Below are 72,089 nucleotides of genomic sequence, written 5' to 3' on the forward strand. Positions count from 1 at the left end.
CAAACTGCAGTATCACAGCTTAAAGGGAAAACTCCTAACAGCTGAGCAAGACCTCTGATCTCCAGATATGTTTTAAGTGAAAAGTAGACTGAAATAAAATTATATTTTTGATCTTTAATGACCATCAGGTGTGAAATCAAAAAAGGAAAATGTTCTCATAAAACAGAAATATTACATAAACTAATTATCATCAATAGTTTATTAGCCCAGTGTTCATCAGTGAAGGGTTCATGAAGTTTCTCTAATACTCTGCCACAAACTGTGCAGCTGTTTTGTTTTTGAGAGGAATTCATGGACAGAAACAGATGCTAAAACACACAAAAATAAAACACTAAAAATAAAACCGACACAAAAAACACATGTGCTGATGACTCCTCTGCTAACTCGTCTCTGTGCCCTTTAAGCTCCGCTGGCTGATTGCTGCCATAAATTACTGCCCCACAACTCAGTGCAGTGAATTAATCTACTGTATGTATAATGTAATTTGAGTCTGTCGAGCTTTAAAAGAGCATTTTAGTCTCTGACAAGGCTTAATTCATTTCAGCCCCGAGGGTCATTAGCTTATTCCTAAAGTGCTCATACTTAATGCAACGCAAGGATGCAAGGACTGCGAGTGCAGACAGCTCAGTGAGGCCTGAAGATTAAACTCAGCTATATTGTTGTTGAGGAACAGAAGGACAGAGTTATATATATCCATATGGACAAATGTACTGGATTTCCCCAGAGCTTGTGTATTTTAGACCCTTTTCTGTACCAGTCAGCTCTTTTGAAGTTCAAATTATAATTTCACTCATGACTGCAACAACAAACTTATCCTGCATCTGCAGTTTTAACTTTAACTGCCTTTTTTTTGTAGTTTAAAGCCAAAGAGCACCAAGAACACAGCGGTGGAGAGGAGCTAAATATATTTACTCAAGTTCTATACTTAAATGCAATTTTGGTGTACTCCTACTGTACTGCAGTGTTTGCCTTTTCTGCTACTTTATACTTTTACTCTGCCACAGTTCAGAGGGAAATATTGTACGTATCACTGCACAACATTTGTCCCACAGCTGTAGTTACTTTACAGAGAAAGATTTTTAAAACAAAATGTAATCAACACATAATGATGTATTATTATAGATCCAGCTGCAACATTACAACACTTTTAATTTTGTATCTTTTGATATTTTGATTTTGGTGGAATAAGACATGCATTTTAAAATATTACTCAAGTACAAAAGTATTGAGCTCAAAATATACTAAATGTGCCAAAAGTGAAAGTGCTAATTGTGCAGAATGACCCATTTCATAATAATTTCTATTATAATAGTGGATTTTAATTATTGATGCATTAAAAGGACACTTCACCTTAAGATTAAAAAAAAATCCTCTTACCTGTAGTGCTTTTCTTTCAATCTAGATATCGGCCGTAGAGATGTCTGCCTTCTCTCTAATATAATGGAACTAGGGAAAAAAAAAAAAAATTGAAAAACCCAACAGCAATGTCTCTTTCCAAAAATCATGACCTGGTTACTGAAGACAGACCTTTTACATAGGAACTATTTTCTTTCTACCGATTCACGGCACAGAGGGAAGCGTGCATCTACTCATGAACGAGCAACACATTCTCACTTCCAGCTTGTCAAATACCAACGTTTGGTCAGTGGCCCTACACATCAAAAATGTGGCGCTCTAGGTACCCCTCCTGTGTTAGCTTTGGACATTCAGGGCCAGTTTTTCAATTTACGCTTCTTAAATGATTTGTGTTTTTTCAAAGTACACTCCTGTTTTTAGAGGAACTGCTCAGTTTCTGCTTGTTAAATGCAAACAGTCTCAAAATAAAGTTTCAACCAGGCGGCGACCTCTGGGGCTGAAAAATTAAGCCTCCACAGAGGTGTCAAAATTGCAGTTTTTTAAACAGGCGCTTGAGGCCGGCTCCAGAAACCAGTCAGTCTTCATCTGTAACAGGGTCAGTTATACAGCAGTAGTATGTGTGATGGGTCCGATGTACATTTGTAATATCAAGTATTATAATTCCACAAAATTTGTTTCATTTGTTATTACCTGACCCACTGAGGCCTCCATGCTCAATATGTGGAACGTTTGATAACCAGTTAAGCTAACCTGTTAAGCTACCCCTACATTCACCTTTGGCTGTATACCCCACCTATAAAGGGGGGTCTCCTGCCTTTCCTCTCCCCTTTTGCTGTTGTACTCCATGGGAGAGGTAGGCGTCATCGTGCTTGTGGTAATTTCCATGTGTTAGCGCTGTTAAGCTATAAGTTCATTGTATGCTAACATAATCTTGTGTTGCTTGATTTGTGTCTGGGCTGGAGTTTGTGTGGTTTTATATGAGGGAGGATTTTGTTTTTGCCACTTGCTGTCAGCCAGGAGAGGAATAAACGGAGATCGCCCCCAAAGATATCCATGGTCTGGGCCTCTTTATATTTGCACACTTTCACTAGCGCCACCGGTTACACATAGACCCCCATGTTAACATGCACAACTTTACAGCAGAAATAAACATATTTACAGCCTGGTACAAAAATGGTTTGGGTCTCTATAGCTAATCCCAACAGTCATGACAGCTGTACCCAGGGTTACATGTTTACATTACATTTTTAATAACTCACTAATTTACATTTCATTAAGGTTTGAAGTTGCACATAATTAAGGGCGGGCCACTTTGAATAACTGCCGATAGTGCCCTTGGCTTCTCAGTCAGATCCACCCCTCACTCTTCCATAGCTCCACTCTCTTGCCCAAATATGCTGTGCCTTCCAATACGCATACACTACCATACTATATAGTATGGCAGAAAAAGATTTACTATGTCCTAGTACATAGTATGTCAAATGGAGTTTGCCAAAAATACCAGGATGTTCTACTACATCCGGTACGATTTTGCAGTATGCAAGCCAGCATGCTTTTCTGTCTATTCTGACCCACAATCCTCTGCGCAGTGGAAGATACGTCACATCTAGTGAGATGACGGCTCATTGACAGCTGTTTGACAGCTAATTGAAGCCGCAGTGATGGACAAGAGTGCATCCAGGTGACTGATGACCAGTCGAATAGTGATAATATTGATTGCTTAAGTGAACGAAATAATCGTAAATATTACAAACAACAACAGAACATAACTATTAAAAAAAGTAACAATGACAGAGAACTGCAGATGTAATTTCAGTGCTGCAAAAATAAAATATGCAGTCATAACTTTAAAGTTAAACTACATACTTTGCAAAGTACCAACAGCAGAGTCGTCTGGGTTGATCTCCATCTCTGGTGAACTCGGTGCGTGGCGCTTGTTTTATCTCCAAGGTAACGGATATAAAAGCAAAAAAAGAGGGTCAAAGTTCAGGGCGGTATGTTATGAGACAGTAGTATGTCCCGATTATGTGCAAACTGCATGCAAAAGTACATACATACATACATAAGTAAGAGCATACGGGTACCTACTAAAAAGTAAAAAGAAAAAGTATGCAATTCAGAACGCAACCATGGTCACTTCTGGCTCCAAAAACCAAGATGGCAACGACTAAAATGCTGAACTCGAGGCTTCAAAATGGCAATCGACAAACCAGCGCGTGATGTTACGATAGCTATGTCCATTATTTTTACAGTCAATGCCTAGAACATCCGTAAACAACTCAGTTTTTAGCTTTACTTCCTTAGCCTAAAGTAAGTGTGTGTGTTACTACTACAATGTAAGATCATGTTATATGTGTCATGTTACATACGCCACTTGCACAGTATACTATACATGCTAGCACATTACGTTGTAATTAAAATAACTTTAAAAATTGACTTTTGGTTTCAGGTGGGACACACACAGCAGTCTCCTGGGTCAAAGTCAGGAGTATAATGGAAGACAAAGTTGCAGGACAGTAATGGTGTCCTCCATGGCTGAGCTCAGGGGCGCTAGGTGAGCTAGCAGTCGTGCACGCATTCTTCTGCACGGTGACTGAAATTTGAATTACTCAAATTACAAAAACCTCAACACTGTACTTAAGTATAGAACTTGAGTAGATGCACTCAGTGTCGAGTTTTATCTTGATACTAACATTTTAAATGCAGGACTTTGACTTGTAACAGTATTTGTACACTGTGGTACTGCTTTCATCCACCACTGCAGGAACATAAATTTCATTAAACGCAAATAGGAAATGCATCATTATTATTTAAAGTGCAGTAATTGATATGTTTCACTGTGGTATGAGTCAAATGTTGAGAATCCACTGCGTCCATCTTCTACTGGAAACACATGCAGAAAATTAAGAAACCGCCCGTACAGTAAAATGACTCTGAGGCAAACCTTCACTGGTAGTTTTATTCATACTAATGATGCCACCTCTGCCTCAGAGTGTGTTCCTGCCTGCAGCTGCGACAGCTTTTGCAGAAAAAGGCCCTGCTGAGCTACGAAGCTGTAATTTCAGAGCCTGCAAATACTTCACAGGAAATGACTGTGGTAAACCACGGAAATGACATAGACTCTCCGGAGCTCCTCTAACTCTCCCTCCTCTCTCCTCTACATACAGAGCTCAGCTCTCTGCTCCTGCTGTTGGCTACAGGTATTACACATTACCTCTCCGATGACCTTTCACTGTTTGTTTGCTCACTCGACAGACAGGTGAGCAGCTGACTGTTTGATTGCTGCTCCTGTATATCACTGCTAAATTTCCACCTCAGCAGTCCCAACACCTGTTGGCTGTTTCTCGGCCCGACTAGACGGTATCTCATCGTGGAGCACGGAGACAGCTGCTCTAGGGGATTCAGCAAAATGCAGCTTCAGCTCTCCGTCTCTGCTGCACCTTTGCGTAGTTGTGCAATTGTGGTAAACCGAAGACAGCAATTTATGAGATGCTTGGCACGCTGCCCCTGGTGACATAAACACACGCAGAAGCCCAGGACTGTGTGTTCTGGCCTGAGTGGATCTATTAGAGCTGCCAGGACTAAAATAACTCATTGATTCACCAATCTGTCCTCAGGTCTCAAGCATTCATCAGCCAAAAGCTATTTCTCTTACTTGCGTCTTGAGACGCAGCGGTAGAAGAAGTATGTGGATCTTTACTCTAAAGTTCAGTGTGTAGGATTTAGGGACGTCTGTTGGTAGAAGTGGGATATAATGTTTATAACTATGTTTTCAATAGTTTATAATCACTGGAAAATAAGAATTGTTACTTTAAAATGAGCTGTTTATATGTACACAAAGTCCACAATGTTAATTCAACAGTAGCCCAGAATTAGCAAATCAAACACTGAATGTAGATAAGACTATTTACATTTGCAAATTTTTGTTTCAGCCACTGTAGTTTTCCTACACACAGCAGAGGTTTCAGTTCTGCAAGCTTGTTGCGATACTGCAGTGTAAAAATTCTGCTACAAGTAAATGTCTTGTGTTCACACTCACACTCAAGTAAAAATATGAGCATAGAAATATCATCATATATCATGCATCATGTATCATGTTTTAGCTGGTCGTCTTGTTTTATCTGTTTTTAAAAGCTCATTCGATGTGGCACCCGTAATCTCATTATTTTTTATATATAATGACAATAAAGCTTTCTATTCTACATACTTAAATCACCAAATGTAAAAGCACAGAAACACAAGTTAAAGTCCTGCATTTAAAACTTTATGTAAAAGGACAAATCGGCAGAAATGTTAGCATTCTTCATCTCTGTAAACCACAGAAATGTTACATTTGTACACTATTTTGTAGCAGATACCTTGAAACTTGACATTTCAACAATGCTGTTGTTAATGTGTGGTTAGGTTTAGATTATGGTCAGGAAAAGATCATGTTTTGACTTGAAACACCCATCTTTGTTGACACCAAAGCGGCTAAAAAAGCAGGGACGAATCAGTGAAAAAAAAAAAAAAAAAAAAAACTTTCTCAAACGCCACTGGGAAACGCTGCATTATGCTGCTAAACACAAATGTTCTGTACATAGACTGTATAAAATAATGGATGTACTGTGAACGTGACATAACTCATTGGTTTGTGGACTCCCCTTTTGAAGCCATGAGTTCGGCATTTTGGTCATCGCCACCTTGATTTTGGAGCCAGAAGTGAGCAAATTTGGATGAGAGGGTGGAGTTTTGTCTGTGAGATGCCTCACAGACAGCCTGTCACTCAAAGCAGCCATGCCCTTAATTATACTTTCAGCCTTAATAACATGAAAACAGGTGAGTTATATAAAAAGTCACCCTGTGTACAGTTGTCATGATCTGGGGAATTAGCTATAGAGACCAAAACTGTTTTTTTTTTGTTTTTTTACCAGGCTGTAAACATGTTTATTTCTGCTGTAAAGTTGGACATTTTAACATTGGGGGTCTATGAGGATTGAGTTGCTCTTGAAGCCACCCTCAAGTGGCCATTAGAGGAACTGCAGCTTTTTGCACTTACGCGTTGGCTTCACTTTTCAATGTCTCTGACATTGCTGCTTGGAAACATTGTGATCTGTCGGTAAAAAACACTCAGATGCCATTGGAAAACACCATGAAGGGTCGTCAAAAAACAATGGGTGTTGTTGTTTGTTGGTTTCAAACAGTGGTCTGCAGTTTGGCATGTGCCATGAACCCTCCCCTCCACCTCTGCAGGACAAAGTCAGCTTGCTACATTACTTAAGAAACATTGCATGCATTCATGTGTTAACAACTTTAAATGTGAATTAATTAGTTGACTTAGGTGATATGATATCTATGTTAGTAATCTGAATCTTTGAAGTAACTAGTAACTAAAATTATAGTAAAAGTACAAGATTTGCCTCCAAACTGTCATGGAGTAGAAGTATTAAGTAGCAGAAAATGGACCCAGCACCTCCTGATTTACAGCCAGTCTGCAGGTTGTGTTAAATGGGAACCCTTTTTTTAAAGTCATTGTAGATTCTTTTCTCTCTCGTCTCCCTGGAGAGCTCAGAGTGAATAATAAAAACAGTTGGATTGCTTGTAAAGTGCCAGCCTGTGTGCACTGGAAGGATTTTTAATGAGATTTTCTGATTGGGAGCTGAAGTCTCGCTGTGGTCACCTCTTCTTCACACATCAGTCTGTCTTTACAGCAGCTTCTTATCCACCACAGGGAGAGAATATATATTCACTCGGGTTATAATGAAAGAGGGGCTGTTTTAGTTGTATTCTACAGTCAGTCACACTCAAGTCTCCAACTTTAAGATCCCAAGAGGCTGGTCTGTACATTTCATCAATTCACTACACTTTGAACCAGAGAAAATGTGTTGCAGCTGATCGGGTCACTCTGGAAAAACACGTTTCTCACGGTCCAGAGAACATATGTAGCGTCCTTTTTCCTGCCCCTCATTATTCTTCATGTGTCATATCTAATGTTCTGCGAGCAAAGTGAAGAATTGTTTGGCACAGGCACTTCATCCAGCAGCCATCTTTCTCTGACCCTTTCCTGAAGATTAGAGGGTACAACTAACCCTGATCAGATATGACTCAAAATCAAAAACATCCCGCAGGCGTCCATGAGGATGTGATCGAGTTTGACAAGACGCTGGACTACTACACTTGTATAAAAAACCCTAAACCCTGCAATGATATATTATTTTCAGATTTAATAACTGCAGAGTCATGCTTAACTCTTCATGTAAACTCCAGTGGTGGAAGTATATTTACTAAAGTACTGTACAGTTTTGAAGTATGTACACTTGAGTATTAAGCAGTTTATGCAACTTTATACTATATTCCACCACATCTCAAGGGCAAATATTTTAATTGGTTTACTCCATCACGTATATCTGGTAGTTATACTTTTCAACAATGAGATTGTACACAGAAATCTTTAACATTAAAAATATCTAGCCAACAGTGGGCTATATAAGCTAGCTGAAATCGCAAACTTCTACGAGCTATAACATCAAAATGCAGCTTACATTTTAAAGGCATAGTTTTTATTTTTTGAAGTGGGGTTGTTGTATGAGGTACTTATCTATAGTCAGCGTATCACATACAGAAGATGTTTGGAGAAATAGGCAGGAGTCCGAAACGGACTCCACCTAAAAACACTGATATCAGTTTTAGTGTATACTGTACTGTACTGAGAGTCTTTTCACTTCTTTAACTTTTCGTTTCAATGGGGAAGCCATTAACGGCCTCAGTTCCCCATCGATGCTCTCATTAAAGCCACCAGACTCCATTGACAAAAACAGTAACTCCACTGAACATGGAGCTGCTGGTCTACCCCTGCCTTGGTCAGTTAGTTAGTTTGTGTTATTGTGTGACTCTGGTGAATCTGAACTAACCCTTTGAAACACCAAAGTCACACAACACAAATGAACTAAGTGAGTGAGACAGTAGTAGACCAGCAGCTCCTGTGTTCAGCATGTTAAATCATTGTTTTTCTCAATGGAGTCTGGCTTTGAAGAGAGCAATACAAGGACTTAATTTTTAACACATAAGGAATAATGTAAAAAATACAGTTTTAAATATAACACAGATATATAGCACAGACAGAAGCCATTCTGCTGCCCTCTTCCTCTTCTTCTGTACTTTCATTTCAGTAGAATTTTGAATGCAGGACTTTTACTGGTAACAGAGTATTTCCACAGAGTGGTATTGCCACCTTTTACTGAAGAAACAGATGTCAGTACTCAAAAGCTCAGGAAAACTAAACATACAGGATATGTTTGAGAGCTGATGTTAGTTCTCAACTAGTTGTTTGACAGAAATAAACTGTCCACATGACGGCTTATTAAATTAAGCACCTCATGAGGACCTGATGAAGACCATGAGATGTTGTTGAAAGCTGAGGAGAGACTAAATGTACAAACTTTATGTGCAAGTCATGCTTGATGTTGACACGACAGCTGCACAATCTCTATGTGATGACTGAGATAAAGGTCTGGGGAAAAAACCTAGTAAGTAGACCTTGAATGTTGTCAAACTACCATTTCCACTTTCTTGCTTGAATATAAAACTTGTGTGATTTGTTTTCCCAGAGCTTTTGGCTGCATCTCAATCATGAGTCTGGCAAAAACCTAGTACGTTTATATGATTTTCAGTTTCAGTGTCTCTGACTGTGTGTCTACCCTGACATTAATACATTTCTGAGGGGAAATATTAGATTTCAGCATGAAAAGTATCTATTTATAGAAATTAATTTGGTATTTCCTTGTGGATTTAATATCAGTTCTGGCCTTTAAAACCCCAATTTGCTGGAATCTTGAATCATAAAAGGCCTGCTCTGATCTTGTCCAACAGCCAAGCAAAGTTTCAAATGTTAAGCATTAAAGTTACACTTTCTATCTTAATCATCATTATTCTGCCCTCTTCCTCCTCTCTCGGGAATTCTAACAGCTCTGTGATGTCAGAGAGATTAAAGGACACAGTCACATGGTTAAGAACAATCCTTTACTTTGTGGAGAGCTCCACACACACACAAACATACAGTATACATCAACATTAACATGAATTACAAGATTTACTGTCACACCCAGCAGTAAGACACATCAACGACACTCTATGGGCAAAACTGAAAAACACAGGACATCTCATAAGGTGCTTCATAATACGCGACGGGAATGTTATGAAAAACGTCTACATACAGTAATCCTACAGAGACACCAGTACTGCATCTACATATATATATATATATATATTTATACCATAATATAAAACAATCTACACAAAAATAGAGCAAATATTTACAGACCGGAGACTATTTACAACAAAACTTAAAGATGAAGAGCAATATATATATAGATATATATCATGTAAATATATATATTTATGCTAGATTAATGTACACATGGAGTCTGTCTACTTGTTGAAAATCACAAATTGGCCATTTGCAGCAGCTGTTCTTTGAACTGCTGAGCGTGATGTGAGAGGTCAGTGACTCTGTCCACCATCTCCTGGATGGCTGCTGTGTTCGGGTAGTTAAGGGCGGCTGTTTTAGTCGCAGCCACCACCGTCTTTAACAAGTCACACAACACATTACTGGAGTTCATCACCCTGTTGGCCACCTCGGGCGCCGAGGCCTGCCTGGACAGAGTGTCTCCGATGAAGACCAGTTTGTGAGCACTGAGGATGACGAACTTGCTGTGCGCCACGAAGATGCGAGGAGGCTGCCCGGTGCTGACGCAGCCGAAGAAGGCGTCCACGGCACTGAGCAGCGTCACGAAGTGCTGCTCGCACTGCTCGGAGTAGAAGCCGAGCAGCTGGCGGTCCCGGGCGCACACGTGGGTGGAGGGGGACAGGGCAGAGGATGAGTCTGAGGGAGAGGCCGAGTGTTGGTGTGAGATCCACTGTGTGACGTCGTTCTCCACTGGTTTGATCACTTCCTGCTCCAGCTTCTTGAACTGATTGATCTGTGAAGGGCGACAGATTCAGATTATTGTCGGAGCTTGTTTGTTAACATGTACAGCAGTGGAGGAAGTACTTGGCCCTTATACTTAGTTAAAAAGTAACAATACTACAATGTAAAATTATTCGTAACCACAGGTTCGCAGTGAGATGAGTTTAAACATGCAACTACTTGCAACACGCTGTTCTACAACGTTCTAAAAACCTGTCCGTTCACACCAATGCAACTAGATGAGACGGTGTATCATCTCTATGCAACAACTCTCTGTACTTCTGTTCTGATCATCAGCTTTTCAGGCTTATTTTGTGGCTGAATATAATTTGTTCAAGTATGAATGAGGATAGTGATAGTGAGATACTGGCTACAGCTGCATTTGTAGTAGTGATGAAACAGCGACAAACATAAAACGAGCATCAGATGGACTGTATTCATAATAAATACGCCACAATAATATTAAAAACCAGCTAATCAGTCAGTGACAATGTGTGTGTGTCAAGGGGTGTAAGCACATACAGCAAGCAGCAGCAAGCAACCCGCCGTCCAACACCAGCACACTGTGAGGATGGAAACAGGGCACCTGCTGCAGCAAGCGAACACACCGTCTGCGGCCATTTTGACTTGACCAGCAGACTTCACTAAAAGCTCATCGGCTGTTGAAACAGGTGACGTGCTTTACATTCTAAAACCAGCCGGCGGCGGTTTGACCAGCTGAGTTGCACGTGACACCATCAGAGAATCTGAAGGGGCTCAATAAAGCAGATGCCGATCAGTTAAATAAAGCCAGATGTCCCCATACCGATCTCTGAGATTGGATCGGGGCATCCCCAGTTATTTCCTATGTGTACAACTATGCGATGCCATCTGGCTGCAAAGAAACGGTTCCAAATGTTCGACTCCCTGTTCGTCTCACAAAGCCTCTGAACCCACGAGACCCTAAATGTCAACAGCTGTGTAAATCTGATCATATTGAATACATAAATATTTATGACTGATAGTGGAGAATCCAGGGCAACAATGTCAGAAAGCCTCACCTGTTCCTGTCCCAGCTGGACTTGACTCTGCTTAATAATATTTTCTTTGTCCAAGAGCTCTTTCTGCTGACGTTCAAAGTCTTCTTTGCCCTGTGGAGAAAGATGAGTGGATGAGAAGAGGCATTCAAAGGTGCTCACTCACACAACCAGGTTTGGACCTTCTGATATGTCCTATATGAGTTAGACTCAGTAGGTCAGTGGACATAAAGAAATTGAACAAACAAAAAAACAAAACAGGAGGATTGAGTGTCGCAGGACGTTTCCTATACTAAACATTAATTTACTGGATATGAAACTGACATGACTGTAACACAGAAACAAGATAGGCCATATATTAAAGCTGCCATGTGCAGTGGTAGGACTAAAAAGACATTCTGGTTGACAGAAATGCCCCAAATTGTCCAGATCAAAGCAACACTACTGCACAAAGTATTCACATTCACAAAATACTTTAAACTAAACCTTTTTTATCTTTGACTTTTCTCGCTCTGAGGATTTACCTGCAGGTGTACGTAATCGTAGTCCTCCATCCAGCTCTTCACACACTTCTCGCTGTTGTTCATGTTGTCTTTGTCTTGGCTGGAGGGCACAGGGAAGGGCTTGGTCTGTCCGCCGTAGTTGTCGTTATCAGAGGAGGGGGAGGTGAGAGGGTGGATCATGTTCTCATCAGGTGTGCTCCCGACAGAAAAAGACCCATCCATGTGCGTCCGCCTGAACAGCAGCTCAGCACTGTTGCTTATCGTGGAGACCAGCTGCTTGGCGTCATCGGGAACAGTCCTTGAGACCATGACAAAGCGGTCCAGGTCGTCGCTCTTGTTGTGGTGCTTGCCAGAAGACGCCAAGGCATTCAGAGCCCAGCTGCAGTTCTCCAGGACCTGGTAGATCTGCAGGAGGATCTGCTGCGAGTCCTCCAGGCGTCCCAGCTGCCGTCTCAGCTTACTGTGCAGGCTGGAGTCTGACAGAGCTGTGGCATTCGCTGCAGCGCCTCTACCAAACACAACAAAGTCTCCCAGAGCAGCCCGGACCCTGTCCAGCACTGTGCGGACATCGTTAGCGTGGCGCTCCATAAAGGGAAAAGTCCTCCAGTGCGGGGAAGCTGCCATTGAATGCAAAGCCCCGACTGAGGCCTCTACACCCTGCTGCAGGCGGTATAACCTCTGCAGAGCTGCGTCCACATCCAGAGCGAGGCGGTTCTCAGAGCTGGAGCCTGTGGAGGACGAGGAGGTGGACATGCTGCTGCGCGTGCTGCCAGTGCTGGAGAATGACAGACGGTTCACGCCATCCGTCACGTCTGCTACCGCGCGAGCATCCTGGGCGGGGATGTCGTAGATGCCTTTGCTCCCGTCTCTATCGGCGGGCGAGGTTCTGTGCTGGGAGGGCTGCATGCCCCGGGGGATGTCATACACGTCCCTCTGAGACCCTGCCCCTGAGTGAAGGGCGGGTGGAGGTACATCGTAAATACCTTCGTTGCCGTTGGTATTTGGGTGTTGGTGATGGCCTGGAGTCTCCACACTGGGGGGGAAGTCATAATGCGACTGGGCGCTCTGTGTGGGTTTGGTGAGGACAGGTGGAGGTACATCATAGATCCCTTCCTGTTTGTGTTTGAGAGGCTGCGGGAAGTCGTAGTTTCCCTCCTGGAGGGCGGGGTTGGTCCTGCAGGGAGGCACCGAGTAGACCTGCAGGAGAGGACAATCATTAGTGCAAATTCACCACCATGCAGCACAGTTACTGTCTTTGTGTTTGTTATTTATTACACAGGTAAGAGAAGAGACCCAGTTTTGGTTCTTAAACCTTCAGACCCAGACTCAGATGAGGAATCTGTTGTGCATCAAAATCTGCAACTAGCAGACGTGTCAGAATGCAAGTGTAGTTAGCATCTTTTATTTATGTTGTTTGTTAGCTTGTAACTGGCAGTGGCTTCTACAGTGTTAGTAGTTGTGAAACATGATAATATCTGCCACCGTGGGGTTTTTGGTAGATAGTGGAGAGAAGCTGCAGGGTCCAGTTTACATCCATAAACTGCACACTCTACCATTTTAACTGTCAAAACTTTCACTATGCTAATGCTAACTCTGCTCTCTGTACTGACAAGTCCGCCCTGCACTGGAGGTTTCAGGTTTAGTCTGACTTATTTGGACGTCTAGAGGCTCATTTTTAGTTTGGAAGCTTCACTTTTAGTCCGACTTTGAAATGAGGCTTCACTCTATGTAATGATGTCTCATTTCATCCAGTCTCTCTGCTCTCTTTTGTCATGCACATGCATACTTGTAGGAAGCCAATTAGAGATGTGGTTAAGCGAACACATGCGTAAGAAATTTGCATTCTCCAGGAGAAATCCATGTTTCTTCACTCCCTCAGTCCACTTAGGAAAACCAGTTTACATGACATTTAGAAGAAGTCGACACACTGAATGTCAGCGGGTTTTCTCTGGATACAGTTTGCACAGCAGCGCTGCAGTTAGAGATTGAGGAAGTGGAAGACCATCTGGCATATGAAGATACATTTGAAACCTCAACTTTTCTGCCTTTGATTCCTTCCTCTAATGCAGAATACAACAAAGCTTCAACCTCCCACTAACTTGACCGAGCAGAGTTTGACGTACATGGCACAGAGCATGATGGGAGCGCAGTGGGGGTGAATAAAACGGTGGCCTGTAAGTGATTTCCATCAGCCTTGAAATGCACTCTTTTACAGCTAGACAGGCCGGCCCAAAACTGTAATTAGGAGCGACGCAAATAACAGGTCCCGGCATATTTCAGGTTATTACAAACAAACTGATGGCTCTGTGCCTGGTCGGGTCTGGAAGTTTGCTGAAATCTTAGAGGGTCTGGAAAGAGAAGAGTTATGTCCTTGACTTTTTTTTGAGTTCAGACACAGAACTACTCATGGAGTTTATGGTTAAACTCTCCTGGCAGGCAAAGCTTTCATTTAGCGCCGCCGCAAGAATGTCTTAAATATGACATTTGACGTATTATTCATTTATTGCAGACAATTAAGAGAAATACGAGGAGCTGTATCAATAAATACCTTAAGCTGCTACCACTTCCTTAATTCAAACTTTATTTGACTGAAATAAACAGAGTGTCTGACTGATCATTGTGGTGGAAGATGTACCAGTTAGTGAAATGTTCTCTTACCCCTTGTGAAGAAGGAGGTATGTCATAAACGCCTTGTGTCCTGGGGTCCATTTGAGATGGAGGAACATCGTAAACTCCCTGGTTTCTGGCACCGGGGAACATCTGACCAGGTGGAATATCATACACCTGAATCATGACATAAAAAAAATAAGGGTAAACTTATAGTTTGGGTTCTTTTTATTAGACTGGGCTAAATTGCAGCCTTTTATTTTGTAGAGGCTCCACTTCTTGTTTTGCTTTTAATAATTCAACATGGCATAAAACTGCAGGGTTTATCGGTTGAGGACAAGATGACGGGACAAAACTATAACTGTCAAAGATCCTTTCTGAGAAAACAAGGTCACTGCAGAGAACAGGATGTGTGGCACATTAAATATATAACAGAGTTAAGATCAAAGAAACAGTGATCTCGTTCTGACCAACACTGTATTTATCTAAAAACTACTCATGCTGTGTTGGGCGCTGACATTTTGGAATAAATGATTTGTTGTTTTTTAAATGCTTAACCGTAGTGGATTACAGCAAAGGGTACACACGTGACATTTTACAAATGTTTTATCAACAAAACTCTGACTGATTTGATCCAAAACACAGCACAAAAACCATTTAAGCTCCAGCCCCCCCGCGACCCTCAAGAGGATAAGCGGTTATGGAAAATGAATGAATGAATGAATGAATGAATGAATGGATGTATTTTATGGGCAGTTTGGTACTTTTCATGCTAATTTTTAACTTGGATGTTGTATTTTTGACTTTATTATTATCATTTTTTTTAAATAATTTTCTTTCTTCTTAAAAATGTGTATGTACAATAATGAATTTCACCCAGATATCTCTTAAAGGGACAGTTCAACCCAAATTAATAATACATGTTTTCCCTCTTACCTGTAGTGCCATTTATCAGTCTAGATTGTTTTGGTGTGAGCTGCTGAGCGTTGCAGATATCGGCTGTAGAGATGTCTGACTTCTCTACAATATAATGAAACTGGATAGCACTTGGCTTGCGCAGAAGGAAGAGTGCATCTACTGCTAGCTCACCTAGCACCACTGAGCTAGCTAATGTTACAGCCCAGCTGAAGGGGATGCCATTAGTGTTTACATCTGGCGCTGTCACGAGCCTCTTGTCCATGAGTAGATGCACTCTTCCTTCTGCACAGTGATACAGTTAGCGGGTGTAGTTCAGTAGAAAGAAAATAGTTCCTACATGAAATTGCTCACAACAACGTTTGTGGATTATCTTGCGTAACTGGGTCATGATTTCTGATTGCTGCTGAATTTTTTGGAGCACCACAAGCCGAGTGACATCTAGTTCTGTTATATTGGAGAGAAGGAAAACATCTGTATGGCCGATATCTCCAACAATTGACAACTCACACCAAAACAATCTAGATTAATTAATAGTACTACAGGTAAGAGAAAAAAAATATGTATTTTTGATTTTGGGGTGAACTGTTCCTTTAAATACCTTTAGTAATCCATCAGGGAGTACACTGGTGATTACATTATCAGTCTTACTTTAAACTTTATTATTAGACTTTTAGGTCAGCAGAAGAGGTCACACTGGTAAACTGAGACACGTACCCCCTGTGATCTGCTGGGTGGGACATCATAGAGGTCCTGCTGGTTGTGCTGACCCGGGCTGAAGGTGTAGGCCTGTCCCACTCTGGTTGGGGTCACCACCTGTCCGATCACAACAGGGGAGAGAGGGAGACACAGACATTAAGAGCCGCTGTCTTAAAAAACGACATGTGGGACCACAAACACAATCCTCCTGCCACCCTGCTCTCAGACTCCTGTACATCTGTCCTCGTTCTGCTTTGGTTTGCCTATTTTCATTCCCCGTCCTCGAATGACCCAGGGACAGTAAGTGATTACAGTCAACGCAGATATCCTCAACATCCTCCCTGTTACAGGTCCTACGTGAAGCACCCAGGAAACTAAATGATAAACAGAAACCTGGAACTGAAGAGCCAAAGTAAGGCAAAACAACCTTTAATGGGGCTGTAAATAAAAACAATATTCATTTTGGATTCTTTTTGTTTGTATTTTACTTTTTTGTCCATAAAATGTTAGAATAAAAAAATGCCCATTACAAGTTTTCAGAGCCTTTAAAATGTCTTGTTTTATCTGACCAACGGTGCAAAAGTCCAAAATCGTAAATTTACAATGATAGAAAACAGAGTAAAGCAGCAAAACCTGACACAATATTAAAAGTAAAACTGTGAATACAGAGCTAAAAAATGATGGGCTTGGGCTCTAGAGGGAAAACAATTCTGCAATAAAACCACAAACATAAAACTAATGTGGTTCAGTTGAGTGATAAAATGAGCAAAAGTAAAACTGCAGCAGCACTTTGTGAAAACCGAAAGGAATTTAAACTCAGGACTTCATCTAAATCTGAATAGTTTTATGATTACATGAATATATGAGAAGGAGTTTTATTGTTGCACTGGCTGGACTGTGAGTTTTTAAACCTGGTGAGGTAATCACCGGGTCACTGATGAACAACCCTGGCATCTTGTGCTGTGGGATTTAACACACCTTTAAAATATTTTACACTGTGGCACAGACAGGCTACAGAATAATGGTGCGATTACTGCTTGGAAAACAAAACAAAACACAAAACTGCTCGTGACATTTTTGCCCCAGTTAAATATTTTCACTGCATTTTTCCTCCTCTTTTCCCGTCATTGCTAATCAGTCCCTCCACACCTCCTAATCCCAGTGTTTCCATCCCCCTCCCCCAGCGCCGTCGTCTCTCCTAAAAACAGACCTCCTTGCTGCGTCAGACAGACACAGGAATGCTGGGAATGTCCTTCCCTGAGCCCAGTGCTCTTCTTCTGCCCCCGCGCACCACGATCGCCACACTTGGTTCATTAATGGGGCTTGAAAATAGGAGCCATACGCACGGCTTCCTGGCAGAGGGGAAAGTCCCCAGGGAGGTATAAGACTTAAGTCTTGGTATCCAGTCATGACTCGCCGTACAGCCGAGTTAATATCCTAATACCATCTCTCGTACATTTATCTGAGCAGCGGGAGCCTTCGCCTCAGCCAGCTCAGAATGGGATTAATGTTTGTGAGGAAGCAGCAGAGATGAAGAGGAGGAGGAGGAGGAGGGTGGAGGGTTTGTAAAAGAGATTTATGAAAAAAGGTAACAGCGGTGGAAAGTGAGAGGAACGGAAAATGAGCGTACGTCGCCTAGTATGGAAAGGAATGCCATTCATCTGAGCCCGGTGTCTGACTAACAGTAGTCCATATGGTTCTCATAAGTCTGATACTGAACAAGCCCTGCGGTGATTTAAGGTGTTCATTGTTGGCATTCCTGTCCGAGCATACATCATCCCAACAGGGCCTGTGGGGTCAGAGCTGAAATGTACACCGTGGGCTTTAAAGCGCGTCTGAAATAAACCAGTGGAGGAATAAATAGCCTTGTTGCTTTTGGCTCTTCTCACGCACTGTCGCTCGCACACTTCAGGCTGTTTAAACTGGAAAAAAAGATGTTTTATCCACTTTACAGTGTGTACAGTACAGTGATGGAAACCACTTTAATGTCATGTGTTGATGGATGTAGCATCTGACTGTACGGCACTATGAAAATGTCTGCTATTGAGGAATACTGGGGAAAAGAAAGTCAAAGAAAGTCAGGAAAAGATTCAATGTGAATGGCTTTTCTGGTTACTTCTATTATTGTTGTCTTACTTCAGTTTGAAGGATAATCATACTATGTTGCCATGGAGTCAGTTAACGGCAGAAGCTTGAGCCCTGTTTTTTTAAAGCAAATGTTTACACTTTGGCAAATTGTCACGATGATAAGTAAGCCGAATTAGATATTATCAGTTCCTGTTTGCAGTGCACCCATGGGCGTACAGATGACAATCACTGGATTACTTTGATACTGAAGAAAACCTAAAAATGTGGATATTCTCAGACAAGTTCTATATTTAAAAGGAGTGTGTGGAGTATTTTTGGGAAGAGTAAGTCCCACAGAATATAAAATTATGTGTATCATGTCTGTGTGTTCAGATTTGACTGAGTTAAGACTCAGAGGAGTGCAAATTTTGGCACAAATCTGGGCAGTCTGGCCAAAATGTAACATTTTTAGAGGTACTAAGTACTTCTACAGTACAGTCTGTTTTATTAGCAAGGCTACAGAGCTGAATTTTACACATTTATTTTCATTACCACAAAATAAAGATGTGTTTTATAATGTACAAAAAGGCTGTTAAACACCCACACAGAGCAGACAGAAAACTAGCTTCTCACTAAGTAACACCAAAGCAAAGTCTGGTAAAAGGTCACTGTAGCCCGGCTGCTGTCCCTGCGGGTTGAGCCTGTGCCCTGATGATAAGCGGGGATGTCTGGACTCAGCTGTCACACACAGATGGCAGCAAGGTGCCTGTCAAAGACCTTGGTGACCTTTTCCACAGGTACATGTCATTGCTTTGAGTAGCATTCGTCCCATCAGAGGCTCCTCTCAGCCGCAGCCAGATGCACACTGCTCATTTATTTCCCATCTCCGCCCTCTGTTTACCCAGCAGGCTGGTGCTCTGAGGCCGCCCGGCGCTGCTATAATTGTTGGTGGGTAAATATTTACCGCGTCCAATGAGGTTGGCGCTTGCACAGTGGTGGTGGCGGCAGTGGTGGCAGCCCTTTTCAGAGAGCGATGACATCATGAAGAGCTGGGGCGACTGAGCAAACATTTGTTCCCACTCAGGTGATAGGCATTTAGGATTCCTTCATGGAGGAGGCAGAGCACACTAAAGAGGGATCAGGTTCAAACTAGTGCCCTGAGGAGCCAAATAGATGACTTGTTAAAGCGCCTACGCGCTCTGGTGAGTGACTCATGGCTCTTTCAGCAATGCCGTGTTTACTTAGCATCCTGGCAGGCTCAGGTTTTGGCAGGTAGGACTTTTTAGCTTTACTTCAGAGTCATTTGAGAGGTGTCATCATAACGTCAACAGTTACCTCATCAGTTTGTTATATGCTCTCTTAGGTTTTAGATGGGCAACATTGAGTGTGTGCTTCAGGGCTGAGCAATAACAATATTGTTTGTCAAACTTTCAGCAGTCACATTGTGATGATATGAATCTATTTTCATGCTGTGAAGTGAAACACACCACTCTAGATGCACTGGCTTTTGAAATACTTATATTGGTTAATAAAGTGACAAAACACATTTCTGATCTGCTGCTACATGAACCATCCAGTATTCTCAGCTTGGACTGTTTTGCTTTGGTAGACTTTAATATAGAGAAATGATGCACACCAAGAGTTGTAGTGAGGTGCTGATCAGTGGCAGTAGCCTTTAAAGTAGAAATCAAGTGTCACACTCTGGCTTTATACGCATTTCTCTTTAATTCAGATGACGTTTTGGCTGTCAGTCATGATTGTTGACCGTGGAGAAGGCCTGAGGGCCAAAGCATCATCTCAATAACAAAAAGCATATGGAGCCAGAGTGTGCAACTCTTCTTTTCTGCTTTCAACTTTTATCTTTTCAAATTAACAAGAGGTACATTTTTAAAATCTAATAATGTCTGCTGTGCCAAGTTCCTGATATTATTATGGCTGGCCGCTGCTGCCACTAAATTTAGTCAAGTCATTCATATCTTGCACTGTAACTTCTAAGTCTCTGGTAAAATCGGTTTTTCTCAATTTGAGCTCACTTTTATTTTATTCTACTATTTTTAAACCCTAGCCTCTAAAGTTTCCTTTATAACTTAATGCCTTTTGTTGTCTTATGTAAAGCACTCAAAACAATACAAGTACGAGTTCATAGCTTTGGGCACAAGCTGACACTGAGAGGTTTAATAAAATGTGACCTTTGGCGTGACATGGTTCATCTCTGCACGTTTTCCTGTAAGTGAGTTAAGACACTTTGTGTGTGGCACGAGTGAACAGGAAATCATCATTTCACATCTTTTCATCGGTTACATACACACGCGCACAACCACTTCCTCCCTGCTAACGTGCCCGCTGACACAAATCAACAACCCTAACGAGACTTTTCACTAAAGGGCGGTTTATAAAGGACAGTTACAACAATGACATTGGCGTCAAAGTGGCACTTCACTCAATATCATCCATCCATCTTATTCACACCTCCTCATCACCCCTCTTGTGCTCTTATCCATCCGCGTGTGGGTTCACCCAAGGGCACCAGTCTGACGGTGCTATCACTCATACATTAGGTAAGAGTGGTGTTTTGTATATGACTGCATCTCCTAAATGTAGGGTGTGTTCCTGCTCTGTAGTAACCTGCCCTTTTCTGCTTTGCTGAATCACAGCATTAAGATGTCTCGCGCAGTGTTGCGGGCCAGACCTCCTCAATAATGTTCCCTTCAGCCACTCGGAGCTACAGCAGCTTATTAAAGTGCCAAACTAATTAATGCAGGTAATTACCTCGTGAATCCTGCGAGGCTTTCAGCCGTCTCTCTGTCCAACACGTCCAAGTGGATAAACCCAAACAGACAGCGGGCTTAATGAGGAGTATTAAAAAAAGAACACACTGGTTTTTAGCACTAATAAGGATCATCGTTCATCCTCTCTGATCAAAGCAGCTTCTTAATCCGGCAGCATGATTACCTGAATAGAAGTACTGTTTGAAGATGTGTCTGACGTTTGTGTTTACTTTCCAAGAAAACTATACCACGAGACAGTCCTAAGAAAAAAAAAAGGATGATGTGAAATGAGAAAAGACTTTAATGTCTCGTTAGCATAAATCTTAAAGGGAACAAGAGTCTACAGCCATGCTAATACTTCGAACTAAATGCTAATGGCTGTATGCTAACATGCTCATCATCTTAGTTTAGCATGTTAGCATGCTTATTAGCAGCTTAGTTTGCATAAACCAAAGTATTGGTAAAATAGGAACAAGACTTAAGAGTCTCCAGCTAAGCTATGACTTTGAGCTGAATGCTAATGTTTGCTAACATGTGCACAAAGACAAAGCTAACATGCTGATATTTAAGAGCTTTGTGTTACCTTGTTCAGCATCTTAGTTTAGCAAGTAAGCATCTCTTTAGTTTTGCAAGCATGTAGCCATAAACCAAAGCATTGGTATTGGATCACCAAAGTTAGCGCAATTCATCCTCAGGGGAACATGAATGTCTGAACAAGATTTTATGGCAATCCATCAAATAGCTGTCGAGACATTTCACTCAAAAGTACAAATGGCAGTCTCATATTGGTGCTAAGGGAAAAGACAGAGGATAACCAAAGTCAGTAGGATTCATTCTCTGGGGAACATGAATGTCTGTGGAACATTTCATTGCAATCCATCCAATAGTTGTTGAGATATTTCAGTCTGTATTGAAGTGGTCGACCACTAAGTGACAGGCTGACAGTGCGACTATAGAGCCTCTGTTGTGGCTAAAAAGGCCACAAAAATTCACTCGCTTCTGCTTTTAAATCTGACTGTTTCCTGATTTCCCTTGTCTACTATGGTGTGAAACTGAATCTCTTTCAGCTTGGGACATTTCGTTGGATAAAAAAGGCAATTTGAATGTCAACTTGAGCTTTGGTACTTGCCATCCATACAGCTATAACCTCACTTTCAGCAAAGCTCCTACTTCTGCAACTTTATCACATACTCTGCTTTAAAACTTTCAAGGGGAGAAAGTCCTCTCAGTATGCACACACCGCAGAGCAGATTACTTTTGGTACAACTGATTTATGACCTCGCCCCCCCTCTGGTCAAACCTCATCGGCCAGCGATTCATCACAACTGCGACAATGGCAAGCAGACAGACATCTCAAGGAGCTGGCTTGCTCCAGGAAGAAATAACTTACTTATCTGGTGCTGAGATTGTCATACGTGTGATTAGGTCGAGAAAATATGTCCCTGGCAAACAAACAAGCCATTCATTCCACATAACCTGGTTACTACCAACAAGGGACGTTTATCAAGGTGGATGGCACACCCTTTGCAGCCCATAAATGGCTATCAGAGCACTTCCTTGAGTTGTGTGGGAGTTTATTAATCCTTTTGTTGCACCCCTACCTCTTTATGGCACCAATGAGCAGATTGGATCTACGGGTATGACACAGTAAGTGGAGGAAATGCCCATACAAGGAGCAGACCTCATGAGGTCAGGAAGTGAGGAATGAAAAGGCAGTCTGGAAGGAGTAGATAAGAAGCTTGGCTGAGATCTTTGAACTCTGAACCCAACCCATCTTTGAACAGCGTGACCTCAGCGCCTGAGTCAGAGGAAATGCTGAGGAGAAACTGACGGCGTGAGGAAGAAAGAGGAAATCAAGAGCAGCAGACTGAGATGAAAAACGGGCCTCTGAGAGCAGAATGATAAAAGGCGATACAAGGCAGACAGTTGTATTTATCGATGAAGCCAGAAGAAAGTAATCAATTAACTAAACTCCATAACTGCCTTAAAGACATAAAAAATTGGATGAGCACCAATTTCCTGATGTTAAATTCAGACAAAACTGAAGTTATTGTTCTTGGCCCCAAACAACTCAGAGACTCTTTATCTGATGACATAGTTTCTCTAGATGGCATTGCTCTGGCCTCTAGCACTACCGTAAGAAACCTCGGAGTAATATTTGATCAAGATTTGTCTTTTAATTCTCATTTAAAGCAAACCTCACGGACTGCATTTTTTCATCTGCGTAATATTGCGAAAATTAGGCCTATCCTGACCCGAAAAGATGCAGAAAAATTGGTCCACGCTTTTGTTACCTCAAGGCTGGATTACTGTAACTCTCTATTATCAGGTAGCTCTAGTAAGTCCTTAAAAACTCTCCAGCTAATTCAGAATGCAGCAGCATGTGTACTAACAGGAACTAAGAAACGAGATCATATTTCTCCTGTTTTAGCTTCTCTGCACTGGCTCCCTGTAAAATCCAGAATTGAATTTAAAATCCTACTGTTAACTTATAAAGCTCTAAATGGTCAAGCTCCGTCATATCTTAGAGAGCTCATAGTGCCATATTATCCCACCAGAACACTGCGCTCTGAGAACGCAGGGTTACTCGTGGTCCCTAAAGTCCCCAAAAGCAGATCAGGAGCCAGAGCCTTCAGCTATCAGGCTCCTCTCCTGTGGAATCATCTTCCTGTTACGGTCCGGGAGGCAGACACCGTCTCCACATTTAAGACTAGACTTAAGACTTTCCTCTTTGATAAAGCTTATAGTTAGGGCTGGCTCAGGCTTGCCCTGTACCAGCCCCTAGTTAGGCTGACTTAGGCCTAGTCTGCCGGAGGACCCCCTATAATACACCGGGCTCCCTCTCTCTCCCTCTCTCTCTCTCTCTCTCTCTCTCTCTCTCTCTCTCTCTCTCTCTCTCTCTCTCTCTCACTCTCATCCTATTACTGCATCTTGCTAACTCGGCCATTCTGGATGTCACTAACTCGGCTTCTTCTCCGGAGCCTTTGTGCTCCACTGTCTCTCAGAATAACTCATACCGCAGCGGTGCCTGGACAGTGTGACGTGTGTGGTTGTGCTGCTGCCGTGGTCCTGCCAGATGCCTCCTGCTGCTGCTGCCATCATTAGTCATTAGTCATACTTCTACTGTTATTATACACATATGACTATTGTCACACAAGTATACTGTCTGATACTAATACATACTTTCAACATATTGTACCACAGTAGCCAGAACTATAACTATAATATTATTACTTTCATTAATGTTGTTGTAAGCTACTGTCATTACCTGCATCTCTCTCTCTCTCTCTCTCTCTCTCTCTCTCTGTCTCATTGTGTCATATGGATTACTGTTAATTTATTATGCTGATCTGTTCTGTACGACATCTATTGCACGTCTGTCCGTCCTGGAAGAGGGATCCCTCCTCAGTTGCTCTTCCTGAGGTTTCTACCGTTTTTTTTTTCCCCGTTAAAGGGGTTTTTTTTTGGGGAGTTTTTCCTTATCCGCTGTGAGGGTCTTAAGGACAGAGGGATGTCGTATGCTGTAAAGCCCTGTGAGGCAAATTGTGATTTGTGATATTGGGCTTTATAAATAAAATTGAATTGAATTGAAATTGAAGGCTTCTCCATGTGAGGAGGCTCTTTGTGTGGCCGAGAGCTTCAGGCATCTGTCCCACATGGTCCCCAGCTCTGTAGCCTTGGGGGGGGGAGCAACTGAGTAGTTCACCCTCCCAGGAGGGTCACCCAAGGACAAGGCTGCAGCATCAAACCAAACAGCTAGAGAGACAGTGAGTGCCAAAACCTCAGTGTGCCTTTTATACACCAGAGCCCCACACCACATGAAAAGAAAACAACCAGTCGCCAATCTGGATTTGCACTGCAGGGTTGGCATGCAAACTCAAGGAGAGGGCATGCATGCATGACTCTACACACACATGGTGAAGGACATGCAGGAACCGCTCTCTGCTGGAGGCTTTAGAGTAACATGAGAGGGGATTATCAGTCTAGGAAGCCCGCATCAGTCTTTATAATCATCTGGGAAGCAAGTGAGTGTCACTTGACAACAAGAAAATGGCTGTTTTCCCTTCAGCTCCGTCAGCTATTAGCACATTTACACCACATGCAGCGTGAGTCAGTGCTCTGCAGCCTGTCATCAATACTGCTGCTTAGAGACAAGCGGTAGTAAACAACACTGAGTTTGGTGTTTTGAAGAGCAAAGGTCAGGGTTTGGATTTCACATCAACAAAAATGATCTCCACAAATACTATGAGGCTGTATTACTCAGAGTTTCAAAGTGGACGGATCCACTTTAAAGGGATACTTCTAACGTTACTACAGGTTTATATCATGGCCATCAGTTTGAGTCATTTCAACTTTGAGCATTCTTGTTTTGTCCATCAGTTTGGGGAGATGAATAGCTCTAAATACTGAGAACTCAGCCGCTGTTGCTATAAAGAAGAGAAACGAATTGCAAATGCTATGTTGTTGTAGTGTGGAACAAAACACCACACCGAAGTTTGGTTGAGAGTATACACAGATTAAAAATAGTATACTGTGATTTTGGTTTTTAAAAACCAAACTTTTGAAGAGATAAATTTGCCTTTATGTGTTAAAAAAATTGAGTCATCAAACATTTATGAGTTAAAAGTGAAATGTTTGATTGTGAAAAGAACCACCCTGAGTAAGGCAAGACAGCCAAAAACACTGGGGAACTAAAGCCTGGTGTACTGTGGAAGACTTGTGTGTAATATTTATTGTATATTAACTCAGACTCATCGCTCTCAAAGAAAGAAAAGGCTGTTAATTAACCCAGAATTGAACTAAAACAGGTTAATGTATCATCAGTTGTTAGCTTGTGCTCACTGTTAGCTGTGAATGCTAATGGTTACAGTCAGTCTCCTGTGTTTTTAAGAAGGCATCTGACCCCCCCCCCCCCCCCCCCCCCCCAAGAGCTAAATTAATGCCCCATATATCTTTTGTACAGATGATTCAACCAGTTTCATGTCCCTCCAAGCCTTGGCAGGCAAAATTAACTTGCAAAAAAGGGGACTTTTCAAACCTTGAATGCTCAAAATAACTCCTTCAGCTTCCACTCTATAAACCTTTCACTACAGATATTGCTTTTTGGCTTTAACGGGACTGACTGTGGCCACAGAGACTGATGGTGCTCCTGTCCAACAGTCAGATACGTCACTGGAAAACAACAGAGCCTTGTCTGGACTCCTGCGATACACTGACACAGTCAAAATCTTTCTATTTAATAGACAGGAACAACCGCCGAAAATTGCAGCACTTTGATAACCACAGATTGGAGGGAAAGTTAAACGTCCAAGATTTAATTTAATCTCTCCAATAACATGATTACAGCACAATGCGCACTCTCATTAGAAGCACATTTAATTTTCCATGTTATGACCAAAGCTTTTTTAATACCATTCCTCGTGTAGACTAAGCCTTGAGGCCTGTTAGTGGTAAAGAAAGGTGTTGGTTGACAGTGCGCAGGTTGATTGACAGGTCTCTCCTCTCAGCCGCTGGCTCTGACTGACTTTATCACACAGTCAATCACACAAAGTCCTCTAAGCCTGTGGCGCCTGCTGCCTATTTACCTACTGAAAATGCACACCGTGGCTCATTTCTATGATGGCTGAAGCTGATTTGTTAAAAGAAATCCCCTTGGGATTTCAAAAGCTCATCCAGCATATAATTACTATCCGTCTCCTGGAGGGATGATCTGGTCTAAGGTGCTAAAACTAGTTAAGCGGTTGAATAAACAGGGAAATTCTTCCCTCCTGTTTAAGCACACCTGCAAATGACTTCAGTTTGTAATGAAGGATCTCTGTGATCACTCTTGTTTAACTGGAGCATTTCACAAACTAAGACTACATAACTGTTGAAGACAAATGGCCATGAATGACAACCACAGGACAAGGTAATAGCAGTATCTTTAATCTTGCTAACATTAGCTACATAACTGACTGGCCTTTGTTAGCTAGTGACATACAGTAGTTTTTGGTACCATAAACGATAAAGTGACCAGTCCATAGATGTAAAATAATACCTGGATAACGGATGCCAATATGGTGGCTGTTCAGCCCTTTGGAGTTGCTCATTTGGCACATACAACAAAATGTTTCTAGCTCCCGGGTTTACTTCCACAACAACTGGCCCTGCCCATGAGTTCCTGCTTGGCTCATAGACATTTTTAAATTATTTTTCTCAGCTCCAGGAAAATTTTACAAATGTAAAAATGTAAACCCTACATGGATCAATATTTCACAATAGAAAGAGTCATAATTGACCTCTTTTTTTTTTTGTTGAGAAAATGCTTTTTGGGGCTGCGGTGGATTTTTTCGCTGCAATACCACAAGTGGCTAGTGGGAAAATTGGAATCAAAGATGAGTCGTGTTTGAAGGGGCTTGAACTAGGCCCACACGAAGTGTGTTGGGCTTTGGCGCCAACTTTCGTTGGGGCCAGACTGTGGAATTACTAATAAGTCCTGAGTCTGTCAAGTGATACCTGGGTCTAAAAAGGCTTTTTCCAATAGACTTGGGAAAGAGACATCTGTAAATAAGTAGATATATTTTCTTGAGCGTCACAACCGCTGTGAAATGGCTCGTTCTACTAAAAGGGTTTAATCCATTCAGTCGGATAATTCTTGAGCTGCAAGATTAAATCATTTTATCCCAATTGGAATTAGCAGAGAGCTAAAGCGGACGTAGCCGGCTCCGCCAGTGGAAGTCTGTATTGCGCTTGCTTTATGGGCCCACAGATGCGGAACCAGCAGCGATCATTCAGGTAAATTTATACCGCAATATAGAGCTTTTTTTTTTATACACTACTGAGCAACTTTCATAGAAATGAACAGGGTTCCGTCTCAGATCCAGGTCTCTTAATACATCACAGGTCTTGGACTAGTCACATATAGCTATTGTTAGCTTATATTTACTAAAGTTAGCAAGTAATATCAAGCTGCTTTTAGCTAATGTTAACCAACATATCAGCTAACATTACCCACTGTAAACAAAAGAAGTGGCCAGTTGCTTATGGAAGCTAATTTTAGCCTGCATTTGTGAGCTCACATTTACTAACATCCAGTTGCATTTTGGTAATGTCTGCCAACATATCAGCTAACATGAAACGACAAGTCGCATTGTTAGCCTACACATCACCTAACATCACCAGGTAATGTTAGCTGATGTGTTAGCTAATGTAAGCTAACACTACCTAGCATCCAGTTGCTTGTGTGTGACAGGTGATATCACACAGATGTAAGGTTGAAACAGCAAAAAGGGAAGTGTGTTGCAATCATTAAGGATGCGATTTTACTGCTTATGAATTGAACTTTTTGACAGTAAAAGGGAAGTCCTGTTATTTCTTCTTTCAAAGTTTTATCAGTCTTGGTAAAAACCAGCTAAATCAGCTTTACCCATTCTGGTTCTGTGTAGGATGACAGGCTATATTTTTTAGGACAGCTGGAGATATATGCTTTAAATGATATACCATCCATCCAGTAAAACAACAAACATAAACAATGGACACACTTCATGGGGGACTGTAGGGTATATATAGCGATACTGTAAAGAACTGTGCCAGGTGTAATGGGTTTGCCAGCCACAATGTGTACAGCATTTAAATACAGAAAAAAAACTGCTTTCAGGCAGCTGGGCTCCACCAAAATCCAAAAAACAGTTCTGTGCTGTTTGCTTTTCCACAAGTTCCCATATTCACTGCCCTTCTGTGGCTTAGACTGGCTCTGCTGCACACAGTGTGCCAATATACAAGAAAAGCCAAATGGGAGCCCTGCACAAAAACACTACCCTGCTCTGTGGTAAGCACCAGGCCCGGCACACCCTGTCCAGATTTCACATCGCAGACCCACAATCTCTCCGGCCTTTCTGTTTTCTGTGTGTGCAGTTACACTGATGAGAGTCGTGGCAGACTGGCAGGATAACAGATCACAGTGTAAATGCATAAATGCCATGTCCTATCACATCTAATACCAGTGAACGCCAGTGAAGGCCACACCCACCAGAGTTTATGTTTAAATCCACTCTGATCCCAAAGTAATGTCAGCGAAGACACAAGTCTCACCCATGTCTTCAGTTTCTGTTTATCTATACATTCATCCTACTGCTCTATCTGATAAATCACGTTTTAGTTGATTAATTGTCATTTATTAAACAAAAAACGCCAAATTCTCTGGTTCCTTTCTTTGAAATGAGAGTTATTTGCTGCTTTCTTTCTGTTTTATATCATTGTAAATTGAGTATTTTTAGGTTATGGACTGTTTTGTAAGATGTGAAAGTGGGCTGAGCTACATCTTATTGACTAAACCAGGGATGGAGGATGATGTGCCATAGTGAACCAAAAGTCCACAGGTGTTTTCACTGATGATTTCCCACCCTCTGCTTGAAGTAACACTAATCAGTGCAATCAGCTGATCCATGGTGCATGATTGGATCGAATGATTATTAAAAAAACTAATTGACAGATTCACTGATAGTGAAAATAGTCATTAGCTTTAGCTCTAGGGAAATGTGGCTCTCTTCCTGTCTCACCTTGCTCGGGGTGTTATCAGCAGCTAGCGTACTCCTTGGTGGGACTTGGTAGACATCTTGTCCAGGAGGAACCTGGTAGATGCTCTGTTGACTCTGCTGCTGTGGACTCTGGAGGGACGGAGGCACCTGGTAAATCCCCTGAGCCCCCGCTGAGCCGGCCTTCTGCTGATAGCTCTGAGGGGAGGACTGGGCAGCAGAGGCAGCCGGGGACTGGGCCTCAAACATGGGTCCGATCAGCAGCTTCAGACGGTTGCCAGGGGCGATGCCTTGGCGGCCGTGCAGAGAGCAGAGCCACCAGCCCTCCAGGCCTCCTGTGTTCTGCTCAATGACAGTCAGGATGTCCCCTTTGCGGAAGGCCAGCTCCTCAGGGGACTCCGGCATGTTGTCGTACAACGCCTTGGCCATCAGGTTCTGCAGAGAGAGAGAGAGCAGAAATTCTTTAGACGAAGATCTTTGCCTTGTTTTAACACACAAAAAGCTTCCAGCATGTGAAAGGAATAGTTTGACATTTACGGAAATCATCTTATTTGCCTTCTTGCTGAGAGTTAGATGAGAAAGTCAATACCAGTCTCATTCGTTAACTTTGAATAGCAAACTATAGTCAGCAGCTGGTTAGCTTAGCTTAGCACAGAGACTGGAAACAGGGGGGAACAGCTAGCCTGGTGCTAAAGCTGATCACTAATCAAAATGTTAAAGGGCCTGTGTGAGTGAATGAAATCACTCTGATTGGCTCATCTGATGTAATATAATGTGTTAATCAGTAATCAGTATTTAGGCGTACTGGTAGGTTGATTCTGTTACTTTTACACAGAGCCAGGCTAACTGTTTACCCCACTTTCCAGTCTTTAAGCTAAGCTAATCTTCTGCTGATTGTAGTTTCATTTTTACCATATAGACATGTTAGTGGTATGAATCTCCACACTAAAATGCCAAATTATCCTTTATAACACCAGAGTTTATCATCATTTACGATACATTTATGGCAGTTTTGATGAATGACACGTTGGTGAAATTCCCTCTGCACTTCAAATTACCATGTAAGATCCCATTAAGCCTCCCAGCTCCACACCAGATGTCTTTCAAACCAATCTGAACTTGATGGGATTTTCTCAGCTTGTGCTCTGCTTCAGGGCACAGTTATCTGAAGGGCCAGTGAGGGGTGAGGGATAATGACTCAAAACCACAGATTTTGGAGATAGGCAAACCCCCAAAGTGTGCCACTTCTATGTCTACGAGAGGCATTTAAAGAATAATTGCCCCACTAAATGCATCAGTCTTTTTCCTTTAGCCTTTATTCACCCATGGAAGGAGTTAACTGAGTATGAACACTCCTTTTTAACTGCTTCACACAATAACAAACTTTAACCCCTGAGAGCTGCCCAGCACAACAACAGTCCTGTACTTTATGCTTTGTAAGCTCCATAAATACAATTAGGGATTAAGCGCCTTGCTCAAGGGCACCTTAACGTCAGATACTAAGAGGGAGGAGTAGGTTTGTTGTGTTGTTTTCCCAGTGAACAACCCTGCTTCATTTATTTTTGCAGCACCACTACCCAGTCTGATGGGCCTTGTAAAGTAAGACATCTTTTGTTCGCCCAGTTATTGCTTCTGCTTTAGTAATAAAATGGCTAAAAAATATCTTGTAATGAAAATGAAACTACAGAGGACAGAGGAGTTGAAACCACACTGCTGCTGGCCTTCGACCTCCATAAACTCTCATCTTGCAGCTTGGATTAAACTCACTTGTATCAGTTGAAATGAGCTGAGGATAAAATCTAATCCTTAATCAGACTACAAGCTACACGCACATTTGCATCAAAAAGAAATGTTTATACAGAGTGAGGATAACCAGAAAAAAAAGATAACAAGAAACAGTGACTTTAACTGTTCAAGCCTCCAAATACAGCTTCTCAAGGGAAACGTGTCACTCAGTTTCACTTATCTTTCTAGTATGTTTTTTTTTAAGTCTGTGCCATTAACGCCTCACCCTTTACTAGCTCAGTGTGGGAATCAGGAAGCCCACTTTGAGGCTTTCATGAACCCTCTTTGGCCTTCCTCTTTCCGACCCGGTCTGATTTAGTCAGTTCCCATGTGAAACTCTCTCTGCTACTAACATCGTTATCTCTCACTGCGGGCCTGGCCTCCCTGGCTATTGTCTAAGTGCATTGTCGGGGCCATTAGCCAGCAACACCTGTCGCACAATTACACCCTCACAATCACCACCAAGAAGTTCAGACCCCGTGAGGTTGACATCGCCTGATGGGAGCAGACCTGGATGTCCATGCTCATTGCAGTAATTTGATCAAGGCTGGCAGAGGCATCCAGGAGGAAACAAGATGCTGATTACTGTGATTACAACTGCAGCCCCAATTAGAGTATGAATATATATTTGTTCTGAGGAATGACAGACAAGTTTAAAGCTGCTTACTGTGCTGACATTTGGCCTGATGCAAGAACATTTTGGTTTTCTTATCCTACACTGCTCACTCTCTCCAAATCAGATTCATTAAAGTCTCTTAGATGCAAAAACACAGCTGCAAATTGCTTGTTTCAGCTTCATGAATTTTCCCTTTGCACGTTTGAGAGATTTTATCATAAGCATATTCAAAGACCCTAAAATTGCCATTGCCCTCTAGAACATTTTTGACTGGTTACGTATGTTGGATTATGGGTTAATTCTGCGACTCTTCAGTTTACTGCACTAGGCACCAAGTGGGTCTGGTGGGAGGTAGCTAGTGGCGCCACTCATTCAGCGATTACTGCTAGTAACCATGCCCCGACCCAACAGCGTTACTGTGGAAACATGCCCACCCTCTGATTGTCCCCCAGGTCACCCCGGTAAGTAAGCAGCTCAGTTCTGAGCTGCAACCCACCTTCAGCATTGTTCACTATGTTATCAATGTTAGCTCTGTTAGCACCGTAAGCCACTGGTGTAGTGGTAGCTGATGAGGTGGGTGTACCTGTGGTTAGATGGGTAGGTTACCGAAGTGGAAGGGGGTTCACTGTCCTAGATATTCCAATGACTTTTTGGCTGATAGGTGGATTTATATATTCTTTATCCTTATAAATAAATTGGTTAGTTACTGGTGCAGTGCAGAGTGGCGGCAAATAGTCAGTAGTACACATACAGGGACAGTGGCCTGACTGTTTACCACAACAAACAATACAGAAACTCAGATTACAACCCACACAGAGGGAGTGTGACTTAATTCTCTGCTCAGGATGCCTTTACCCCATTTTATCACTATATGCAAATAGCAAAGTGCTGACTGTTGTATACAGCTCCTTAACATCACTCGTTCGTGCCACTTCAGAATGACCTTTGACTGTTTGGTTCTTGTATGAGGCCTGTCATCCTGCTGTAATTAACTGCTTTATGTTTGATGCTCAGAGGAGAAAACAAATCACCTCACAGCCACCAGAACATACACATCATGCTCCTTTTGTCTTTACTGTCAGCTGCTAAATCAAGAATGCCACTTGTGCACAAACCAAAACCCAGCGAGCACACGCATATGTGGTACTGAAAACTGTCTGTATTGGAGTATGCCTGGGTATTACAGCTCAGCTCCACTTTGCAGAGATATAAGGCGGTGGAAGAAAAGGTGTGAAAGAAACCGTGACCCAGCATCCGTTTACTAAACCACACAGAGATGTTCATTTCTGCTTCTCACAGGCTTCAGCAACTCAGAGATACAATCACTCAAACATACTCAAACTGTCATGAAGCCTCAGTGCAGATTTTAGACTTAGTCTTGGTGTTTTGTTTTGGGTCTTGGGCCCTTTTTAACAACACATAAACAAGCATAGTTTTATCAATTTAATGCTTCATGGCTTTTCCTACTTTCATGAGAATTGCTTAGAAACTGGATTTTGAACAGGTGGCCTACAGTTTTACTCTTTAAACTTATGTTGAAAAAATCCTCTGCAGAAAATGACACATTACTTCTGTAAAACATAGTTAAATACGATAGATTTTCATATGCTCTGTATCTGTGATGTATGTTGACAGTACTTTTTATATGCTCACAAATCCCAAATGTATGCTAGTGATGGAAGCTCAACACACTGCAGTTTAAGACAATATGCAAACAGACAATTATTTTGCTGTTTATTTTGCTGCTCTTTATTTTACTGCACTGTATGACAATTGGATCTGGTGAGAGCTAGCTAGCAGCGCTGCTTCTTCAGCAATTACCGAAAGTAACCTTGTCTCAATCTGACAGCGTTACTGTGGCAACGTTGTGCCAACCCTCTGATGCCCCCACAGGTCACCCTGGTGAGTAAGTGACTCAATTTTGAGCTGCAATCCCCCCCTTAGCACTGTTAGCTCTGTTAGTGCAGTTAGCAGTGTAGATATAGCTGGGGGTGCTGACATGGTTTACAATGCTAGCATAAATTGAAGCTGCTTACCCACAGGGGGTTACCCTGGGGGGAGGGTAACGCTGTCCTGCTACTGGGCCGGCGTTGCCAGCAGTAGTTGCTGAATGAGCAGTGCTGCTAGCTAGCCTCTGCCTGACCCAGGTGGTGCACAGTGCAGAGCGGTCAAGGCTAATGTTAGCTAACCAGTGAAGACTGCAGGCTGGGAAGTGGGCACTATGTTTCCGCATATTAATGTGGCTGGCTGTCAGTCGGTAAAGCCAACAGACAATAAAATAAAAGGCAAGATATAAGAAATACACAAAAAAATCATATTTCACTACCTCTAAATGGATAGCGCTTTGAAATGCGGTGCTAAATCTCACTCAGTCAATAAATAGGTATCAGTGCATCGAAAGTAAAATTAACCAAAACTTACATCTCTATACTCAGTACTTTTATACTTGATTTTATACTTTCATTTTAATATGGCCAGATGGAAGAAAAAATGTATCTTAGGCTAAATAAGTTTTTGATTTTGCATCACAATTAAGTTCACACTCAGAACACTGAGGAGGTAAAGCAAATGTCAACAAAACATAAATGTCATACCTTGAATGTCTGGTAGGACTGTTACTAACACCATGTTTAATAAAAAAAGCTGAAGCTGTGGCAGTGCATGAGCAAATTCAAAGTCACACATCAGTCTGAGTTATAAATATTTTGCCACAAACATGAACACATCCACTGCAGTGAGTCTGGCCACCACAAGATCCCAAAATGGAAGAGTCTGACACATTTTCACACACTTAACCTTCGTTCTCACTGTGGTTTTTGTTTTAACGGGGCAGAGTTTGTGGGAAAGTAAACATACAGACAATACAAATGGAAACCATGTATAGGACATCCACCAATAAAGGCTGAGTCATGAGCCAGAGTAGATTAAAAATCTGACGTGAAACAGAAAACATCACCCCTGATCACACTGAACAAACATGGTGTTAGCTGTAATGGCTAACAGCAACACGCAGACCCTTTTGAAGTGATGCTCCTCCTGTTGTCATGTTTTTCTTTACTTCACTGCATCACTGTAATCGCAGCAGGTGAAACTGACAATTAAAGCAGGCGTCAGATCTCTGGCATAAACATTGGTTAGTCACAACACGGTGACTCCACCGCTCGCCATTGATCCTCCTATAAACACATGTGTTTGCCATTTGTCAGTAGGCAGGCGGGGAGGGCCCCTTCTGCTTCACCCACAGACGAGCTTCCAGGAAGTTATCTGTTATAAGTCAGCAAGGCGAGAGGCGTGCGGCTGCTTCCTAATGTAAATATGAAGCGTTTCTGGTCCTGACTTCAATGTTAAAATAACACAGGTTGGCAGAGGTCTACAGAGTGGTTTAGACGGTAAAAACAAAGTCTTATCTCCAGATTACACTTAAGGTCTTTTAATGGCTTTGCTCTTTGAAAGATTTCTTCCCTTTTAGGCCTATAAGAGCCAGTGCTCTTGAACAATATAATGTCTCAGGAAATAAGGCTGTTTAACACCTTCAAATTTGTTATAACAGTACTTTATTGAACTTTATTGCAGCAGTACTTCATTTAACTTTATTTAGACATTATTATTTTATAAGTCTACAGTATTTTAGAGGAGATTTCGATATAGACGCATATTTTCTATCACGATACAGCCCCAAAATATTGCAATATGATTCATAGAGGTGGCTTGGTGGAGCAGTGGTTAGCATTGTCACCTCACAGCAAGAGGGCTCCTGGTTTGGACTAAGGGTGGGGGATTTGAACCCATGGTTGGGGAGTTTGCATGTTCTGTCCGTATCAGCATGGGTTTTGTCTGGGTACTCCAGCTTCCTCCCACAGTCCAAAGACATGCAGGTTAATTGGTGACTCTAAATTGCCCGTAGGTGTGAATGTGAGTGTGAATGGTTGTCTGTCTCTATGTGTCAGCCCTGTGATAGTCTAAGATGAAGCTTAACAAGCTTTGGCCTGATTACTGAAAAACAGATCAGGTCCGGATGATTTTGAAAAACATAAAAGATAAAAGGGGGTCTCCCAGGTCTCGTGCTGCCCGCTTCAACAACATCTGCCTCAGGGACACTCTCACGGCCTCGTATGTTTTCGTCATTAGAAAGCGTGGAATTGTGCAAAGCTGAGCTGTCCAGCTTTGCACCTGGAGCTCCATACACAGCCTGAAGACCCAGCTGTCTGAGCCCCTCCACTCTCTGACTCACACACCTCTACATCAACAAGGCACTTTTTCCACCAGCGTCTCGCCTGAACACTAATAGTATAAACGTCCTGTGTGTAAAGCCGGCGCTGACCATCCAAAAATAAAAACCTTATGTAACTTCACCGCTGGCTGAGAGGGCCCCACCTTTAGCTTTCAGTAAGAGCTCTCTGGGTGGTTTTGGCCCTGTCTCTATGGGGTACACATCAATCTAATAATAATGAAGGTGGCTTTGGCTAAACAAGCTCACAAATACTCCAGTTCCACTGCTACTGCGGCCAAAGACACAACCACACCACATAGCAGAAACACAGCGTCCCCACGGCAACGGTCCTACTTTCAAAGAGACGAGGATGTTTTCAACCCAAACAAACAACAAAACTGCTCCTAAAAAAAAGTGGTACGCTCTGACTGTGAGAACATCACAGATCAGTGAAAAACTTAGGGCTGTACCAACTGTAACACGTGTCCCAGGGATAGTTTGCAGAAAAAGGGGCGAACCAGCACACTCATTTGGCCTCATTTCACATGGTTAAATATAGAAAATAATTATAGTAATGACGGTAATGAGGACCTGATGACTTTTTACGAGCCGTTCCTCAGAGTGCGGGTGAGAGCCAGTTCAAATAAATGGGCCGTGTGAAGGGTTCTGGGTAGGAAGGGCTCATGGGAAGCGGTTCAGAGCTCACAGCACATGGTAATTTCTTCATTTGGACAGTTTTCAGGAAGATTGACCCTCTGATTACAGCCTCAGCCACTTGGCTGTGTATTAACGTAATTACACAGCAGGCTTGGTAAAACTTCACCTCCACTATTTCTGAAAATGTCTTGTGGAAAATGTCACAACTTTGTAGCTTTCATTTTAAGCCAGGGAAACATGATCCAACACACTGCTGCCACACAATGACTGATTGATATCTTATGCAAGCAGCTGCAAATCAATACTTATGACACAGTTATAGTGGCACAAACTAACTGTTAAACAATCAATAGCTTATTCTAGCCTCGTGGCCTTCATCATGGTCATTACCCATTGATTAATAGACAGAAATTATGTCACTGCCTTGTTGTTTCTTTCCTAACAAGCTGAATGGCATTTTGCTTTGTGACTGTGTGAAGATTTTCTCTCGACCACAAACGTCAAGACACAGCACACCGAGCTCCTCCAGGCTGATAGAAAAGGCCCCATTCATTCTGCATAAAAGACTATTGTATCCCTAGTGTAAATATGACACCCACCACCTTCCCCTCTTCTCTCATTTGATTTCCTGCGGGGAAATCTCCACACCCCAAAAACATTTCAACAGCAACAGTGTGGCAACTGTCTCTTCAACAGGATATGATGTGCCATCTTGTGTCTAACCACACTGCAAGCTGTGACAAACCACTGATGCTTAAAACATCTCTGCTTGATAGCTGAGGTATTTGTTTTGTCAGAGGATATATGCATGACTAAAACATGGTCATAAATGTGGAGTTTCCCTGAAAACAAAACAGATGTTTAGATGTTAGTCTTTGTGTGGCTGCTTGTGTTAAGATGGCATTTAAATTATATTAAAGGTTTGATAATACCAGAAAGTCTTGAAATATCTGGTACTACAAGTGTGGTAAAGTTGAGACTACTCACAGGGCTAGTTGGGGGCTACGCTACACGCTACACGCTAGCCAGCAATTTCAGTGCTAATAAGTCACAATACCTACAGTATGTGTTTATTTATATTTTCTTTGTACTGTGCAGTTAAGTCCTTCCTGACATTGTATTCTCAGGGTTGAACATTATTTATTTCAAGAAATAGTTAAGAATGGAAAAACACCCAGCTGGAGAGTTGGCTAACTGTCTTTTAGCAAGCTAGTTAGCTCAGTTGCTAACGGAACAATAAGTTCACACAGATAATTAAGAAGAAATTTGTACCAGACTCCTGTCTTGCAACTATCTGCCATCTATGCCTCTTTTTTGTGGTACAGTTTCAATTTTGACAGAGGAGAGTGAAATAAAAGTGGAGAATTCAACATGGCTAATACGCTACGATAGCTTTGTCCATTTTGGACTCAAGCTAGCACGTAGCAACCATTCACTTACAAGTTTGCTAATCAGCTTCAAAGGTAATGATATGTGAGTTAGTTAATGTCAATACATTTTAAATGTATTAATATAACTCTGCACCTTTATGTTTGAATGGAAAAACCTAAATAATTTTTACAGAAATATATGTCAGTGTTGCGTTAGCTAGTTTTTGCTAACAGTTATTCCTCAAGCAGACTAATGTCTTGGAAAAACTACTGTGTTGTTAAGGTTGTTACCATATGAGTACCAAAACTCTGTCATCGTACTGGAGTATTTGTACTTCAGCTGAAACACTGTTTCACTGTTGATTCACCTTTGCACAATTTTCCAAGCAAAAATGACAATTACTTGCTAGTTCCTGCATCTCAAAAGGTCAGAAAGTGGTATTTTTTGTCATATATGCCAGTAAACTGAATATAATTGTGGAGTGTGGGACACATTTGAAATCAAAACAAGATATTTTACAATGTCGTTTTGTGTATTCTGTGAATTATAACGTTTTTTTTTCTACTATTTTCCGGCATTCAGGCTGTTACAGCAGTAAAATCATTTTGCATACAGCACTGGTCATGAGCCACAGGAAGTGATCTGTGTATCTTCTTGGTTAAAATGACTGCTCTCCTCCTCACTCCGTCCATTCATCATTTCATTTTTTTTCCCACTGGCACATAAACTACAAGGTAACTTGACATGACGTCCTCCTCCTTAGCCTGCAGCACTTCCTGCCTCCTGCAGGACCCAGAGAGATTCAAGATCACTTAACATCTTGGGCTCCCTCACTCTGGTCCTGAACGCCAAGTATAACCTATAATTAGATGTGAAAGTCACACTGGATATATTTTCTCAAAATATGTATTGAATTCAGTGAACTGGAATGGCTGCTGGGGAAACATATTGTGCAACGTTGCGTCTCATATTCTGCCAAGTCATTCCAGAACTGTGTGAATGGTGTGAAGCAGCAGTAAGAGAAACTGTCCCTCAGTTTGAAGACATATGTTGGCCAGCATTCATGCTGTTGAAGTGTCTATGAGCAAAACTATGAATCTCTGCATGCTCTGGGGACTTTGTTTAGTTGCTGACACTGACTTCTGACCTACAAAAGACAATTTACTGCACCTACAGGGGTCAAAAAAGTATCAACAACACAAAACAACAACAGTATGGATGGTATTTATGGGGCCCCAGCCAAGAGGCGCTCAGTGCTGGCAGAGCAGAGAGGTGGATTATTTCCAAGCCTGGCAGTGATGCCAAACGAGGGTACATGAGTGCATCATGGTAACCCCCGGAGACGAGAGCTAATCCCTCCAGGGGGCATTTGCCGAGATGTGAAATATGTTTCATGGTATCTCTGCAGGGCCACATTGAATGGTTTTTACATATAGGAATAGCCAATGAGATGGAGATTCACTCTAGTGTCCTCCCGATTTCACGCCACGCAAAAGATCTCACAGACAAAAAAAGACAAACAACTGAAGCTGCCATATTTTCCCTTTGAAACATAAAGGGCATCTGAGATAAAAGGAGAATCTTTTGTTTATTATTCACAATTTGCAACACTTCAGTGCATCTGAAAACACCTACTGGTGATATGCTTTTGAATTTTGTATGTCCTTCATTTCTGTCTGAGGTTGACCATGTAATTATGGCTGCAATAAGGCTTATTTTTATTCTAAATTCATCTTCATATTATTTTTTTATATGAGAAAAGATCCTGCACACTGCTCTTGCTCAGCATTACAATTTATTGGTTATACTAACATTTTGGCTCTTCCGGACCTGTATCAAGAGTATCTGGAAACAAGAAACAAGTGATACTTTACAACGCACCTGCATCTGAGATAGTTTAATGTGCAAATAACTCCTTATAAATAATATATATTTTATAGTATGTCAGGATATTGTAAAAAATACAAATGTAAATCTCAGAGCCCAAGTTGATGTCTTAAAAAGTCTTGTTTTGTTTTACAAACAGTTCAAAACCCCAAAATGTTCAATTTATATTGATAGAAAACAGAAAAAACTAGTCACTTCTCAGGCGCAGGGCAAATAATTACTTTTATCGGATTTTCTGCAGGTTTTGTTCAAGAATAAGAATTTCATCACAAACTAGTAGGGCTGCCCCTTTAAAGTTAAAGTGTGTACCTCACTTTCACACTGCTCTCAGGTACAGGCAGCTGCCGACCCAGACCCAGGGGGAGTCTGAAGCCCCTTTCACACTGCCCATTTAAGGCGGGAATGTCGCGCCGTTATGTTATGCCGTTATGCTGCCTCAGCGCTGAAATGGTGTCTAAACAAGACAGCCGACAGGACAGGACCATGGCAGGATGGGTGTGACGTGTTATGCTTGTGCAGGAGATTTAAAATGTAGCTGTTTTCAGTTAGCGGCTAACTCAAAGAAGAAGAACAGCGGCCGTAAATGTCAACAAATTGGGAAAACACTAAGATTCGGTAGGTCCTTACCCTCCGAGCAGAGGATGAGATCAGCCGCTATATAAAAGGTGCGGTATAGGATTGTTACTGCCATGCTATGTCCCTGTTATTGCTGCCTATGTGTATTTCTTGTCACACTGGAGGCCAATGCTGTTGTATTAAATGTCACGCTTGTCATGCCTGTTTTGATTTCACAGTGCCAGGATGCTGTCTAAAATCACATACCAGAGCAGCATGATGTCGCCATCATTTGGTTCTGTGTCAAAATGCAAAGGCGGCATGAAGAAGGGACTTTGTAGCAGCCCTTAGTGCAATCTCTGTATAAAGGGCTTGGGTAAGACAGAGGCCGCTGCCTGGTGTAAGAAAGGCTTTTCCCCGTAGGGCTCTGACATGACTTAATCTTCTGCTTTCTGCCGAGAAGTGGTTAATTTACAGCTCGCAGCAAACTGATACGATAGTTGGTCTTGTTTAATGTTGCACATTTCTGATCCATCATTAATTAGCACACATTCGTTCAGCTAGCTTAGCCTATTTGCTATATTACGCGAAGGTTGCTGTCACTCTGAACATCCTGCAAAACCCAGTTCAAACTCTCAGACTCTGTATATTCTGTACGAATATTGTATTGACCAGTCAAATCTGATTTGAATGACATAATTCTCGGGTACAGTGTAGAAACTAATAAAAACAAATACCAGTTATAATTTCCCAAAGTGCCAAAAGTAATGTCTAAAAATTGCTTTTTAATCCAACCAACGGTCAAAAACACAGCTTTGTTTTTGTGTGATTGCAAATTCTCACATTTGAGAAGCTGAAACAAGACAATAGTTGGGGTTTTTACTTGACAAAATAACTGAAATAATAAACTAATTATCAGACTTACATCACATGCTCAGCCAACTAAAGCATTTCTGCAGCACAAATCCACTTCGTTTTCTTGTGTACCCAGACAAGAAACTACAGGTCTCAGTTGTAATATATGAAACTGTTTCAATACTCATTTTCTGCAGTATTGATACACCGCTACTAGCTGTGCTTTCTTTCTTTCTCTAACTGATAATGTTCACTACTCTTATTTTGCTGTTCTCTAATACTAACCAACAAGAGGCATCAAATTTTAAACTGTGCCCCCAGGTAATGAATATCAGTATTTTTCAAGGTACAGTATCAACATTAGAAATACCAGTATTGTGACAACACAAACAGGCTGTGTGCACTCGTTCAGTGCAGTGGTTTAAAACACTTTTCTCAGCTGTCAGGCCTCCTCTTATCTGCCTGGAGAACGACACTCTACAGGGTCGAACCAAGCTGACAGAGGTCCACTACATCTTGAGAGATGACCCTGCAAAATAGTTGGCATTCCTCAGGGGGGAAGGAAGGGGGTGGCGAGAACAATTTCCGCCAAAGGTCAAACATGGAAATGATTATGCATTGTTGCTGATGTTGGGTAGTCTCTTTCTCTCTCTTGCTCTGTGGCTGAAATGAGCACACAATGTAGTCTGTCTCCCCGCTGACCGTTTTCAAATGTTAATGGCTGGCTCACGGTACGAGGGCGCAGCGGGGGGGTGGAGGGACTGCTATTCATTCTGGCTGGGGGAGAAGCTCTTCACACTCACTGAAAAATCCTGCACAGGAGCAAACTTGGAGTTATTCGGCTCTAAAAATGCTCCGAAAACCCGACGTCACAGCATGAAAATACCAAGACTTTCTAACTAGCAGTGGGATAATAAATGGTCTGTGTTGAATTCAATCTCATAATGAGATAGAGAGCCTGAGGAAAAGCTATTTCACTGCTTGAACATGTGCGTTCAAACTTGCAGAGGTTTCTTGAAAGGGATTGTTTGCCTGGTTTTCTTTCAGGAGAATACAAATGTCTCCTTCTGCACACATGACAAGAAAAGACTGAGTATCCCAGTGCTGCCAGACTCATTAACAATGTAAAGGGGCACCTTGAAACAATCATGTGCATCTTCCGAACAACCTTCCCACGCACGATCGCCTGGAATGCTCTCATTCTCACGGGGTATGCTCCTCGACCTCCAGGCTCCCATCCCCCCACCCCCATCACCACCCAATACATCCAACTCTATTTGCCCTCTCGTTCCCCCCACAACTTCCTCTTTTCTTTTATTTTCTGCAGGCCCTTTCAGCATCAGAGATCCTCCTCCTCCTCCTCCTCCTCCCTCTCAGAACAATGTCTGCTCCGCTCTCCTCCAACCCTCTCTGCTTTTGGACCAGTGCCTGGAGCCTGAACCCATAAAAAAGAAACACTAAAAACACACACACATGAATTGGCCAGAATGTGGGTTCACCTAATCATTCCTCACTGTGGTTGTGAAGCTATTTCTGCAACAGTTACGTCAGTTTCGAAGGAATGACTTTAAAGGTTGTGGAAGTCTCTGGGTGAGAATGTAGGGGAACTTTTTTTTATAACTTCTTTTGCCCCAGAAAGTTGAGGAGTAATACTTAAAAAGCTGGGCTGCAAATACTGGTTATTACCAAATACTTTCTCAATCAATCTATTAGTTGTTTGATGTATAAAATGTCAGTGGTTCCTGATCCAGTGTTCACAACCAAAAGATATTCATTAGTCTGTCATAGAATTTTTCCAATTTTCACTTTTTTTCTTAAAAAAACAATGACTCAAAAGGATTAATCCATCTTTAAACAAGTTAGCAATTAATTTAACAGTTGACAACTAATCGATTAATCCATTAAGTAAGAAATAGTTTGACATTTTGGGATGCGAACTTATTTGCTTTCTGGTAGAGAGTTAGAGCAGAAGATTTATGCCATCCTTGTATCCCTTTATAGCTAGTAAACATGGAGCTGGAGTCAGGAGACAGTTAGCTTGGCATAAATGTGCAAATTTTTGGCTTAGACACAGGCAACGTGAGGCGACGCAACAGTTGGCCCTCATTGCCACTAGTTCTTTGGTGTTTGTTTGGTCTTTTGGTCTCTGGCCTTTATATTGACTGTAAAGACATGAGAGTGGTTATAAACCTTCTATTCTAACTCTCCACCAGAACGAGAATTAGCATATTTCCCTCGAATGTTAAACTAGTCCTTTAAACTACTTCAGGTATCATGCTCCTCCTCCTCCTTCGCTGGGCCTCACAGACGCTGTAAGAGATCCCTCTGTTTGCTGTCCCATCAGGGGGATTATACGCATTAGGTGACCTATGGAAGACAAGCCTTCCCTTCACACCTGAACACAAGTTGGAAACCAGGAGGGGGGGGGGGGGGGGGCAGCGTTTGGCCAGACTGCAGCGCCTCACCTCAGGGCATGTGACGGGACCTCTGTTGAAACATTACCACTCGGCGAGGAAAAGAGCGCTTAATATAGCTGTGAATAATTCATCACAGCTGAGATCCAGAGCAGAGATCTGATAGGGGACACAGTAAACTTTGACACTGTATAACACATTCAAACATGGATCTGCGAATCCTGCAAGACGCTTGAGAAACACACAGTAGTGATGCAAAATGCGTCATCTAATTTCCTACCTTTTCTTTTTTCTTCCTGCCACTGTATGTTCTTCTGGCAGCGTTGCATAATGCAGATATGTTTATCACAGGCAAAGAGTACTCGCCTTATCTCGCCTGTGGCAAACAAAGAAGTGTAGACGCAGTTTAACGTCACAGATCTCCTTCCTATGAACAGATAACAGCTTGGAAATACTGGTGTTGATCACATCTGTTAACTGCTCAATAATCTTGTTCAGAATGAAAACAGTGATCATGATCAAAGCTGTTTCCTCCTCCGAAATCCTCGTTACGCTCACTGGCCTCGCGCCTAAGACCATCGTCATCACCCACAACTGCTCCAGCTTTGTGAACTCTGTATTTAACTGGACAATGAGTCAGTACGGACCATGACGCAGACACACAGCGTGCACCACCCTCCAATCACAACCCCACCCAGCCAATGGGTGACACCAGGCCCAGTAGACACTCGAGAGTCTGAGCCAAGACAGCTACTTCACATTTCAGAAAGCAGCCACTGCCCTCGAAAACCTGTGAATCATCCAGTTTGCATGAGAGTGCACAGTGTTTGCTTCCCTAATATGGTGAGGCAGAGACCACAACAGATCGAAACACAAAGTCTCCTGCTCAGTGTCCTCATTTCCCAAAAAGTGAAAGCACCAAGCATTCAGGGCTCCAGTGAGATCACGACATGTCAATTTTGCACAACATCCAATCCTGTATCTCAGATGGCGTCAAGCTGTTCATAACAAAATAAACCTAAATGATAAGAGTGATTAGCTACATCCTGAAATAACGAGCGATCTGAGAGTGTTAGGGAGATTTCACTGGGACATGATTCATTTTAAGGTGAAAGTTCAAACTATCTCTGCTAGTGGAAGTGTAAATATATGACAACACATATTTAGTCAACCTGCAACTTTCCCTTTAACATCTCTCATGGTAGTGGGTTGTACTGATGGGACTGTTGCATCACTGTGATGTTTTAGTCATGTAGGTCACTGTTTGATTGACAGTCGATCTGTAGTTTACGTCATTTTTCAAGCAAAAATGCCAAACATTTCCACATGGTGTCCCATGAAATTTTTCATAGGGGCGGCCAGATAAAGCAACTAAGGGCGCATTCCAACCAGGATAGTCTGGGGGACTCAGTTCGATTGAGCGGGGAATGCAGAAAAAAATCACACCTTCATTTGGTTCGGTTCACTTTCACACTGCGCTTTTTAAAGCGGACCAAACCGCCTGGACAATGTCACTCAGTTACAACAGCTGGTCACTTGGGGGCGGTATTGCCTGAAGCGACCACTGACCAGGAAGAAAAAAAGCATGAGGAAGAACAAAAACCCGGCTCATCGATTGGCCAGGACCGAAAACGGAAATCCTATGTCACTTCCTCTCTTTGGTTCACTGGATAGTCCATTTGCATTTCCCACTGTAAGCGAACCGCACCAGGGTTCACTTGCAAGTGAACCGAGACCCCCAGTTTTCAAGCGGACCAGGGTTTGCACGTTTGGTCCGCACCAGAGTTTGATTGAGCACTCCAAACGAACCGAACTATCCGTGGAAGTGGACCAGGGTTCGTTTAGAGCGGCCCAAATAGCACTAGTGTGAATGCATCCTAAAACTCTCGGGGTTGCACACCAAAACTAAAACCTATAACTGAATTTAAGGGATTTCATTATGCTGTTGAAGTTTATAGGCCAGTTAAGGATTCACATACTGGTATAGTTTGGTTTCTTATTTTACAGTTAATCTTACTAATTATCTGATATGCTTCATATCGGTGCAGCTAACACTTTGAGTTCCACAACAATCTTGTTTTAAGTGCTATGTGTTATGTGATTCTGTGAGTTCAACCACCCCTTCAAAATCGCCATAACAGTTTTTTCCTCGCTAAAGTTTAGCCTAAATTTGGAGTGTTAATTAGCCCCCTTGCCAAGATAAGCTGCGTCGACATCGTTGGTCCCAATGCTTTAGGTTCTCTAGTTTCACAAGATGCCACTATCTTTGTGTTAGCTTAAAGAATGCCTACAGTTTTTCGCAAGGGGGTGCCAGTGGGGGTTTTCACAGATGTATTATAACTAGATACCAGAGCCCATGATGGTGCCGATTCAATGGCACAAACACCAAAAAGTTACTAGCCTCTGAGTTTACTTCCTGTGAGTTATCACTTGGCTCATGGACTTAATATTGTGATGATATCACAGATTTTGTAATCGCCTTTCTTGGTTCAATGAAAGTTTTACAAATATAAAACCTCCATTGATCAAAAATTCATAATAGTAAGAGTCATATTTGACCTTGTGTACAGTTTGAGATGTCCTGTTATAAGTTTTTGGGCCCAGGGGATTTTTTCCCCCACTGTAATACCATGAGTCACCACTGGGATAAACTGGAAACAAGGCTGGAGGCGCTCCTGTGGGCCTTGTATCAGGGTGGCCATGGCCCCCGTTGGACCCCCCTTTGGGAGCGCCACTGACATTTCCTTCTTCCAGCTTCTCAGATTTGGGATTTTCTTTGCTAATGTGATTGAAAGAGCTGAGTATCTTTGAGTTTTGACATTTTAAGCACTCCCCATGAGCTTAAGGAACACTGATTTTCAATTGTTGCCATTTGCTGACATTTTATAGATTGTAAGAAGAACCACAATAACACATAATGAAATGAAAGTTTCCAGTTTAGTCTGAAGGAAATTAAATACATCACGATATAAAGAAGATTTGATCCATATAACCTACGCCTAATCTCAGCTAAATAAAACAATAACCAGGCAAAGTCCATCAACCACAACAAGGGGGACATAAAAGCAACAATGAATGTGCCCATGTGTTTTGTCTACCTGCTGGGTGGCAACTTGACCCTCAGTGACATGTTTTTACAGTATCTAAACAGCCTTTGTCAGCAGCAGGGAGAGCAGGATGTGAAACATTTCTGACTCTACTTGTGTTCCTATTTCTGCTTTCCTAAAGGAGGAGGACGGTGCGCTTTTACTCTGTTTACGCCCCTGTTGTGGCAGTAAATGTAGCCTGAGGGTTAGACAAGATGCATTCAAATAACAGGCTCTAAAACAGACATTTACACTCATATAGCCCAGGAACACAGCAAGATCAATGACAGCATCCTCTCAGCAGCAGTTTCCCCTTTTTAACCAGTTCGCTTAATGAAACCGACCCGGTTGAAGAACTTGTGATCACCGCAATAAGAAACCAAAAGTGGAAAAGTTTCACAATCAAATCCTCCACGTCGACTCCTCGAAGACAAAAACAGCTCTGTTGTAATTATTTCCACCAGCAAACGTTATGACACAAGACACAAGAGGAAGAAAGTGCCGCTTCACTTACTTTGTATTTCATCTTGCAGCTCTTGTGTGAGACTCCCAGTGAACAGTAAGGTAAATATCCGCTTTATGGCAGTCACAGAGCGCACATCTGAGGGTCTGGAGTGTGTTTCTGTGCGGTTAACCAGCCATCCACAGCCTCACAGACGGAGAAACACGCACTGTGGAATATCTCTGTATCTGCACAGCTTCAGTCTACTCCTCTACACCAGACCGCTCTTCACCACATTGACGGTCCGGACCAGCTCATTTGAATACAAGCCGCTGATTGGTCGGAAGAAACACTCAGTGCCCGCCCACCTCCCCCTCGCGCGTACTTCTCTGGTACAAATCTGACGTCATTATTACACTAAGACTGTGGTTTTAATGTTATTTTGAGTGACTGAAATATTCTCATTTAAAATAAAAATATATTTTCTATCAACAGTGGTTCGTTAATGTCAATGCAATATGAGAAGTTCATATTAATGGAAATAATGCCACTTTTACCCTACTTCTTTGAGTAATAATCACGCTGTAAGTTTTGAATATATTATATTAGCACCATTAAAAGTATGCCGAATTATCAATAAGCAGCTCCTGTTTGTAATAAACCCTTAATTGCCCTGACAGTTATTACTGGATTACTTTTAAACTCATGAAAACTTAAAAATGTGTTTTTTCTTAGGCAAGTTCTGACCTCACTGTCCCCTATGATTTCTAAGCGGATTTACTGATGTTTATTTGCGATTGATATCATCTGAAATGATAAGCTGAGAAGTTTAGGTCACACTTAATCTAAAAATATATTTATCATGTCTGTGTGTTCTGATATGATTCAGTTATGGCTGATGCAAACAGCAGCAATCAGGCTGACGGTTGATTCTCAAGCACTTTTTGTGCATTTCCCTTTTTAATAGTTGTCTTTAAAGTAAAAAGTTACAAATTAAAGGTCCAATGTGAAGAATTAAACGGGATATTGGCAGAATGTTTTCTTTGGTGTATCCATCTTATTCCTAGCCCCCATCATACCTTGCGTGAATTATGTATGCAACTTCCCAAAACTGGCGATTTCCAGTGGTAACAGTTTGTTTACAGAACTCTATTCTTCTTTTCAAGAGCAACTGGGAAATAAAACGTGGAACACACGCCACCCGTTATAGCTCAAACAGGATTATGTGATCATACCTCTGACAACTCTGACAGCCATCTCAAAGCATTGTTGTAGTTTTTTTTCCTTTTCAACCGATCATGCTAGCAATTAGCTTGCCTTGCTCCGTTAAAATATTGTTAACCTTAACATGGCCTGAGCTAAGGTAATAGTAATATAAAGTAGTTGTAAAAGAAATAACTTTTGGCCTTATTTTTTTCTATGATATAAAGGAAGTACGGTAAATCAGTAACACATTCTCAGCCTTAATGACTAAATACATACTTCAGGGTATGTTGCTGACTTTATTTTATGACGAGCAATTTTCTAATGTATGTTGAGAATGAAGTCAGACGGGGAAAGACAGGGATATCATGTACTGACACTGAGTGACGGACCTGTCAGTCTACAGTAGGTGTCATTCTCTACTGCAAATTCTGATTTAGTGCTTTTTCGCTATGTCTGGTGAAACTCTTGTGGTTTTGTTTCTCATATCAATGACACCTTTGGCAACAGGAATGACCCCTTTTTGTTCTGGTTACATGTTCAACACACAGCTGCTGAAGACAAAAATTTAGCTTAGACTGGTTGTTAGTTGTTACAGACATGCACAGTGCAACAGGTACCAGGAAAATGCTAAGTTAACATTAGTTAAATATTTGTTAAACAATAAATCAGTACTTGCTAAACTGAAGGCAAATTACTTTAAAAAAAAAAGCCGGCATTGGTGGTTAGCCACCAAGAGTAGCCACTGGGACTGACCACAGACAGTCTATTAGACTAATTAGCTTAATGCTAGTTCTGCCATCTCACTGGAAGTTGCGCACATTATCATGTCTACAGTAGTGCCCTCAGGAATAAGGTGGATAATCACCAAATAATAAGAGTGGTGTTTTTGGTGCCATAGAATGAGCTGTTTATATCTACATAAGGAGCAGGTCCTTGAACATGAAGACAGCCATGTTGCACCACCAAGTTTTTACGATAGCTCAGAACTGACAAACCAAACACTGGCTTTCGATAGGGTCATTTAAGTTGAGTTTTTGTGTTGTTTTTTGCCGTGACCAGCTAGCTATAAGTGAAACATTCACCTCCACTAACTGTCAGGTTTTTATATGATGGGCACGGTATGCTAGTATTCCATATAGGCTAACAATTGATCACATTAAAGGAAAATGTGACAATGGATCATCTATTTTTGGATGCAACTAAAACTCCTGCTGTGAAAACCTGTTCTCTAAGGCATCCCAAAAACCAAAACTAAGATGGTCTATCACCTCCTTTAGCAAAATGTTCACTTCCCACTTTATATAGGAATATGTAAGCACAGCGTTTGCCTCATAAATTTTTCAGAAATCAAAATTCACAACCAGGAAGCCAAACGTTTAGAGCTGATAAAAGTCACACAATACATTTCGTCTATAGCTGTCATAACTAAAAGTATAATGTGAAAGATTTAGATGCTTTTCTTTTATTATATTATTCCCCCTGGCTAATCTACACAAGTTGTACTGGGGTTACTTAACATCATAATAAGAATAAAGTAGATATGACTTTCGACTGCCAAATATACAGTAGCTAGTATTTTTTTAAAACCCAGTTTCAGTGTTGGCATATCAGGAAGTTCTTGTAGCTCTGTTGGTGGTTTTTCTGAGAAACAGTGAAACCCTGAGTGTGAAGGAAGTGTGATTATGTAGCATTTTCTTCTGCACGGAAATGTATCTGTCGGCTCAGGAGAAAATTACAACACCCAGTATCAAAGATTCACCAGCACACAATCATCCTGCTCTTCAATGAATAAATACATACGTGAACAAACACGATTTTTCTCTGAGCTGCAGCCAAACCTTCCCAAAGCTCAGGTGACACATTTAATATCAGTAACTGCAGCTTGTTTGGAAACACTGGCTGCACAAAAACTAGTTCTCTGTGATTTCTCTCAGGTAATTTCAAGCTGTAGGAAACACAGTGAAGTGATGCAGGTGAACATGGAGAAAAGATGTCACCTGTTCCCTCCTGGAAGCTTTTCTTTCAAAGACTGTCATTGCTGCACTTCACTGCTCCACCATGGGACCACTCTGCATAATGTTCTTTAACCTTTGGTACTTGAAATATAATTTGGTACTAATACTATTGTACTTTTCGATAATATTTTGAATGCAGAACTTTATAAGATCTGAGTGTGTCTTCCAACACTGGTGGAAACTGTGTGCCTTAGAGATGCTTCCTGCAGTCTGATAATGATAACCACTGTTTGCAGTTATTGCTGACTTTCTCAGTGAGCACAAGTATTACCTGGAACTGCTGTGTTTTTACATTTTCTGTTTAAATAATCTGAATAAATTAATATCTAAGCACAATAAACATCATCAATCAGAGGACTTTCAATCTCTGTATGATGCAAAATACAGTCCCAATAAATTCCTGACAAGTTATCCTTTCTCATAATCAGTACAAGTTAGTTTACATCAATTTACACATTATGTTTCATTATTTTAAAGGTTATTTCACATTAATTTACAGGTTATTACAACATTCATTTACAGATTTTTTTTTTACATCAGTTCACAGGGTTTTTTTAGTACTCACACTGACTTGAGAGAAGAAAGCGTGTTCGATTGCAGAGATGTCACCTCCGCGCACTCTGCTCAGTGTCTAATGGAGGTGACAAGAAAACGCCCAAGCTGATCTCTAACAAGCTGGCAGGAAAGCCTTCACCCCTGCACATCATCCTGCTCACACCTCCTCGGTGCACATAGCTCGTCTCTGCAAAGTGTTAGTTAATGCGCTCGAGATCTGCGTGTAGTGAAACACAGAAATGGAAAAGAAGTTATTTCTAACATCTTGCACACAGGCCTGATGTGGGTCTGTTTGTTTGTTATACAGTCTGTTTTCCCTAAATGGGTCGAAATCTCCTCTAATTAGCCTGCCTCTCGTGTGTTTCCGAATGCTCTAATTTGTGTCAGCTCATTTATCACAATCACAGGGACCCTATCGGCTCTCATTGTCCCCCTCTGAACAGTCATATCCTCAGATGAATGCCTCTTGTAAGGGCACTCAAAACACTTGTTTGTGTAATATGCACCATGCCCAGCTGGAGCCCATTCTCTGGGCCACAAGTGGGTACTGGGGGGCTATTCTTTTCTGTGTATGGCGTGTGATTATGTGTGTGTGAGCACCTGTTTCCTATGACAAACACGACTCATTTTCCCATCTGTTTATATCAGCGCTCTGGAAGAAAACAGCCTGAAATAAGCCAGAAAAGGTTGTTTATCCCCTTTTCACAACATTTGGCTGGATTGAATGAGTCCATTAGTCTTCAATCTCTAATGGCGTGTCATTTCGGCTGGTTCCAGCTCAAGTCTGACGTGCATTATCAGTTCGTCGTTGGGAGAAATAAGAGATTTAGAAAGCCTCATACAAGCTTGAGTTACAGCCCAAAATCCTCCTTTTGAATCTCAGCGGACAAGTCAAACAATTATTGGCCAGGGGGAGATTTGTATTGGCATCAGGGCTCTGAGCGGCGAGCCCCGCTTGCCATGACAACTGCCACCATGGCTGTAGTATTTGTGGTCTCACACCTACAGTATTACATGAGCAGAAAGGGCCTCCAGAGGTCTTTCAGTGGTATTATGGCGCATTTCAGCACGGAAATAGCCGGTAATAGTACGAGTGAAAAATGAGCCGCCCTGGCTTTCATCTCCGCCAGGTGTCTGTGGTGTTTAGGTTACATAAGTGCCCCCACAGATCTGACCCCACGTTTAACAGAGGGCAGAACAGCCATACATCTTCCATAAGTGGAGATCACAGGGCTCTGTTGCCTGAAGCGGAGATCCTCGCTGCTGCTTTGCTGTGGATGGACAGAAGCAGGAGGCGTCGCTTTGACAACAGCTCCTCTGTTGCAGGCCGGACGAAGGTGGCCCCTCACTGCTGCCTGTGAAACACTGTCCCTCAAACTCTCGCAAACCAGCTCAGGCAGATTTATGGGACCCACCTCCCTGACTCCACAGCCTGTGCTCAGACAGGCGAGGTCCCCCCACTCGTCCTCAGTGTCTCCCTCTCTGTGACCTGTGACCTCGTGCAGCCTTGTGGCCGGGCAGCAGCAGAGAGGAATGCACAAAACACACAAGAGAAGAAGAGTGAGAAAATATGAGTCTGACACACAGTAGGGGTTGTGATGTTTTTCTGCCATTTGTACCCTAAACTTGTGGTCGAAGTAACTAAGTACATTTACCCAAGTACTGTAGCATATTGTACTTTTTTCTCCACTAATTGTTTTTTCAAAGTCTCTAGTTACCCTTCAGAATAAATGTTTTACTTACGAACATATGATCAGAAAAAAAACATGATGTATTGTTATAAATCAAGCTACCAAAAAGTAGTTAGTTAGCTCCACTGTAACTTGTTACAACATTTAAGTACTCCTCATGTTAATACATCAACAGTAATGATCTAGTAATATAATTTTAAAACACTGTCAGAGCCCATTTGCATAATGAGTACTTTGAGTACATTTGGTTGCCAGTACCTTTGTACTTTAACGTAAGTAACATTTTGAATCCATGACTTGCAACAGGACATGCAAACAACTATTGGTTATATAAAGATATAGTGGAGTAATGGCGTCCAGAGCAGAGAATGAGGCCACACTACCTCTGTGTGTGTTGTAACCCAAGCTTCTCTGTTCTTTCTCTTTCTTCTGGTCTCTCATACAGCAGATTATACTGATAATGGTGTCCCAACCCACAGCGTCATTTTCAAAGCATAGCGCCCACCCTCCAGTATCCCCCAAGTTAACACTGTTGGCTCTGAAAGCACTGTTATTGTTGTAGTTAGCTTGTTGAGATGCGTGTGCAGACAACCCCTCAGATGTGGTCAGAATGTGAAAATTTTAAAAAATACTTCTTCAACCACTGCTCCTGTGGTACTTAGCCAGTGCAGATCATTTTGGTTTTATTTGTTTTCAGATATCCGTCTCTCATATCTTTGCCACCACCCAACACAATTGAGGTTAATGGAATTTTGTTTGTGGTTCTCAAATCATTGGAAAATTTCATTTCATTTCATTGCAGTTCAGCAGCAATATCACTTTTTGATAACTGTCTCATCACTCCGATGATCCACACTCAACATGAGCAGGTTCCATTTGTAACTATCTGCATACCACCAGAGGCACCACAATCTCATCCCTGTACCTGAAAGAAAAGACAACGTGTGGTTTGTAGTTACGCAACTGGGACTAGTCTGAGCCTTTCCTCTTCTCATAAAGTCGTAGTACTTCTGACTAAACACTGCTGCCCACTGCTTTGAAACTGTAGACTTGCGTCAGGTATTTATTTTTCCTGCCTTGTTCTTTGGAATAAGAATGATCTAGAGCTGTGGCTGTGACCACAATATCCTCCAGCATTCAGTCATATGCTCTGTACTTCCCAAACACACATACATTTTTGGTAAGACCTTATTATTCAAAATACTTTCACATAAATGGTCTCTCAACGAGCCTGGTCAGCTCAATGGAATTCACGAACGGAGTTCAAACGCATGCGCAGGTGCGCTACTCATATGCTTAAAGGAGCAGTGCTTAAGATTAAGGAAGATTTTGTGGCATCTAGAGGTGAGGACTGGAGATTGCAACCACCTGAAACTTCTTCAGGTTGGAATTCCTTCGGTGTTCATTGTTCAGGAGGTTCTCACCAGGGGTCAGATTATCCGTAGAGGTCTCTTCCTCTCCAAAACAAATGGACCTGGTGATATAAACTGGTGAAAACACTGAATAAAGCAGTTTGATGTTACAAATCAGCATTTCTCCTTTGCTGTTTGGCACGTCAAGGCCACTAGCTCAGCACCTGCTAATGTGTGCCCACCTTTTTTCCAAACCAGACGTTCAGGTTCTCACGGGGAGCCGAATTTTCCGCAGAGGACTCTTCCTCTTCAAAATGAACTAACTGTGATTTAAACTGGTAAAAACACTGAATAAAGCAGCTTGACGTTATGAATATGTGTTTCCATGATGATGTTTGACATGCCCCAGACGGGCCAGTAGGCCAGTACCTGCTAATGTGTGCTCACCTTTTTTCTTTGATAACTTACGATCAAGTGTTCAGGAGGTTTTAATTCGGGTCCGAATTATCCACATAGGTCTCTCTCTCCAAATGGACTCGGTGATTTATACCACTTAAAACACTGAATAAAGCAGTTTCACTTTAAAAACTACCATGCTAACTACCATGGCCAACGTGAAAATTGTCCCTTCTGGACATGGAAGCGCAACATGGTGCTAGACAAGGACTCGCTCCCTATGTAGATATAAACAGCTCATTCTAAGGTAAAAAAAAAACATACTTATTGTATTCCATTCCTGCTAATATATCCCCCTAAATCCTATACACTGGACCTTTAAGTGTTTGGATAGATGAGACTTGGATTATACTGCACGAGTTGAGTGAGAGTTATTAAACAGATTTTTCTAAAACATAGTTTTGCTGTTGATAAACGCAGCCCCTGTGTACTTCAGTTCATAAAGAATGTTCGCTGTCTTGGGATTTTTTGTCCGCTGTTGAGTAATGTGAGACAAACAAAGTTTTCTTTACGAACTCAAGGTAACACGGGTGAAGTATTACTTAAACAACAAACAAACTATTGTACATAAATCTTTGTACTGAAGTGGATACAACAATTGGATTTAAGTGATCTGGTGATTTCCACCTCCAAACAGCTCTCCCTGCTCACATTATGTGCTGTGCTTAATGTCCTCAGTCACACTGCTCAAACATTACAGTAGATTGATTCCCTTCTACATCATTAGCTGAATCAACCACAGATCAGAGGAAACAGTCGCAGCACTATGAGCTCTGTAGCCTTCAGCAGCCCACGCCAAGGCTCCAGTTTGACCAGCCTCACGAACATGAAGGGTTTCATTTACGTCTGATTGTCACAGTTGTATTTCAATGACCTGAATAGCTCCTTGTGCGCAGCTAAAGGCTTTGCTTTATTTGGCCTTCAGTTTGGCAGTGATATAAGTGATCCACGGTCGCTGAAAAACAAGGCCATAAAAGTCTGCATTAGACTTAGATTGTGCTGCACACGTAAACGCTCACTGTGAACGTGAATTACTGTTAAGTGGGCGCCAAGGCCATCTTTTAAAATCCAGAGTTCAATGTTCACTGTTTTTTCTTTTCCCTCCCACTTGTTCATTCTCCGTACATTGCCCGGGCACACCTTCCCCTGTGAGTAATTTGCCTCTGGATTGGTCCTGTATTCTGCCGCAGAGCTAACTGTTCATCATCCTGTCACCAGCTACTGCAGGATAATGCTTCAGTGTCAAGAGCAGTTTTAAAATTCAGACGACATACAGATCCCCGCACACTGCAGAGCTTTATTAGTGGAAACGAGAGAGGTGAAAAATACCTTATTTTTTTCCACTTTAAAATGCGAGGACACAGAGGTCATACATATGATAGACACAGTATATGCGCAGGTCCTGCTCCCAATCATCCACCCCACTGAACAATAAGCCGATATGTGTGTCACTCAATCCACAGCAGGAGAACACGTCTCATCTCTATGTTAGTATTCAGCGAGGAAAATCTTCGGTTAGACAAAGGGGAGGCAAACTGGGTTCAGATACTGTGTAATACATATATATAAATGTATAAGCACACAGATATGAGTTTGTATGTGAACACAGTTTGTAAATACGATCAAACATAAGAATTTGTCTGTATTTTCTGTATTGATTCTTAAAGGGCCAGTTCACCCCCAGATAAAGAAATCCATATTTTTCTTCTTACCTGTAGTGCTATTTATCAGTCTAGATTGTTTTGAAAAAAGAATTAATAAAAAATGTATTTGAAAAACAGCAATATCTGACCTGGTTACTCAAGATAATCCACAGACCTTGTTGTGAGCAGTTTCAGGTAGGGACTATTTTCGTTCTACAGAACTACACCTACCAACTGCATCACAATGTAAAGGGAAATGTGCATCTACTGCTAGCTAACCTGAGCTCGCTAACATTAGCTCAGCCTTGGACGACGCCATTAATGTTTACATCTTGTGCTGTCACAAGTACAAGCCTCTCATCCATGAGACAATCATACAATCATTGCTTCCCAGCGTGTAAGCACTGGTGTGATCCCTTTGAGTTCACAAATACACACATAGTTGATATTTGTTCAAGCAGAGACAGGAGGGCAAGACTGAATCCAAGTGGGGTTAAAAGTGGTAACCTATTTTTAGTTGTATTTAGGTTTGAGCCAAAAAGCCTCTTTACACCTCCTAGTAGTGGTGATATTCACATTCACTATAAAAATAAACAATTAATTAATTGATTAATGGATGTACAGAAGATTAATTTGCATCAATATTCTGCTGATTTTTGTTTTATATTACTGAAAATTTAACATCCTAGGGATGGAGGTCAGCTAAAGTTTAATTTGTATTTGTCATTTTAATAATGTATATAGTAAAACAATCTATACTTGGCACTGTGTGAAGATACAATATTGCCACAAAAAATATCAGAATACTCTGCTGTATTGATTTTTTTTCCCTCATCTCTAATATCAAGCTCTTTTTCCAGCGGCTTTTCAGCTCCTAAGCTTGGGTGTTTTTTAGCGACTCGTAGCTCTTTTTCCAGCGGCTTTTCAGCCCCTAAACTTCGGTATTTTTTTAGCGGCTCGTAGCTCTTTTTCCAGCGGCTTTTCAGCCCCTAAACTTCGGTATTTTTTTAGCAACTCTTAGCTCTTTTTCCAGCGGCTTTTCAGCCCCCAATTGTGAGTGTTTTTTAGCGACTTGTAGCTGTTTTTCCGGTGGCTTTTCAGCCCCTAAGCTTAGGTGTTTTTTTATCACTCTGTTGCTGTTTTTCCAGCAAGTAAAAGCAGTTGATTTTTGCCAGGACATCGCTGCGTTTCACCCTGGGATAGCAGTATGGAAAGTGATTGTTTTTTACAGAGACATTGCTATGTTTCCAGCGGGGATTGTGCCCTAAACTTGTATTGTAAGACAAAACATGATCTTCTCCTAACCATAACCAAGTGGTTTTTGTGTCTAAACCCAATTACACATTAACCACACCATTGTTGAAAGTGTCAGCTTATCTGCCACATAACAACATGTAAAGCACTCTCGCCTCACAGCAAGAGGGTTGCCGGTTCAATCCCGGGCCCTTCTGTGCGGAGTTTGCATGTTCTCCCCGTGTCAGCGTGGGTTCTCTCCGGGCACTCCGGCTTCCTCCCACAGTCCAAAGACATGCAGATTGGGGATTAGGTTAATTGATAACTCTAAATTGTCCGTAGGTGTGAATGTGAGTGTGAATGGTTGTCTGTCTCTATGCGTCAGCCCTGTGATAGTCTGGCGACCTGTCCAGGGTGTACCCTGCCTCTCGCCCAATGTCAGCTGGGATAGGCTCCAGCCCCCCTGCGACCCTCAAGAGGATGAAGCGGTTAGAATGTACAAGTCCAACATTTTTTCTGGCGACTGGGTTGATATTCTACTTTATTCCTATTGTCAGTGAAACCCATTAAAATATCAAAACCACAGTTTTTTTCCAAAGTAGATTACTCAGTTGACAGAAAATCTATTTTTTTTTTTCAATAATCAATTACTTATTTCTGCGATTTTTCAAACAAAGGTGCTCCAGCATTTCCTGATTCCAGCTCCTAAGGTGTAATGGCTCTCTGCCTTTCTTTGTCTATGTGATAGTAACAAAAGATTATCTTTGGGTTTTGGACGTTAGTCAGACAAAACATTGATTTGTATCATGGTTATTTTTCATTACTTTCTGATATTTTATAGACCAGATTATCAACAGATCAGCTGATATTTAGGATAATAGTTGCAGACAACAACTTATTTTTGTGCAATGAGGAAAACAATTTCCTCCCAGTCAGTTCGTCACAATAAACATAATGATTTTTTTTCCTTTATCGTCTTGTTTCATTGTGCCCAAGTTACAATGTCCTATCACTTCATTATGTTTCACTCTGTCTGCTGTCAATCAACTGCTGCCCACACAAAGACACTGTCATAACACAGGGTGGAAATTTGGGCGTCTTTGTTTTGCGGAACAAGAAGTTAATTTCAAGCTTGGTTTGACACAAAAAACGATAAGAAATATGTTAATATAAGAAAAATCTGCAAATTGCATACAGTGACAGATTGAGAAGATTGTAAACTACGGAAAGTAAAGTAGTAAATAGTTGATAAGGGAAGAATAGAGCTTGAGTTTGTATGTGCAATGCTGAGACAGCTCAGTAAAACAAAGCTGCATCTGTTCTTGTGTTCAGAGACGGATGTGAGAGCAGCAGGGGAGCAGGTATGAATCCCCGCAGGCCTCCACACGCTCACTCTGCTCTCTCCTGTTAAACCTCTGACCAATATTTCATTGATTTCTGTGACAAGGTAGAGAATAGGTTTCAAAGACATGATATCCTCAGAGCTCTAACCTAAATGTAGCAGCGGTGGAAAAGGCTTGAGGTTGTCGTGCCGGTGGGACTCTGCAGTCTGGCTGGGTTTTGCCGTCTGGTGAGGAAACAGCTGCCATGACCCACTTCTCTGCTACACGTGAAGCACGTCTCTGGATCTGGATCTCTGATCTCTTACAGTTTGGACCTAAATGTGGCTGCTAATAAAGGGCAGTTGCCTCTGACTGATACACTGTAAACAACAGTGGGAGTGGGCTACTGTACATTTTACTTGAGTATTTCCATTGTTTGCTACTTTATACCTCTACTCCACACACAGATAGTCATGTGCCAGTAATACGAGCATTACCCACGTAATCAGGGAGGCTGTGATCACATGATCAATGTGGTGACAGGATACAGAAGGATGTACTGTTAAGACAGTCAGGTCAGGTTTGGGTGGTGGATTGGTCAAAAACAGGACTTTTCCCAAGGAGACCTGTGTTCATGTCCTGAGTGAAACTAAGTGAATTTTTAATTATTTTAAGATATTTTGTCATTATGTTTCTTTTCCTATATCTAGATAACATAACTAAACCCTAAACCCAACCTACATAACTTTGAATTACTTAATTATTTACTTGGTCAAAGATAAATCATAAGAATTATAAAAACTCACATTCGACAAGCAAAGATTTGGCATATTGTCTTTGATTAATAGTTGTGGAGACGTTCCCATATAATATAATTTAACGTGGGAGCACCTGTTTCAGAGTTATAGATATGTGTGCTCTTACACTGACAATCAAATTATGAAAGAAATACAAACCTTCTCACGCATCTGACCAAACAAGTCATATGTTAGGAAACTTTAATCTTAGTTGACAATTCATACCAGGCAATTCATAGCTCGCAGGATTGTCCACAACATTGTGGAGGAAATGATGACCATCCTCCACAAAGTTATACATTTCCCGAGGCGTATCAGATGGAGGCAGTCGGAGCTGGCTTTGCTCACCTTGCTGGCCATAAGGCTTTTCAGTCAGCTGCTGATTCAATCGATTGGTGCCATGTAAGGATTCTTCCTCCTGCAGAGCCACAGAAGAGAAACAACATAAAGCTTTTCTTCCTTGTGATCCTGCATCTGCATCTGTGATGCCAAAGGCACATTTTTGGATGTGTATATTGGCCAGTCAGGGTCTGTGCATGATGCACTTGTCCTGCAGAGATCCCTGATGTACTCCCAGGCCCTGTATCCACCAGCTGCGTACTTTCTGTTGGGGGAAGAAGGATACCCATGTCTGCAGCGTCCTGTTGCAATCATGACACCATACTGCATGCCTGTAGCAAGTAAGAGCACTCCCGCTCTCATCACTCACACTCACACACACACACACACACACACACACACACTTTGGTGACTTGGAAATACACTATACATTTTCTACCTGGATTCTGATTAACAGGCCGAGTTGAAGATGGTGCCGACGTCCCATGTATAGAGGTGATGCCTCTATGCGAGTTTGACTCCAGCTTGCATCCCTTTGCTGCATGTCATCCCCCCAGCTCTCTCTCTCTCTCTCTCTCTCTCTCTCTCTCTCTCTCTCTCTCACAGACACCACACAAGGGCACGTAACATCATTGAGCGCACCTTTGGGGTCCTTAAAAACTCGATGGTGTTTGATCTGTCTGAGGGCCCTTGAGATCCGGCCTCTATTCCCCCCAAAGGTGGCTGCTGCCTGCTGCATCCTGCACATATATTTTATGTTCCTGCCTAGTTTAAATTCACCTGCATGACTGTAAACAGTTGTAAATATGCTGTAAGTTGATTTGCTGCCATGTTCTTTTTCTGGTTCAGCCTGATTTAAAATCACCTGCATGATTGCTGCAGTGGCAGTGAGGTTTGCTCCAACAACCAGGGGTGGACTGATTGAATGTTGTCCCCGGAGAGGATCCATTCAGGAACCTGGCCTCTGCAGGCTTTGATCTGCGTCAGTGGGCTTGCAATGACATGAGCATCCTGAGCCACTTGCCTCAAGAAGCCAGATCTAAGAGCCTGGAGCTGTGGTTAACCCAGAAGAAGTCCAACCTCCTGGAATCAACACTTGGTCAAAGTTGGAACTGGGAAACTGACTCTTTGGGCTATAAGCACAGGCCTGTGATCTACGAGACACCAACCTTGACAACATTTGGAGAGCCCTGGCTTTCCAGTGCAACTCTTGGGCTGCCTGTTACCTTTCTCTACCCGAGCCAAGATTGCGGAAGATGTGGGACAAGCAGCGTGGTTGGGATGACTCCAATTTACCCTCAGAACTGCTAGAAGTCCGGACCAGCTCGGAGGCTGAGCTGGAGTTCCTACTACTCATGACCTTTCCACCATATGTGCCTGCAGACGCTAACATAGAGGGTGCCCCTTGTGAAGTGCACATTTTTGCAGATGCCTTGGAGCAAGCTCATGGGGCTGTAGCACACATGAGGACCAAGGACAGTAAAGGCAAGATACATCTGTCGTTCACCCTTGCTCGTTCACAAGTGGCTCCAAATGTCTCCAAACGTCTGGTGGAGCTCCTTCATCTCTGCCTTTAGACAGTCTCTGGAGCTAAGGTGTGTCCCTCAGGGATCTCACACTTTTCTCAAGAGCGTCCATATGGTGGTGGCACTTATCCACATCGGAGGCCGTCTCAGCGCCAGCCATTCTCTGCTGCTGGTGGAACTCCTTCATCTCTGCCTTTAGACAGTGTATTTGGCGGTGGAGCCGAGGTGTGTCATTCAGGGATTTCATGCTTTCCTCCAGGGCGCCCATACAGTGGTGGCACTTTACACTGGAGACTTCTGCAGCAACCTTCTTCTGCTGGTGGCGGAGCTCCTGAATGAGCTTGCCCACCACTGCTGCCACTTGGTGCTGCCCCTTTTAGAGCTATCCTGTGTCCTGGGGGGGAACGGTGATGCGGGATACATTTTATTCCTTTTGTACAGCACTTTGGTTAACATAAGTTGTTTTAGATGAGCTTTATAAATTAATTTGAGTTGAGGTGAGTGCAAATGATAGTCCTATATTTATGTCCCTGTAATGATAGAAATACAAGCACACACACACACACACACACACACACACACACACACACACACACCTGTGTTAATAAAATTTAGCTCCTGGAGCAGTCTGATTACCCCACTGAACAAAAATTCTTGTAAAATGTCTAAAAATGTCTCCCAGTGATCCAGTTAACCTAAAAAATCCTGCTTTTTAGTGTCTTGGAAAGGAGAAACACAACCAGTCATGTGACAATTTAAACCAATCAGAGACAGTGTGAGAAAATATTTTTAAGCTGACACCAGCTATAACGACAGCAGCAGAGGTTTCCTCCTGTATTTCCTGTGTATCATCAGCCTAACCTGTCAGATTATCAAGAAAACCTTTTTTGACTTTGATGTCATACTGTCGTCTTATTTTTATCTTATATTTCTGCACCCAGCATCCAAAGAGCACTTTGTTTCCTGCAAATGTCCTCCCTTCCCCCCACAGCATTTCTTTGAGATCCACTTAAATGTTCAGCCATTCCTGTGGAGCAGGGTAATAAAAGGGATCGGGTTGCCCCTGTGTTCATTCACCAGAGACGTAGCACAGCAAACAAACAAGGAGAGTGAAAGGCTAACCCTGTTGTTTGCAGTCAACTACATCCTGCTTGGTATAATCCCTAAACGGAGGTCTTTTGTTGTGAAGGGCTGAGCTAACTGCAGGGCGTGGTGGTATTACTGTACCCTACCTCGACAGTGCTGTCAGGATAAAATATATCTTACACAAAAACCAAGAGAAAGAGGAGATGGGAGTTCTGAGGAGGCTGATATGAACCAATCTGAGAGCAGAAGAAAAAATAAAACCTAAAATAAAAGCTTTGTTGTTTTTGTCATGAAAACACCCCATGGATTATAGATCAGACAAAGACAGGCCTGCGGTCGACAAGCTTAAATCATATTCATAGCTCTGAACAAAATCAGGTCATTTCATAATGGGAATGTTGTATCCCAAATGACAGACGAATCCAGCCTCAGTGTGACAGTGATTTACAGTAAACGCCCCTGCAGGCTGGAAACAGGCGAAGGATGGCAGTGATAAGTGAGAAAATGACTTCAACCAGACTTATTGTTATAACAGGACGTGGCCACATCCAGCTGCAGAATTGCATAATATGAGAAAAGGAAATCTGGTGATAAACTGTCTATTGTTCTAGCGTGCCAAGCAGACCAACAAATTAAACACAACATGGATTCGTCCGCCCGACTAGTCCAAACAACAACACTGGCTTCACGAGATGGATGTAACAAGGTGTATCCAGAAAATTTAAAGTTGGTTTCCTTTCCTAGTGCCAAGAAAGTGAGTCTTTGTAGTAATGGTTAGATTTGGTATAAAAGGCTCTGCTCCTTTAAAAAATCTGACTGAATATAACTAGATATTATCAATCAGCTGGATGCCAAGCAGCTGAAGAATGAGCTGCTGATTGTGAAGCATGACTGAAGCAGTTGATGCCAATCAGATAATGCCTGCACTAGTATATGCTCCATTTGTGGAGGGGGAGTCCTCTGAATACGAAAATAATTGCATACAACCCTACAATAATACAATAACTTATAATAACTAGAATTTCCTATGTATGCCTCTGCGAATACATCAAGTTGCAGTTACAGTTTACATTCATGTGTGTCCAGACTCATATGTCACCATGACAGTGGGCAATATGTGGATGTTGCTGCAAAGAAGCTACAAATTCTACAACATGGATGTTTCACATACATTTCAACCCGGCAGCACAGATCATCTGTGCCAGGAGTGTCACACTCATTTTAGTTCAGGGGCCACATACAGTCAGTAAAACCACTACATAATAACGTATAAATGACAACTCCATTACGTTTTTCTCTGTTTTAGTGTAAAGAAGTTCATTCTGAAAACGTTCATCCATTTACAAAACAAATGATGAACAGCCCACGATATCCTAAGAAAAATGTCTCAGTTTCAGTCAGTCTGCTACTTACTTTCATTACATATGACCATGCTCATAGGGTTTTGTCAGTACCTCAGCAGCAGGGTTCCACCATTTTGTTTAAGGATAGAGGTCTGATACAGATTCTTTTGTACTGAAGCTGCTGGTTGACAATATTTTTGCACAATGTTCAGTATCTTTAAATATGAAAGTATTCGTTGTTATTTTAGACAGCTATTCTGGTCAGAGTGGGAAAGCCTCTGAGACAGTATTTAGTATCTGCTCACTTTTTAAATTGCTCCTGAAACCTCTCAGCCTTCACATGTGCGTCAACATTAGGTGTGCAAAGTCATCTGGACAGGCCACAGGCCATATGTTTGACACCCCTGATCTATACAGTCAGCACAGTTTCAAGGTGGACATCAATTCAGTATCTGATCAAATGTCTCCCCCTCTGTTCCTGAGATACAATGTTGAATAATGGCCAGAAATGTGTTTTTGCAAAACATTATGATGTCACAGTGAAGCTGACCTTTGACCTTTTGGACACAAAATGACATCACTTTATCATTTTATCCTAGTAGACATTTGGGTTAAATTTTGTCATAATTAGCGCATGAATTGTTGAGCTTTGGCCAAAAACATGTTTTGTGAGGTCACAGTGACCTTGACCTTTGACTGACAAATTCTAACCAGTTCACTGTTGAGTCCAAGTGGACGTTTTTGTGGAATTTGAGGAAATCCCCTCAAGGCATTCACAAAAATGAGATGGACACAAGGTCAAAGTGACTTTTGACCTAAATGCTACCTGTTCATCATCGAGGCCAAGTGGACATTTTTGCCAAATTTAAAGAAATTCCCTTAAAGTGTTCATGTTCATGAGAATAAGACGGACGGATGGAAGGACAACCTGAAAAACATGATGTCTCCATCCGTGGCTATCGCTGGTGTGGAGGTATAAAAACATGAAGCAGAAACAATGAGAGAAAACAAAAACGGATGTGTGCAGGAATTTGAAAAAACAAAAACAAGGACAAACTCTCCACGAAAAAAGGACTATTAAACTATTAAAACTATTAAATACCTTCCACAAAGTGTGTGTTGTGTTTTCTTGTCATGAATGATGTGGTTGTTTCCTCTGACATATTAAACCTAACTGCAGAACCCATACACATCAAGACACAACAGGGTAAAATATGACAGGTGGGAATGAGATCACATTGTTTGTTTGCAGCTCTATGGCACATAGAGAAATAGATGTGTCAGGCTTAAATACATAGATAATAATTGTTTCATTGATCACTTCATTATCTTCATGAGATTTGTTGACAATAAAAAAACAAACCAACACCAGACTTTTCCTTTATGTGCAATAAGTAACTGTGAATTATTGAATTATTTCAAAAGTGAAGACTTGTTCCATTAATTTATACTAAGCTGACTGTGCTCGACTGAAAATTGGTACTGGAGTTTGTGTTGGCATTCTTCAAAGGAGTTCATTATTAGAAAGCTGCTGTATCGCCTCATACAATCAAATGAAAAACACATAGAGTAAATATAGATTGTTTTCTTTCATATCTAAACATCTACAGTATCAGTCCCCCGGAGGTTTCGTTAGCGTGCCCTCACGACTCATCTTGCTCACTAACAAACATCCGTCTCGTCTTTGCTCAGAGCATACCATGGCCTCCTCACAGTTCATGTGTATAATGAGATGAAATGCGGTCTTGGTAAGTGGGTGAAGCCGGGATGCCGGGCTCAGTTCAGCAGCAGTAAAGCCTCGGGGGGGCTTGATGCAGGCAGGTTATATCAGGTCAGGATTGGAGCTGGATCCCCCCGCAGCAGCCGGCAGTGTTGGTATCCTGCCCTGTTTTCATTCCAGACATTCGCTCAGGGAACGGCTCTGGTGGAATTGGTTTAGCCCCAGGTAGCGGTGGTTGAGGAATCCATATTTTCAGCTAAATAGGGAAATAACCTCACCATCAGCGCTGGAAACCAGACATGTATGGCTCAGACAAAAGCTTGGCTGTTTGCATTGTTCCTTTTGTGTCGTTTTATGCAGGGAACATCTTTTTTTCAATCTCAAAAAGAAATATTTCAGCATATTTTATAGTGGTTAATCTGAATTGAGCTTCGGGGTAAAAATGCAGCCCAAATGGCACAAGCTTTAAATTTCCACACACTGTATTTCATGCTCAACAAAACAGCATTTCCCAGGATCACAACACATCACATCTCTGACTCAAGCTCCAGTTGTTTCATCCACGACTCAGTATACGAAATGATTTATGGTGAGGCGCATTTTTTTCTCCCACATTAAAACTCCAGCGAGCCAGAGGAATACAAATATAAACATCACTTAGAGTTCCTGCGCCCAGATGAACTCAATAGCAAAAACAAATGGCTGGTTGAGTCAGGCACTGAGCCGCTCTGCACATTCTTTCAGCAAATGGCTTTCTCATCTGACGCTTTGTCTCTTCTTCAGCATCTGTTGCCTGGAAATCTGAATACAGCATCAATCTGAGGTGGTAAAAGTTTCTGGAAATGTTTCTGGTGCAGAAACCTGTCAGGCATTCAGTCTGGAAATGGAGAGTTTGGAATTTCATACGGAAAGAAATTAGAAAAATGTGATTGTGGTGACATATGAAAGCCATATTTTTATTTTGGAAATTATTAAAAATAGCACAAAGAATGAATAAAAACATGCTGTTTTGTCCTTTAAAGCAAGATTTCTGTCTCAAACCTTCATCAGGCTGTAAAACTCACCATGTGAAACATCTTTATACACAAACACAAACACCAGACACATCTGTACTTAGTAAAATACATCCATAATGACACAAATGAAACCAGTATGTGCTGAAAATAGATAATACTGGACAGATATAACTAAATGTAAAGTATATATCTACAAAAGAAGTTCAAATAAAGGAAGAATAAAACAATGTGAGAACAAATACACAAAAGAGCTGTGTTATTTTCAGGCTGATAATCATGCAGCAACTGTTTAATGGGTGCATAAGTGAATACCCTTACATGCATTTATTGTTTTAATATATTTTCAGATGCCCTCACATGCTCTTCAACCACTGAAAACACCTTCTGCTGATTGTTTCCTTCTGATTGACCAGAGCTGATTGTTACGATGGACCCCAATGCACACTATCATGCACATATCGTCTCGTCACATAATCAGATACTTGACACTGGATAATATCAACATACATATTACCCAGCAATCATCATTACATATCTGTATATAAAAATATATCAAAGAAATTAAGAGATTATTAATCTAATTTAATATTTTAATAGTTAATTTATAGTTATAGATTAGTTGATATATATATAACTGATTTGCAGTTACAGAATAAGCAAATCATCTTGTTATAGATGCTACTGAATAACTTACAAAAAAGAAAAGCTAAATATGACGGAGATGAGTTTTCAAGGGCATATATGGCACTGTTTTTAATTAATGCGAGTTCTTCTTTGAACATGGGCAGATTTTCATGGTGGCAATCACTCATAAGGGCCCACTCTCCACCCAACACATTGTTGGAGGGCCCATTCTCTCTATGGGCCCCCCACCTCACGAGCCCCAGTGCAACCACACTGCATGTACTGTCTATATTTACGCCCCTGCCCTCTAGAGTCCATTCATTTCCTTAGCAAATAACGTGTTTCTACCACATCTGGTGATTTAGAATTTTTAATTTTAACATAAACTGAAGGATTAAACTCTCTCACTTGTGTTACCTGCAAAGCCATTGCTCAACTTGGACACTCAATGTGATTTCTAGTCTATCAGTTGAGCGTAAATGAAACTGTAAACACAGCGTTGTTAATTGGTTGTCTCTTTATGCTGGAAAGAGCATTCAGTGTATACAGCTGTCTTTACTCCTGTGGGACATTATTCAAGATTGTTGACTGAACTCCTGCACTGCTGCAGTTTTTCTGACCAAAGACTTGGGCCAGTCTTGTGTATGTCAGCATCTTAACACAACCTGTTCCAGTGAGAATAAAACCGCACTGTTATGAGATGGGGATTTATTCTACACTAACGTCACCATGAACCAGAACCAGGCATGTTTAATCTAACTTAATATTTTTTGTAGTAGAAAAGTGTTTGTCTATTGATGTCTGATGAAGATTTGCAGAAAAGTTGCGGTGATCGGACAAAATTGCAAGGTTGCACAGAAATCATGATGATTGGTTGATTTGCGTCGTGACATCGTAACATCTTGGAGGGGCTGAAAAGTTTCCACTTTTTTGGTTTAGCTTTGATCAAACATGGGGAAAAAAATGAGACAGTAAAAAGCAGCAGAATTCAGGTTTAAAATATTTTGCGGAGCAGCAACATTGCTCAACTCTGCAGAAAACTATTTTCAGTCTGAAGGTCCATGTATGACTACTGTGTGTGTGGCTGCCTTTATTCAGATTGACTCTGACTGCACAGAGGGGACGTGACATTGAGACGAAACCACTCCGGATGGACGAAAGCAGAAACTGGATCAGACTGCTGACCACAAGCTTGGCTGTGTTGGTGCATGTTTGTGAGTCAGACGGAGAAACGAGTAAGCAGAGGACGTTCAGGTAATGGCAGACCTATCGGAGACCCTCAGCTGATTGACTCTCTAAATATGAAACTCAGTCGTCTTTGAGAGACTTAAACAGACATGTTTTGTATCTACACAGACGCTGAGGTTTTCCACACTGGAACATTGGATTGATTATTGTGTGCTAACAATCACTGCCCTGTTGTAAACATCTGTTTTGTATGCTAGCTAATGCACTGGTGGCTTGTAGATGAATGTTTTCATGGCAGTCAGTCGCACAAAAACAGAGAGGGGGTCAGACAGAGAACATGCATGAAATATTTTCCTTCAGAAAAACTCAGATGCAGGAGATTCAGTTCCTTGTTTTTGTTGTCTAACAATATCCAGTTAGTCAGTTTGTTAGCTTTCAGATGAAACCAATTAAAATGTGTGTTTGCTGATGTTGAATGCTGGTGCAGACAAACATGGATTGAGCTAAATTCAAGTGTTTTGGGGGGCTTTTTTTATCCCTTCATTAGACTGCAGACAGTAGAGAAATGATAGGAAATAAGAAGAGAGAACGGTGGTAATTCCCTGGTTGGACTAAAAGAACAGAAAAGAAAGCTAATATATCAGAGATACAACAGAGATACTGTTTTCCTGGTTGGAGAAACAACTGACCAATCAGCATTTAGTAGATGGGATCAAGAATGGGGACACCATCTTCCTACTAATGTAGCTAACTACATGCATAAAAATAGCAACATACATGACAAAATGCATGGATGAGATCGGAGTCAAATTTGGGTGTGTCCATAAATCCAATCTGACGCTCTACACGAAAATGGGAGCACTGTTGCTCGAAGAAACAGAGTGTTCTCATTTTTCATGAATTAAACCATTAAGTTAATCACACATTAACTCCACTCTGCGTTCTGCTGCTCCGAATTTATAAGCGGCCCAGTTTGTGCCAGAGTATTTCCAAACGCACCCTAAGGCCTAGTAGAAATAGCAATACCACAGTGTAGTAATACTCTGTTACAAGTAAAAATCCTGCATACAAAAACATATTTCAGTAAAAATACCAAATTATTAGCATAAAAGGCTACTTGAAGTACCAAAAGTAAAAAGACTCATTATGCAGAATTGCCTATTTCAGAATTACCGATTTTATATTATTAGATTACCATTATTGATGCAATCATGTGTTCATCACTTTATTGTTGCAGCTGGTAAATGTAGAGCTGATTTCAATTACTTAATATGCTGCTGGGTAGCTTATAAGAAAATATAAGACACTTTATTGTCATTGTAAATGCACAATAAAAAATTATGTTTGGTGACTTTCAGGCTGACAGCTGCTTGAAAAATAAAACAAAAACATTAATTTAAGATCACTCTAAAACATTAACAAAATAAAAACAAGATTAGGAAAAGATACTGTGAATTTTGGCACCCTCCAGGGCTGAAAAATGAAGCCAATGCCAAAGTGCCAAAAACTGCAGTTCCTCTAATGGCCACTTGAGGCTGGCTCCAAAACAGAGTCCATCCCGATAGACCCCTTTGTGTAAATGCTCAACTTTACAGCCATCTCTAGAGCTAATTTCAACATTCATGACAACGATACAAGGGGAGAATTTTTTTTTATAGAATTCATTTTAGAATAATTTTATAACCCATTTGAATTTTATTAAAGCTTGAAGTTATGCATGATTAAGGGTGGGGTTGCTTAACTGGCAGGCTACCTGCATGGTGTCACTACAGCTCCAACCTCTTGTCCAAATATGGTCACTTCTGGCACCAAGATGGCGACAGCTGAAGTGCCGAACTCGAGGCTTTAAAACTGCAATCCACAAACCAATGAGTGACGTCATGGCAACTACGTCTATTATTTATAGTATATGATTTCCCTCAGAAATCAATAAAGTCTTACCTTGATCTATAACATTACATTAAAATACTGTATATTTGGTGATTATATGGTGTATTACTAATCTGAATATGCAAAGTAACTAAAGTTATTTACAATATATACTGTAGAGTAAAAAGTTCAATATTCTCCTCTGAACCGAAGTATAGGAAATGTAAAGTAGCAGAGTATAGAAACATTCAAGTATGGGACCTCAAGATTGTTCTTTTGTACAGTATTTGAGTAAATATACTTAGTTTCACTTTCATCACTGATGGCTGTAGACTCTTAGTCTCACTATCAGTCAACTTTCTTTTTCCATTTTTGTTTTTTAACCAATAGCCATCGTGGTGTGACCTCCAGGGTGCTGCCAGACATGGTTTCAAAGCCTCCACTCCTACAGCCTGTTGATGTAATCTGTTTATTTCCATTTCACATTGAACAAACACAGCATTCGTCAATACCAAAGATGTCCCATCATGTCTCCTCCGCCCATGAGCCAACACCACCAAATCCAGCTGTAAGCCAAAACGCTCACTTTACGTCTTTTCAGCCACAGATCCCAGGCAGAGCTCCGTGTCCTGACAACGGCAACCAGAAAGCAATCAGAGCAGTCAGACCCCGTCTCAAGAGCCACAATTAGATTTGTAGCGCTCCAGACTTGGTGTTGAGCAATCCGCCAGCCCAGACTACACCCTGCTATGAGTTCATTAAGAAACTACCCACACTACACCCATTCATCTCAGTCAGCAGGGTATGCAGGAAACCAGAACCCCATTTCCAATACGCCGCCAGCCATACCAGAGGCACACACTCACACAAAGACCCCAGCACGGATGGCTTGCATTGTATCACTGGCTTTCCTTCCTGCGTATTCACATATTTGCTCAACCTCTTCTGGTATGATTGTGCTTTGTGTTTTCAGTGGGATTATGTTAAGAAAACATTTACATGCAGGTATGAAAACAGGAGAGCGAAGCCACGGTGAACATGAGAAGTGCTGGCTGAATAAAGTAGGAAGGAGAAAAGGTTAATGTGAACAGTGCAGCCAGAAGAAGCCAGAAGTAGGTCAGTTGGCAGAGAGATGTTTGTCTGGCAACAACAAGGTGAGTAACAGGACCGGAGGTGGAGTTAAAGGTCAGGAATCCCTCTTAAAAATAGTGTTTGTTTTTGTGCATATTTAAACGCGAGTGCACTCTGGAGCACCGTATTGTGAAACCCAGAGGCACTGGCGCTCCTCACCGTCCACCGACATGTTTGAGTGGGGGGGTTTGTTGCCTCGTTTAGATCTTTCACTTCCCAGAATTCCCACCCGCATCGCGCCCCTGCCCGCAGAGCACAAAAAAGATGGATGGATCCTCTCCATAAATAACCAGCAGAGCAAAGCCAAAACCACTATGTTTTTCTCTCCATGCTTTGTTTCAGAAAGCCCCCGGACAGCTCACTCCAGAAAGTAGCTGTCCAAATGTGCTGGATCCATCACACGGACAGATAAATCTTTGGCACACATTTGAATAAAGGGAAAATAAAAGCACAGGATTTTGTAGATAGAAGAGAGGTAAAGCTGAAATATGATCAGATTAGACCGACCTGTCTGCACATGAGATTACAAACACAGAATACGTGTTGATATATTGTGACATGGAGGGTTTGGTTTTCATGAAAAGAGTCTCATCATCTTTGAATCAGCGATGAAATGATTAGTCGACCTGTCCATCAACACAAATTTATTCACCAGTTTTGACAACGGATTAACTGTTTCAGTTCTTTTAAAGCAAAAATGTCAAAACATTA

The 72,089-nt window shown here is 41.7% G+C and overlaps 1 protein-coding gene across 2 annotated transcripts; it reads right to left on the reverse strand.

Annotated features, from left to right (window-relative positions):
* Positions 1–9,336: 9,336 nt before the first annotated feature.
* On the reverse strand, positions 9,337–51,108 carry nedd9 (neural precursor cell expressed, developmentally down-regulated 9). Of its 2 annotated transcripts, none has more exons than XM_078175740.1 (7): positions 51,053–51,108; positions 29,413–29,823; positions 16,059–16,157; positions 14,478–14,603; positions 11,841–13,016; positions 11,341–11,430; positions 9,337–10,313 (listed from the first exon to the last, which is right to left on the reverse strand). In XM_078175740.1, exons 2-7 carry the CDS (start codon positions 29,815–29,817, stop codon positions 9,777–9,779), a joined length of 2,433 nt encoding a protein of 810 aa, XP_078031866.1. In that variant the 5' UTR covers positions 29,818–29,823; positions 51,053–51,108; the 3' UTR covers positions 9,337–9,776. The 2 variants fall into 2 exon arrangements, with proteins under 2 accessions (XP_078031866.1, XP_033492045.2); XM_033636154.2 differs by lacking the exon at positions 51,053–51,108 and adding an exon at positions 47,339–47,561.
* Positions 51,109–72,089: the final 20,981 nt, after the last annotated feature.

Source organism: Epinephelus lanceolatus, chromosome 16 (assembly GCF_041903045.1).
Source record: "Epinephelus lanceolatus isolate andai-2023 chromosome 16, ASM4190304v1, whole genome shotgun sequence".
NCBI lineage: Eukaryota > Metazoa > Chordata > Actinopteri > Perciformes > Serranidae > Epinephelus > Epinephelus lanceolatus.

Excerpts from the sequence above, each read along its gene's own strand:
- nedd9 (XM_033636154.2), bottom strand. Across the intron at positions 13,017-14,477 it reads TACCTCCTTCTTCACAAGGG|GTCTACTCGGTGCCTCCCTG; the intron begins GTAAGAGAACAT and ends CCTCTCCTGCAG. Across the intron at positions 11,431-11,840 it reads ACGATTACGTACACCTGCAG|GGCAAAGAAGACTTTGAACG; the intron begins GTAAATCCTCAG and ends CTTTCTCCACAG.